The sequence below is a fragment of the Durio zibethinus genome, chromosome 19 (assembly GCF_047325235.1).
Source record: "Durio zibethinus cultivar Kanyao isolate XHJ-2024 chromosome 19, ASM4732523v1, whole genome shotgun sequence".
Classification (NCBI taxonomy): Eukaryota; Viridiplantae; Streptophyta; class Magnoliopsida; order Malvales; family Malvaceae; genus Durio; species Durio zibethinus.
This window is the reverse complement of record NC_143180.1, coordinates 14398009-14470097: the sequence shown is the minus strand read 5'-3', so window position 1 is coordinate 14470097 and position 72089 is coordinate 14398009. Positions and strand designations below refer to the sequence as shown.

The 72089-nt window shown below is 25.7% G+C and overlaps 1 protein-coding gene and 1 pseudogene across 3 annotated transcripts; both read left to right on the top strand.

Annotated features, from left to right (window-relative positions):
• Positions 1-28393: 28393 nt before the first annotated feature.
• Positions 28394-45854, top strand: LOC149513449 (N-terminal acetyltransferase A complex auxiliary subunit NAA15-like; annotated as a pseudogene). Its single transcript, XR_016330435.1, has 33 exons — positions 28394-28730; positions 28813-28829; positions 30094-30179; positions 30277-30356; positions 30458-30561; positions 30648-30672; positions 31045-31104; positions 31214-31233; positions 31346-31424; positions 32087-32169; positions 32260-32409; positions 33993-34108; positions 34836-34941; positions 35909-35980; positions 36082-36197; positions 37038-37170; positions 37830-37907; positions 38012-38065; positions 38198-38290; positions 38641-38688; positions 38802-38897; positions 39385-39513; positions 39617-39699; positions 39786-40015; positions 43101-43224; positions 43302-43409; positions 43531-43662; positions 44020-44076; positions 44197-44294; positions 44414-44472; positions 44561-44672; positions 44777-44877; positions 45371-45854. The product of XR_016330435.1 is annotated as an N-terminal acetyltransferase A complex auxiliary subunit NAA15-like (transcript).
• A 1897-nt stretch (positions 45855-47751) lies between these two features.
• Positions 47752-55949, top strand: LOC149513448 (N-terminal acetyltransferase A complex auxiliary subunit NAA15-like). 2 transcript variants are annotated; one of them, XM_089748575.1, is made up of 6 exons: positions 47752-48115; positions 49064-49149; positions 49292-49420; positions 49523-49605; positions 49692-49922; positions 52851-55949. In XM_089748575.1, the coding sequence occupies exons 3-6, from the start codon at positions 49394-49396 to the stop codon at positions 52867-52869; spliced, it is 360 nt and encodes a 119-aa protein (XP_089604701.1). In that variant the 5' UTR covers positions 47752-48115; positions 49064-49149; positions 49292-49393; the 3' UTR covers positions 52870-55949. The 2 variants fall into 2 exon arrangements, with proteins under 2 accessions (XP_089604701.1, XP_089604702.1); XM_089748576.1 differs by lacking the exon at positions 52851-55949 and having other exon boundaries at positions 47757-48115; positions 49692-50884.
• The last annotated feature ends 16140 nt before the right edge of the window (positions 55950-72089 follow it).

Genomic DNA, 72089 nt, shown 5'->3' with positions numbered 1-72089 from the left:
TATAATTTTAAAACCTCAAACTTCTTTTTTTGTGCACTTTCTTTTATTTTATTTTTCATCTTTCATATTTTATATCTTTTTGCTCTATTTGTTTTTTTTTTGTTTTTCTTTGTACATTCTAAACTAAAAGTTTTTTCCATTTTATATTTGAAATTTTTATTCATTTTGTCTTTTTATATTTTGCATTAACTTTTCTCTTTTTTAATTTTTTGTCTGACTTTTTGTATTGTTTGGTTTTATATGTTTTTCAATTTTTTGTATTTTTTAAACTATTTTTTTTCATTTTTTCATTCCATTTCATTTTTGAAATTTTTATTCAAATTTTGTCCTTTTTCATTTTCTTACTTTTTATAATTTTTTGTTGTATTTTTTTTCGTGCTTTATTTATCTTTTTTCTTTTGCTCTAATATTTTTTCTTATTTTATTTTCTTTCTTTATTTATAATTTCATAAATTTTTATAAAGTTTTGGAATTTTTTATTTTTCTATCTTTTTTTCTTTTATCATTCTTGGTTATTTTCTATTGCATTTTTTTAATTTTTCATTAACTTTTTCTCCTATCAAATTTTTCTTCTTTTTTTTATGTGCTTTCATTCTCTTTCGTTCACTTTTTTCTTTGTTTTAAAATTTTCTATAAACTTTTTTCTTTCTGTTTTATTTCATATTTTTGCCTCTTCATTTTTTAGTTTTTTCTTCTTTTTCTCAAATTTTATTTTATATATTTTGCATTTTCATTTTTTATTTTTCTCTTAAATCTTTTTGTTCACACCTTTTTTTATTTCTTCTTTATAATTTTAAAACCTCAAACTTCTTTTTTTGTGCACTTTCTTTTATTTTATTTTTCATCTTTCATATTTTATATCTTTTTACTCTATTTGTATTTTTTTTTTGTTTTTCTTTGTACATTCTAAACTAAAATTTTTTTTTCCATTTTATATTTGAAATTTTTATTCATTTTGTCTTTTTTTATTTTCTTTCTTTGTTTTTTTTTTTTTCCTTTTTTGGTATTTTATTTAATTTTTTCTCTTAATTTTTTTTCTTTTTTTTTTCTACCTTGTAATTTTTTAATAACTTTTTCCCTTCACAATTTTCCTTCTTTTTTGCTTTTTTTTTTTCATATGCTTTCATTTTTACTTGTTTTAATTTTTTCGTTATTTTAAAAATTTTTATTTTTCTGTTTTTTATTCCAAATCTTTTGTCTTTTCTTACTTCTCTTTTTTTTTCCACAAATTTCCTTTCATTTCTTATTTGCGTTTTTAAATTCTCATAACTTTTTTTATTTTACATTAACTTTTATCTTTTTTAATTTTTTGTCTGACTTTTTATATTGTTAGGTCTTATATGTTTTTTGATTTTTTTGTATTTTTTAAACTAATTTTTTTTCATTTTGTCATTCCATTTCATTTTTGAAATTTTTATTCAATTTTTGTCCTTTTTCATTTTCTTACTTTTTATATTTTTTGTTGTATTTTTGTTTTTTTTTCTTTTTTCATGCTTTATTTATCTTTTTTCTTTTGCTTTAGTTTTTTTTCTTATTTTATTTTCTTTCTTTATTTATAATTTCATAAATTTTTATAAAGTTTGGAATTTTTTATTTTTCTATCTTTTTTTCTTTTATCATTCTTGGTTATTTTCTATTGCATTTTTATAATTTTTCATTAACTTTTTCTCTTTTCAAATTTTTCTTCTTTTTTTTACTTTTTTTATGTGCTTTGATTCTCTTTTGTTCGCTTTTTTCTTTGTTTTAAAATTTTCTATAAATTTTTTTCTTTTTGTTTTATTTCATTTTTTTGCCTCTTCATTTTTTATTTTTTTCTTCTTTTTCTCAAATTTTATTTTATATATTTTGTATTTTTTTCTTAAATCTTTGTGTTCACACCTTTTTTTATTTCTTCTTTATAATTTTAAAACCTCAAACTTCTTTTTTTGTGCACTCTCTTCTATTTTATTTTTCATCTTTCATATTTTATATCTTTTTCCTCTATTTGCTATTATTTTTTTTCTTTTTCTTTGTACATTCTAAACTAAAAGTTTTTTCCATTTTATATTTGAAATTTTTATTCATTTTTTCTTTTTATATTTTTTTGATTCGCTAATTTTTTATTTTCTTTCTTTGTTTATTTTTATTTTTCCCTTTTTTCGTATTTTATTTAATTTTTTCCCTTAATTTAATTTTTTTCTTTTTTTTTCCATTTTGTAATTTTTTTAATAACTTTCCCCTTCACAATTTTCATTCTCTTTGCCTTTTTTTCATATGCTTTCATTTTTACTTGTTTTAATTTTTTTGTTGTTTTAAAATTTTTTATTTTTCTGTTTTTTATTCCAAATCTTTTGTCTTTTCATTTTTATTATTTTCTTGCTTCTCTTTTTTTTTCCACAAATTTCCTTTCATTTCTTATTTGCGTTTTTAAATTCTCATACTTTTTTTTTTATTTTGCATTAACTTTGCTCTTTTTTAATTTTTTCTCTGACTTTTTATATTATTAGGTCTTATATGTTTTTCAATTTTTTGTATTTTTGAAACTAATTTTTTTTTCATTTTGTCATTCCATTTCATTTTTGAAATTTTTATTCAATTTTTGTCCTTTTTTTATTTTCTTACTTTTTATATTTTTTGTTGTATTTTTGTTTTTTTTGTGCTTTATTTATCTTTTTTCTTTTACTTTACTTTTTTTTCTTATTTTATTTTATTTTTTATTTTCTTTCTTTATTTATAATTTCATAAATTTTTATAAAGTTTTAGAATTTTTTATTTTTCTATCTTTTTTTCTTTTATCATTCTTGGTTATTTTCTATTGCATTTTCATATTTTTTTCATTAATTTTTTCTCCTTCCAAATTTTTCTTCTTTTTTTTACTTTTTTTTATATGCCATCATTCTTTTTTGTTCACTTTTTTCTTTGTTTTAAAATTTTCTATAAATTTTTTCTTTTTCTTTTATTTCATATTTTTGCCTCTTCATTTTTTATTTTTTTCTTCTTTTTCTAAAATTTTATTTTATATATTTTGTATTTTCATTTTTTTTCTTAAATCTTTTTGTTCACACCTTTTTTTATTTCTTCTTTATAGTTTTAAAACCTCAAACTTCTTTTTTTGTGCACTTTCTTTTATTTTATTTTTTATCTTTCATATTTTATATCTTTTTCCTCTGTTTGTTATATTTTTTTTATTTTTCTTTGTACATTCTGAACCAATAGTTTTTTTCATTTTATATTTGAAATTTTTATTCATTTTGTCTTTTATATTTTTTGATTCACTAATTTTTTATTTTCTTACTTTGTTTATTTTTATTTTTTCCTTTTTTGGTATTTTATTTAATTTTTTCTCTTAATTTATTTTTTTATTTTCTTTTTTTTCTACTTTGTAATTTTTTAATAACTTTTTCCCTTCATAAATTGCCTTCTTTTTGCTTTTTTTTCATATGCTTTCATTTTTACTTGTTTTTATTTTTTTTGTTGTTTTAAAACTTTCTATTTTTCTATTTTTTATTCCAAATCTTTTGTCCCTTTTTTTCCTCAAATTTCCTTTCATTTCTTATTTTGCGCTTTTAAATTCTCATACTTTTTTTTATTTTGCATTAACTTTTCTCTTTTTTAATTTTTTGTCTGACTTTTTACATTGTTAGGTCTTATATGTTTTTCAATTTTTTTTATTTTTTAAACTAATTTTATTTTCATTTTGTCATTCCATTTCATTTTTGAAATTTTTATTCATTTTTTGTCCTTTTTCATTTTCTTACCTTTTATAATTTTTTGTTGTATTTTTGTTTTTTTTTCTTTATTCATGCTTTATTTATCTTTTTTCTTTTGCTTTAATTTTTTTTCTTATTTTAATTTTTCGTCGTTTTAAAAATTTTATTTTTCTATTTTTTATTCCAAATCTTTTGTCTTTTCTTTTTTTTTTTCCATAAATTTCCTTTCATTTCTTATTTGTGTTTTTAAATTCACAAACTTTTTATATTGTTAGAACTTATATGTTTTTCAATTTTTTGTATTTTTTAAACTAATTTTTTTCATTTTGTCATTCCATTTCATTTTTGAAATTTTTATTCAATTTTTGTCCTTTTTCATTTTCTTTTTATATTTTTTGTTCTATTTTTGTTTTTTTTCTTTTTTTGCGCTTTATTTATCTTTTTTCTTTTGCTTTAATTTTTTTTCGTATTTTATTTTCTTTCTTTATTTATAATTTCATAAATTTTTATAAAGTTTTGGAATTTTTTATTTTTCTATTTTTTTTCTTTTATCATTCTTGGTTATTTTCTATTGCATTTTTATAATTTTGCATTAACTTTTTCTCCTTTCAAATTTTTCTTCTTTTTTTTTACTTTTTTTTATGTGCTTTCATTTTTTTTTGTTCACTTTTTTCTTTGTTTTAAAATTTTCTATAAACTTTTTTTTTTTTTCATATTTTTGCCTCTTCATTTTTTTATTTTTTTCTTCTTTTTCTCAATTTTTATTTTATATATTTTGCATTTTCATTTTTTATTTTTTTCTTAAATCTTTTTGTTCACACCTTTTTTTATTTCTTCTTTATAATTTTAAAACCTCAAACTTCTTTTTTTGTGCACTTTCTTTTATTTTATTTTTCATCTTTCATATTTTATATCTTTTTCCTCTATTTGTTTTTCTTTCTACATTCTAAACTAAAAGTTTTTTCCATTTTATATTTGAAATTTTTATTCATTTGTCTTTTTATATTTTTTTGGTTCGCTAATTTTTTATTTTCTTACTTTGTTTATTTTTATTTTTCCTTTCTGGGTATTTTATTTAATTTTTTCTCTTAATTTATTTTTTTTCAACTTTGTAATTTTTTAATAACTTTTTCCCTTCACAATTTTCCTTCTTTTTGCTTTTTTTTCATATGCTTTCATTTTTACTGGTTTTAATTTTTTCGTTGTTTTAAAAATTTTTATTTTTCTATTTTTTATTCCAAATCTTTTGTCTTTTCTTGCTTCTCTTTTTTTTTCCACAAATTTCCTTTCATTTCTTATTTGCATTTTTAAATTCTCATACCTTTTTTTATTTTGCATTAACTTTTCTCTTTTTTAATTTTTTGTCTGACTTTTTATATTGTTAGGACTTATATGTTTTTCAATTTTTTTGTATTTTTTAAACTATTTTTTTTTTTAATTTTGTCATTCCATTTCATTTTTGAAATTTTTATTCAATTTTTGTCCTTTTTTGTATTTTTTTTCTTTGTTTTAAAATTTTCTATAAATGTTTTTCTTTTTGTTTTATTTCATATTTTTGCCTCTTCATTTTTTAGTTTTTTCTTCTTTTTCTCATTTTTTTCTCAAATATTTTTTTATATATTTTGTATTTTCATTTGTTATTTTTTTCTTAAATCTTTTTGTTCACACCTTTTTTTATTTCTTCTTTGTAATTTTAAAACCTCAAACTTCTTTTTTTGTGCACTTTCTTTTTATATTTGAAATTTTTATTCATTTTGTCTTTTTATATTTTTTGATTCCCTAATTTTTTATTTTCTTACTTTGTTTATTTTTATTTTTTTCCTTTTATATTTTTTGATTCCCTAATATTTTTTTTACTTTGTAAATTTTTAATAACTTTTTCCCTTTGCAATTTTCCTTCTTTTTGCTTTTTTTTTTTTCATATGTTTTCATTTTTACTTTTTTTAATTTTTTCGTTGTTTTAAAAATTTTTATTTTTCTCTTTTTTATTCCAAATCTTTTGTCTTTTCTTTTTTTTTCACAAATTTCCTTTCATTTCTTATTTGCGTTTTTAAATTCTCATACTTTTTTTATTTTGCATTAACTTTGCTCTTTTTTAATTTTTTCTCTGACTTTTTATATTATTAGGTCTTATATGTTTTTCAATTTTCTGTATTTTTGAAACTAATTTTTTTTTTCATTTTGTCATTCCATTTCATTTTTGAAATTTTTATTCAATTTTTGCCTTTTTTTATTTTCTTACTTTTTATATTTTTTGTTGTATTTTTGTTTTTTTGTGCTTTATTTATCTTTTTTCTTTTGCTTTACTTTTTTTTCTTATTTTATTTTATTTTTTATTTTCTTTCTTTATTTATAATTTCATAAATTTTTATAAAGTTTTAGAATTTTTTATTTTTCTATCTTTTTTTCTTTTATCATTCTTGGTTATTTTCTATTGCATTTTCATATTTTTTTCATTAACTTTTTCTCCTTCCAAATTTTTCTTTTTTTTTTTTCTTTTTTTTATATGCCATCATTCTTTTTTGTTCACTTTTTTCTTTGTTTTAAAATTTTCTATAAATTTTTTCTTTTTCTTTTATTTCATATTTTTGCCTCTTCATTTTTTATTTTTTTCTTCTTTTTCTCAAATTTTATTTTATATATTTTGTATTTTCATTTTTTTTCTTAAATCTTTTTGTTCACACCTTTTTTTATTTCTTCTTTATAGTTTTAAAACCTCAAACTTCTTTTTTTGTGCACTTTCTTTTATTTTATTTTTCATCTTTCATATTTTATATCTTTTTCCTCTGTTTGTTATATTTTTTTTATTTTTCTTTGTACATTCTGAACCAATAGTTTTTTTCATTTTATATTTGAAATTTTTATTCATTTTGTCTTTTATATTTTTTGATTCGCTAATTTTTTATTTTCTTACTTTGTTTATTTTTATTTTTTCCTTTTTTGGTATTTTATTTAATTTTTTCTCTTAATTTATTTTTTTATTTTCTTTTTTTTCTACTTTGTAATTTTTTAATAACTTTTTCCCTCCATAAATTGCCTTCTTTTTGCTTTTTTTTCATATGCTTTCATTTTTACTTGTTTTTATTTTTTTTGTTGTTTTAAAACTTTCTATTTTTCTATTTTTTATTCCAAATCTTTTGTCTCTTTTTCTCCTCAAATTTCCTTTCATTTCTTATTTGCGCTTTTAAATTCTCATACTTTTTTTTTTATTTTGCATTAACTTTTCTCTTTTTTAATTTTTGTCTGACTTTTTATATTGTTAGGTCTTATATGTTTTTAAATTTTTTTTATTTTTTAAACTAATTTTATTTTCATTTTGTCATTCCATTTCATTTTTCAAATTTTTATTCATTTTTTGTCCTTTTTCATTTTCTTACCTTTTATAATTTTTTGTTGTATTTTTGTTTTTTTTTTTTTCATGCTTTATTTATCTTTTTTCTTTTGCTTTAATTTTTTTTCTTATTTTAATTTTTCGTCGTTTTAAAAATTTTATTTTTCTATTTTTTATTCCAAATCTTTTGTCTTTTCTTTTTTTTTTCCATAAATTTCCTTTCATTTCTTATTTGTGTTTTTAAATTCTCAAACTTTTTATATTGATAGAACTTATATGTTTTTCAATTTTTTGTATTTTTTAAACTAATTTTTTTCATTTTGTCATTCCATTTCATTTTTGAAATTTTTATTCAATTTTTGTCCTTTTTCATTTTCTTACTTTTTATATTTTTTGTTGTATTTTTCTTTTTTTTTTGTTTTTTTGTTTTTTATTTATCTTTTTTCTTTTGCTTTAATTTTTTTTCGTATTTTATTTTCTTTCTTTATTTATAATTTCATAAATTTTTATAAAGTTTTGGAATTTTTTATTTTTCTATCTTTTTTTCTTTTATCATTTTTGGTTATTTTCTATTGCATTTTTATAATTTTTCATTAACTTTTTCTCCTTTCAAATTTTTCTTCTTTTTTTTTACTTTTTTTTATGTGCTTTCATTTTTTTTTGTTCACTTTTTTCTTTGTTTTAAAATTTTCTATAAATTTTTTTCTTTTTATTTTTTTTTCATATTTTTGCCTCTTCATTTTTTTATTTTTTTCTTAAATCTTTTTGTTCACACCTTTTTTTTATTTCTTCTTTATAATTTTAAAACCTCAAACCTTTTTTTTTGTGCACTTTCTTTTATTTTATTTTTCATCTTTCATATTTTATATCTTTTTCCTCTATTTGTTTTTTCTCTTTGTTTTTCTTTCTACATTCTAAACTAAAAGTTTTTTCCATTTTATATTTGAAATTTTTATTCATTTGTCTTTTTATATTTTTATGCTTCGCTAATTTTTTATTTTCTTACTTTGTTTATTTTTATTTTTCCCTTCTGGGTATTTTATTTAATTTTTTCTCTTAATTTATTTTTTTTCAACTTTGTAATTTTTTAATAACTTTTTCCCTTCACAATTTTCCTTTTTTTTGCTTTTTTTTCATATGCTTTCATTTTTACTGGTTTTAATTTTTTCGTTGTTTTAAAAATTTTTATTTTTCTATTTTTTATTCCAAATCTTTTGTCTTTTCTTGCTTCTCTTTTTTTTCCACAAATTTCCTTTCATTTCTTATTTGCATTTTTAAATTCTCATACTTTTTTTTATTTTGCATTAACTTTTCTCTTTTTTAATTTTTTGTCTGACTTTTTATATTGTTAGGACTTATATGTTTTTCAATTGTTTTGTATTTTTTAAACTAATTTTTTTTTCATTTTGTCATTCCATTTCATTTTTGAAATTTTTATTCAATTTTTGTCCTTTTTTGGATTTTTTTTCTTTGTTTAATAATTTTCTATAAATATTTTCTTTTTCTTTTATTTCATATTTTTGCCTCTTCATTTTTTATTTTTTTCTTCTTTTTCTCATTTTTTTCTCAAATATTTTTTTATATATTTTGTATTTTCATTTGTTATTTTTTTCTTAAATCTTTTTGTTCACACCTTTTTTTATTTCTTCTTTGTAATTTTAAAACCTCAAACTTCTTTTTTTGTGCACTTTCTTTTTATATTTGAAATTTTTATTCATTTTGTCTTTTTATATTTTTTGATTCCCTAATTTTTTATTTTCTTACTTTGTTTATTTTTATTTTTTTCCTTTTATATTTTTTGATTCCCTAATATTTTTTTTACTTTGTAAATTTTTAATAACTTTTTCCCTTTGTAATTTTCCTTCTTTTTGCTTTTTTTTTTTCATATGTTTTCATTTTTACTTTTTTTAATTTTTTCTTTGTTTTAAAATTTTTTATTTTTCTCTTTTTTATTCCAAATCTTTTGTCTTTTCTTTTTTTTCCACAAATTTCCTTTCATTTCTTATTTGCGTTTTTAAATTCTCATACTTTTTTTTTATTTTGCATTAACTTTTCTCTTTTTTAATTTTTTGTCAGACTTTTTAGATTGTTTGGTCTTATATGTTTTTTAATTTTTTGTATTTTTTAAACTAATTTTTTCTTTCATTTTGTCATTCCATTTCATTTTTGAAATTTTTATTCAATTTTTGTCCTTTTTCATTTTCTTACTTTTTATAATTTTTTGTTGTATTTTTGTTTTTTTTCTTTTTTCGTGCTTTATCTATCTTTTTTCTTTTGCTTTAATTTTTTTTCTTATTTTATTTTCTTTCTTTATTCATAATTTCATAAATTTTTATAAAGTTTTGGAATTTTTTATTTTTCTATCTTTTTTTCTTTTATCATTCTTGGTTATTTTCTGTTGCATTTTTATAATTTTTCATTAACTTTTTCTCCTTCCGAATTTTTCTTCTTTTGTTTACTTTTTTTTATGTGCTTTCATTCTTTTTCGTTCAGTTTTTTCTTTGTTTTAAAATTTTCTATAATTTTTTTTCTTTTTGTTTTATTTCATATTTTTGCCTCTTCATTCTTTATTTTTTTCTTCTTTTTCCCAAATTTTATTTTATATATTTTGTATTTTCATTTTTTATTTTTTTCTTAAATCTTTTTGTTCACACCTTTTTTTTTCTTCTTTATAACTTTAAAACCTCAAACTTCTTTTTTTGTGCACTTTTTTTTATTTTATTTTTCATCTTTCATATTTTATATCTTTTTCCTCTATTTGTTATTTTTTTTTCTTTTTCTTTGTAAATTCTAAACTAAAAGTTTTTTCCATTTTGTATTTGATTATTCATTTTGTCTTTTTATATTTTTTTGATTCGCTAATTTTTTATTTTTTCCTTTTTTGGTATTTTATTTAATTTTTTCTCTTAATTTATTTTTTTTATTTTCTTATTTTTTTGTACTTTGTAATTTCTTAATAACTTTTTCCCTTCACAATTTTCCTTCTTTTTGCTTTTTTTACATATGCTTTCATGTTTACTTGTTTTACTTTTTCATTGTTTTAAAAATTTTTATTTTTCTGTTTTTTATTCCAAATCTTTTGTCTTTTCTTTTTTTTTCCACAAATTTCCTTTCATTTCTTATTTGCGTTTTTAAATTCTCATACTTTTTTTTTATTTTGCATTAACTTTTCTCTTTTTTAATTTTTTGTCTGACTTTTTGTACTGTTTGGTCTTATATGTTTTTCAATTTTTTGTATTTTTTAAACTATTTTTTTTTCATTTTGTCATTCCATTTCATTTTTGAAATTTTTATTCAATTTTTTCTTATTTTATTTTCTTTCTTTATTTATAATTTCATAAATTTTTATAAAGTTTTGGAATTTTTTATTTTTCTATCTTTTTTTCTTTTATCATTCTTGGTTATTTTCTATTGCATTTTTTTAATTTTTCATTAACTTTTTCTCCTATCAAATTTTTCTTCTTTTTTTTACGTGCTTTCATTCTCTTTCGTTCACTTTTTTCTTTGTTTTAAAATTTTCTATAAACTCTTTTCTTTCTATTTTATTTCATATTTTTGCCTCTTCATTTTTTAGTTTTTTCTTCTTTTTCTCAATTTTTTCTCAAATTTTATTTTATATATTTTGCATTTTCATTTTTTATTTTTCTCTTAAATCTTTTTGTTCACACCTTTTTTTATTTCTTCTTTACAATTTTAAAACCTCAAACTTCTTTTTTTGTGCACTTTCTTTTATTTTATTTTTCATCTTTCATATTTTATATCTTTTTGCTCTATTTGTTTTTTTTTTTTGTTTTTCTTTGTACATTCTAAACTAAAAGTTTTTTTCCATTTTATATTTGAAATTTTTATTCATTTTGTCTTTTTATATTTTTTTGGTTCGCTAATTTTTTATTTTTTTTCTTTGTTTATTTTTATTTTTTCCTTTTTTGGTATTTTATTTAATTTTTTCTCTTAATTTATTTTTTTTCTTTTTTTTTCTACTTTGTAATTTTTTAATAACTTTTTCCCTTCACAATTTTCCTTCTTTTTTTGCTTTTTTTTTTCATATGCTTTCATTTTTACTTGTTTTAATTTTTTCGTTATTTTAAAAATTTTTATTTTTCTGTTTTTTATTCCAAATCTTTTATCTTTTCTTACTTCTCTTTTTTTTTCCACAAATTTCCTTTCATTTTTTATTTGCGTTTTTAAATTCTCATACTTTTTTTTATTTTACATTAACTTTTATCTTTTTTAATTTTTTGTCTGACTTTTTATATTGTTAGGTCTTATATGTTTTTCGATTTTTTTGTATTTTTTAAACTAATTTTTTTTCATTTTGTCATTCCATTTCATTTTTGAAATTTTTATTCAATTTTTGTCCTTTTTCATTTTCTTACATTTTATATTTTTTGTTGTATTTTTATTTTTTTTCTTTTTTCATGCTTTATTTATCTTTTTTCTTTTGCTTTAATTTTTTTCTTATTTTATTTTCTTTCTTTATTTATAATTTCATAAATTTTTATAAAGTTTCAAATTTTTTATTTTTCTATCTTTTTTTCTTTTATCATTCTTGGTTATTTTCTATTGCATTTTTATAATTTTTCATTAACTTTTTCTCTTTTCAAATTTTTCTTTTTTTTTTTACTTTTTTTATGTGCTTTCATTCTCTTTTGTTCGCTTTTTGGAATTTTTTATTTTTCTATATTTTTTTCTTTTATCATTCTTGGTTATTTTCTATTGCATTTTTTAAATTTTTCATTAACTTTTTCTCCTATCAAATTTTTCTTCTTTTTTTTATGTGCTTTCATTCTCTTTCGTTCACTTTTTTCTTTCTGGTTTATTTCATATTTTTGCCTCTTCATTTTTTAGTTTTTTCTTCTTTTTCTCAATTTTTTCTCAAATTTTATTTTATATATTTTGCATTTTCATTTTTTATTTTTCTCTTAAATCTTTTTGTTCACACCCTTTTTTATTTCTTCTTTATAATTTTAAAACCTCAAACTTCTTTTTTTGTGCACTTTCTTTTATTTTATTTTTCATCTTTCATATTTTATATCTTTTTGCTCTATTTATTTTGTTTTTTGTTTTTCTTTGTACATTCTAAACTAAAAGTTTTTTCCATTTTATATTTGAAATTTTTATTCATTTTGTCTTTTTATATTTTTTTGGTTCGCTAATTTTTTATTTTCTTTCTTTGTTTATTTTTATTTTTTCCTTTTTTGGTATATTATTTAATTTTTTCTCCTAATTTATTTTTTTTTCTACTTTGTAATTTTTTAATAACTTTTTCCCTTCACAATTTTCCTTCTTTTTTGCTTTTTGTTTTCATATGCTTTCATTTTTACTTGTTTTTATTTTTTCGTTATTTTAAAAATTTTTATTTTTCTGTTTTTTTTTCCAAATCTTTTGTCTTTTCTTACTTCTCTTTTTTTTTTCCACAAATTTCCTTTCATTTCTTATTTGCGTTTTTAAATTCTCATACTTTTTTTATTTTACATTAACTTTTATCTTTTTTAATTTTTTGTCTGACTTTTTATATTGTTAGGTCTTATATGTTTTTCGATTTTTTTGTATTTTTTAAACTAATTTTTTTTCATTTTGCCATTCCATTTCATTTTTGAAATTTTTATTCAATTTTTGTCCTTTTTCATTTTCTTACTTTTTATATTTTTTGTTGAATTTTTGTTTTTTTCTCTTTTTTCATGCTTTATTTATCTTTTTTCTTTTGCTTTAATTTTTTTCTTATTTTATTTTCTTTCTTTATTTATAATTTCATAAATATTTATAAAGTTTGGAATTTTTTATTTTTCTATCTTTTTTTCTTTTATCATTCTTGGTTATTTTCTATTGCATTTTTATAATTTTTCTTCTTTTTTTTACTTATTTTATGCGCTTTCATTCTCTTTTGTTCGCTTTTTTCTTTGTTTTAAAATTTTCTATAAATTTTTTTCTTTTTGTTTTATTTCATTTTTTTGCCTCTTCATTTTTTATTTTTTTCTTCTTTTTCTCAAATTTTATTTTATATATTTTGTATTTTTTTCTTAAATCTTTGTGTTCACACCTTTTTTTATTTCTTCTTTATAATTTTAAAACCTCAAACTTCTTTTTTTGTGCACTTTCTTTTATTTTATTTTTCATCTTTCATATTTTATATCTTTTTCCTCTATTTGCTATTATTTTTTTTCTTTTTCTTTGTACATTCTAAAATAAAAGTTTTTTCCATTTTATATTTGAAATTTTTATTCATTTTGTCTTTTTATATTTTTTTGATTCGCTAATTTTTTATTTTCTTTCTTTGTTTATTTTTATTTTTCCCTTAATTTATTTTTTTTCTTTTTTTTTCCATTTTGTAATTTTTTTAATAACTTTTTCCCTTCACAATTTTCCTTCTCTTTGCCTTTTTTTCATATGCTTTCATTTTTACTTGTTTTAATTTTTTTTGTTGTTTTAAAAATTTTTATTTTTCTGTTTTTTATTCCAAATCTTTTGTCTTTTCATTTTTATTCTTTTCTTGCTTCTCTTTTTTTTTCCACAAATTTCATTTCATTTCTTATTTGCGTTTTTAAATTCTCATACTTTTTTTTATTTTGCATTAACTTTGCTCTTTTTTAATTTTTTCTCTGACTTTTTATATTATTAGGTCTTATATGTTTTTCAATTTGTTGTATTTTTTAAACTATTTTTTTTTCATTTTTTCATTCCATTTCATTTTTGAAATTTTTATTCAATTTTTGTCCTTTTTTTATTTTCTTACTTTTTATATTTTTGTTGTATTTTTGTTTTTTTTTTTTGCTTTATTTATCTTTTTTCTTTTGCTTTTACTTTTTTTTCTTATTTTATTTTATTTTTTATTTTCTTTCTTTATTTATAATTTCAAAAATTTTTATAAAGTTTTAGAATATTTTATTTTTCTATCTTTTTTTCTTTTATCATTCTTGGTTATTTTCTATTGCATTTTTATATTTTTTTCATTAACTTTTTCTCCTTCCAAATTTTTCTTCTTTTTTTTACTGTTTTTTATATGGCATCATTCTTTTTTGTTCACTTTTTTCTTTGTTTTAAAATTTTCTATAAATTTTTTCTTTTTCTCTTATTTCATATTTTTGCCTCTTCATTTTTTATTTTTTTCTTCTTTTTCTCAAATTTTATTTTATATATTTTGTATTTTCATTTTTTTTTCTTAAATCTTTTTGTTCACACCCTTTTTTATTTCTTCTTTATAGTTTTAAAACCTCAAACTTCTTTTTTTGTGCACTTTCTTTTATTTTATTTTTCATCTTTCATATTTATATCTTTTTCCTCTGTTTGTTATATTTTTTTTATTTTTCTTTGTACATTCTGAACCAATAGTTTTTTTCATTTTATATTTGAAATTTTTATTCATTTTGTCTTTTTATATTTTTTGATCGCTAATTTTTTATTTTCTTACTTTGTTTATTTTTATTTTTTCCTTTTTTGGTATTTTATTTAATTTTTTCTCTTAATTTATTTTTTTATTTTCTTTTTTTTTCTACTTTGTAATTTTTTAATAACTTTTTCCCTTCATAAATTGCCTTCTTTTTGCTTTTTTTTCATATGCTTTCATTTTTACTTGTTTTTATTTTTTTTGTTGTTTTAAAATTTTCTATTTTTCTATTTTTTATTCCAAATCTTTTGTCTCTTTTTTTCCTCAAATTTCCTTTCATTTCTTATTTGCGCTTTTAAATTCTCATACTTTTTTTTATTTTGCATCAACTTTTCTCTTTTTTAATTTTTTGTCTGACTTTTTATATTGTTAGGTCTTATATGTTTTTCAATTTTTGTTATTTTTTAAACTAATTTTATTTTCATTTTGTCATTCATTTCATTTTTGAAATTTTTATTCATTTTTTGTCCTCTTTCATTTTCTTACCTTTTATAATTTTTTGTTGTATTTTTGTTTTTCTTTCTTTTTTCATGCTTTATTTATCTTTTTTCTTTTGCTTTAATTTTTTTCTTATTTTAATTTTTCGTCGTTTTAAAAATTTTATTTTTCTATTTTTTATTCCAAATCTTTTGTCTTTTCTTTTTTTTTTTCATAAATTTCCTTTCATTTCTTATTTGTGTTTTTAAATTCTCAAACTTTTTATATTGTTAGAACTTATATGTTTTTCAATTTTTTGTATTTTTTAAACTAATTTTTTTCATTTTGTCATTCCATTTCATTTTTGAAATTTTTATTCAATTTTTGTCCTTTTTCATTTTCTTACTTTTTATATTTTTTGTTGTATTTTTGTTTTTTTTTTGTGCTTTATTTATCTTTTTTTTTTTGCATTAATTTTTTTTCGTATTTTGTTTTCTTTCTTTATTTATAATTTCATAAATTTTTATAAAGTTTTGGAATTTTTTATTTTTCTATCTTTTTTTCTTTTATCATTCTTGGTTATTTTCTATTGCATTTTTATAATTTTTCATTAACTTTTTCTCATTTCAAATTTTTCTTCTTTTTTTTTACTTTTTTTTTATGTGCTTTCATTTTTTTTTTGTTCACTTTTTTCTTTGTTTTAAAATTTTCTATAAATTTTTTTCTTTTTATTTTTTTTTCATATTTTTGCCTCTTCATTTTTTATTTTTTTCTTCTTTTTCTCAAATTTTATTTTATATATTTTGCATTTTCATTTTTTATTTTTTTCTTAAATCTTTTTGTTCACACCTTTTTTTATTTCTTATTTATAATTTTAAAACCTCAAAATTCTTTTTTTGTGCACTTTCTTTTATTTTATTTTTCATCTTTCATATTTTATATCTTTTTCCTCTATTTTTTTTTTCTTTCTACATTTTAAACTAAAAGTTTTTTCCATTTTATATTTGAAATTTTTATTCATTTGTCTTTTTATATTTTTTTGCTTCGCTAATTTTTTATTTTCTTACTTTGTTTATTTTTATTTTTCCCTTCTCGGTATTTTATTTAATTTTTTCTCTTAATTTATTTTTTTTCAACTTTGTAATTTTTTAATAACTTTTTCCCTTCACAATTTTCCTTCTTTTTTCTTTTTTTACATATGCTTTCATTTTTGCTGGTTTTAATTTTTTCCTTGTTTTAAAAATTTTTATTTTTCTATTTTTTATTCCAAATCTTTTGTCTTTTCTTGCTTCTCTTTTTTTTTCCACAAATTTCCTTTCATTTCTTATTTGTATTTTTAAATTCTCATACTTTATCTATTTTGCATTAACTTTTCTCTTTTTTAATTTTTTGTCTGACTTTTTATATTGTTAGGACTTGTATGTTTTTCAATTTTTTTGTATTTTTTAAACTAATTTTTTTTCATTTTGTCATTCCATTTCATTTTTGAAATTTTTATTCAATTTTTCTCCTTTTTTTGTATTTTTTTCTTTGTTTTATAATTTTCTATAAATTTTTTTCTTTTTGTTTTATTTCATATTTTTGCCTCTTCATTTTTTATTTTTTTCTTCTTTTTCTCATTTTTTCTCAAATATTTTTTTATATATTTTGTATTTTCATTTGTTATTTTTTTCTTAAATCTTTTTGTTCACACCTTTTTTTATTTCTTCTTTGTAATTTTAAAACCTCAAACTTCTTTTTTTGTGCACTTTCTTTTACTTTATTTTTCATCTTTCATATTTTATATCTTTTTCCTCTATTTGCTATTATTTTTTTTTCTTTTTCTTTGTACATTATAAACTAAAATTTTTTTTCATTTTATATTTGAAATTTTTATTCATTTTGACTTTTTATATTTTTTTGATTCACTAATTTTTTTTTCTTTCTTTGTTTATTTTTATTTTTCCCTTTTTTCGTATTTTATTTAATTTTTCCCTTAATTTATTTTTTTTCTTTTTTTTTCCATTTTATAATTTTTCTAATAACTTTTTCCCTTCACAATTTTCCTTCTCTTTGCCTTTTTTTCATATGCTTTCATTTTTACTTGTTTTAATTTTTTTGTTGTTTTAAAAATTTTTATTTTTCTGTTTTTTTTTCCAAATCTTTTGTCTTTTCATTTTTATTCTTTTCTTGCTTCTCTTTTTTTTTCCACAGAGTTCCTTTCATTTCTTATTTGCGTTTTTAAATTCTCATACTTTTTTTTTTTATTTTGCATTAACTTTGCACTTTTTTAATTTTTTCTCTGACTTTTTATATTGTTAGGTCTTATACGTTTTTCAATTTTTTGTATTTTTTAAACTAATTTTTTTTTCATTTTGTCATTCCATTTCATTTTTGAAATTTTTATTCAATTTTTGTCCCTTTTTATTTTCTTACTTTTTATAATTTTTGTTGTATTTTTGTTTTTTTTTCTTTTTTTGTGCTTTATTTATCTTTTTTCTTTTGCTTTACTTTTTTTTCTTATTTTATTTTATTTTTTATTCTCTTTCTTTATTTATAATTTCATAAATTTTTATAAAGTTTTAGAATTTTTTATTTTTCTATCTTTTTTTCTTTTATCATTCTTGGTTATTTTCTTTTGCATTTTTATATTTTTTCATTAACTTTTTCTCCTTTCAAATTTTTCTTCCTTTTTTTACTTTTTTTTATATGCCACATTCTTTTTTGTTCACTTTTTTCTTTGTTTTAAAATTTTCTATAAATTTTTTCTTTTTCTTTTATTTCATATTTTTGCCTCTTCATTTTTTATTTTTTTCTTCTTTTTCTCAAAATTTATTTTATATATTTTGTATTTTCATTTTTTTCTTAAATCTTTTTGTTCACACCTTTTTTTATTTCTTCTTTATAGTTTTAAAACCTTAAACTTCTTTTTTTGTGCACTTTCTTTTATTTTATTTTTCATCTTTCATATTTTATATCTTTTTCCTCTGTTTGTTATATTTTTTTTATTTTTCTTTGTACATTCTAAACGAATAGTTTTTTTTCATTTTATATTTGAAATTTTTATTCATTTTGTCTTTTTATATTTTTTGATTCGCTAATTTTTTATTTTCTTACTTTGTTTATTTTATTTTTTCCTTTTTTGGCATTTTATTTAATTTTTTCTCTTAATTTATTTTTTTTTCTACTTTGTAATTTTTTAATAACTTTTTCCCTTCACAATTTGCCTTCTTTTTGCTTTTTTTTCATATGCTTTCATTTTTACTTGTTTTAATATTTTTTGTTGTTTTAATATCTTTTGTCTTTTTTTTCCTCAAATTTCCTTTCTTTTGTTATTTGCGTTTTTCAATTCTCATACTTTTTTTTATTTTGCATTAACTTTTCTCTTTTTTAATTTTTTGTCTGACTTTTTATATTGTTAGGTCTTATATGTTTTTCAATTTTTTTTTATTTTTTAAACTAATTTTATTTTCATTTTGTCATTCCATTTCATTTTTGAACTTTTTATTCATTTTTTTTCCTCTTTCATTTTCTTACTTTTTATTATTTTTTGTTGTATTTTTGTTTTTTTTTTCTTTTTTCGTGCTTCATTTATCTTTTTTCTTTTGCTTTAATTTTTTCGTCGTTTTAAAAATTTTATTTTTCTATTTTTTATTCCAAATCTTTTCTCCTTTCTTTTTTTTTCCCATAAATTTCCTTTCATTTCTTATTTGTGATTTTAAATTCTCAAACTTTTTATATTGTTAGAACTTATATGTTTTTCAATTTTTTGCATTTTTTAAACTAATTTTTTTCATTTTGTCATTCCATTTCATTTTTGAAATTTTTATTCAATTTTTGTCCTTTTTCGTTTTCTTACTTTTTATATTTTTTCTTGTATTTTTTTTCTTTTTTTGTGCTTTGTTTATCTTTTTCTTTTGCTTTAAATTTTTTTCTTATTTTATTTTCTTTCTTTGTTTATAATTTCATAAAATTTTATAAAGTTTTGGAATTTTTTTTCTATCTTTTTTTCTTTTATCATTCTTGGTTATTTTCTATTGCATTTTTATAATTTTTCATTAACTTTTTCTCCTTTCAAATTTTTCTTCTTTTTTTTTACTTTTTTTTTACGTGCTTCCAATCTTTTTTGTTCACTTTTTTCTTTGTTTAAAATTTTCCATAAATTTTTTCTTTTTGTTTTATTTCATTTTTTTGCCTCTTCTTTTTCTCATTTTTTTCTCAATTTTTTTTTATATATTTTGAATTGTCATTTTTTTTCTTAAATCTTTTTGTTCACACCTTTTTTTATTTTTTCTTTATAATTTTAAAATCTCAAACTCCTTTTTTTGTGCACTTTTTTTTCTTTATTTTTCATCTTTCATATTTTATATCTTTTTCCTCTATTTGTTATATTTTTTTTCTTTTTCTTTGTATATTCTAAACTAAAAGTTTTTTCCATTTTATATTTGAAATTTTTATTCATTTTGTCTTTTTATATTTTTTTTATTCGCTAATTTTTTATTTTCTTACTTTGTTTTTTTTTATTTTTTCCTTTTTTGGTATTGTCTCATACTTTTTTTTTATTTTGCATTAACTTTTCTCTTTTTTAATTTTTTGTCTAACTTTTTATATTGTTAGGTCTTATATGTTTTTCTATTTTTTGTATTTTTTAAACTATTTTTTTCATTTTGTCTTTACATTTCATTTTTGAAATTTTTATTCAATTTTTGTCCGTTTTCATTTTCTTACTTTTTATAAATTTTTGTTGTATTTTTGTTTTTTTTCATTTTTTGTGCTTTGTTTATCTTTTTCTTTTGCTTTAATTTTTTTTTCTTATTTTGTATTTTCTTATTTTATTTTTTTCTTACATCTTTTTGTTCACACCTTTTTTTATTTCTTTTTTATAATTTTAAATCCTCAAACTTCTTTTTTTGTGCACTTTCTTTTATTTCATTTTTCATCTTTCATATTTTATATCTTTTTCCTCTATTTGTTATATTTTTTTTCTTTTTCTTTGTACATTCTAAACTAAAAGTTTTATTCCTTTTGTCTTTTTATTTTTTACTTTGTTTATTTTTATATTTTCCTTTTTTGGTATTTTATTTAATTTTTTCTCATAATTTATTTTTTTATTTTATTTTTTTTCCACTTTGTAATTTTTTAATAACTTTTTTCCTTCACAATTTTCCTTCATTTTATGTTTCTGTTTTTCATTCCAAATCTTTTGTCTCTTTTTTTTCCAGAAATTTCCTTTCATTTCTTATTTGCGTTTTTAAATGCTCATACTTTTTTTTATTTTCCATTAACTTTTCTCTTTTTTAATTTTTTGTCTGACTTTTTATATTGTTAGGTCTTATATGTTTTTCAATTTTTTGTATTTTTTAAACTAATTTTTTTTTCATTTTGTCATTCCATTTCATTTTTGAAATTTTTATTCAATTTTTGTCCTTTTTCATTTTCTTACTTTTTATATTTTTTGTTGTATTTTTGTTTTTTCTTCTTTTTTCATGCTTTAGTTGTCTTTTTTCTTTTGCTTTTAATTTTTTTTCTTATTTCTTTTCTTTCTTTATTTATAATTTCATAAATTTTTATTAAGTTTTGGAATTTTTTATTTTTCTATCTTTTTTTCTTTTATCATTCTTAGATATTTTCTATTGCATTTTTATAATTTTTCATTAACTTTTTCTCCTTTCAAATTTTTCTTCTTTTTTTTCCTTTTTTTTACGTGCTTGCATTCTTTTTTGTTCACTTTTTTCTTTGTTTTAAAATTTTCCATAAATTTTTTCCTTTTGTTTTATTTCATATTTTTGCCTCTTCTTTTTCTCATTTTTTTCCCAATTTTTATGTTATATCTTTTGAATTTTCATTTTTTATTTTTTTCTTAAATCTTTTTGTTCACACCTTTTTTTATTTTTTCTTTATAATTTGAAAATCTAAAACTTCTTTTTTTGTGCACTTTTTTTATTTTATTTTTCATCTTTCATATTTTATATCTTTTTCCTCTATTTGTTATATTTTTTTTCTTTTTCTTTGTACATTCTAAACTAAAAGTTTTTTCCATTTTATATTTGAAATTTTTATTCATTTTATATTTTTTTGATTCGCTAATTTTTTATTTTCTTACTTTGTTTATTTTTATTTTTTCCTTTTTTGGTATTTTATTTAATTTTTTCTCTTAACTTATTTTTTTTATTTTCTACTTTTTCTACTTTGTAAATTTTTAATAGCTTTTTTCCTTCACAATTTTCCTTTTTTTTATATGCTTTTCATTTTTACTTGTTTTAAATTTTTCGTTGTTTTAAAATTTTTTATTTTTCTGTTTTTTATTCCAAATCTTTTGTCTTTTCTTTTTTTTTCCACAAATTTCCTTTCATTTCTTATTTGCGTTTTTAAATTCTCATACTTTTTTTTATTTTGCATTAACTTTTCTCTTTTTTAATTTTTTGTTTGACTTTTTATATTGTTAGGTCTTATATGTTTTTCAATTTTTTGTATTTTTTAAAATATTTTTTTTTCATTTTGTCATTCCATTTCATTTTTGAAATTTTTATTCAATTTTTGTCCTTTTTATTTTCTTACTTTTTATATTTTTTGATGTATTTTTGTTTTTTTTTTCTTTTTTCATGTTTTATTTGTCTTTTTTCTTTTGCTTTTAATTTTTTTTTCTTATTTTATTTTCTTTCTTTATTTATAATTTCATAAATTTTTATTAAGTTTTGAAATTTTTTATTTTTCTATCTTTTTTTCTTTTATCATTCTTGGTTATTTTCTATTGCATTTTTATAACTTTTCATTAACTTTTTCTCCTTTCAAATTTTTCTTCTTTTTTTTACTTTTTTTATATGCTTTCATTCTTTTTTGTTCACTTTTTTCTTTGTTTTAAAATTTTCCATAAATTTTTTCTTTTTGTTTTATTTCATATTTTTGCCTCTTCTTTTTCTCATTTTTCTCTCAATTTTTATTTTATTTATTTTGTATTTTCATTTTTTATTTTTTTCGCAAATCTTTTTGTTCACACCTTTTTTTTATTTCTTTTTTATGTTTTTAAAACCTCAAACTTCTTTTTTTGTGCACTTTCTTTTATTTTATTTTTCATCTTCCATATTTTATATCTTTTTCCTATATTTTTTTTTCTTTTTCTTTGTACATTCTAAACTAAAAGTTTTTCCATTTTATATTTGAAATTTTTATTCATTTCGTCTTTTTATATTTTTTTGATTCGCTAATTTTTTATTTTCTTACTTTGTTTATTTTTATTTTTTCCTTTTTTGGTATTTTATTTAATTTTTTCTCCTAATTTATTTTTTTATTTTCTTTTTTTTTTTACTTTGTAATTTTTTAATAACTTTTTCCCTTCACAATTTTCCTTCTTTTTGCTTTTTTTTCATATGCTTTCATTTTTACTTTTAATTTTTGTGTTGTTTTAAAAATTTTTATTTTTCTGTTTTCTATTCCAAATCTTTTGTCTTTTCTTTTTTTTTTCCACAAATTTCCTTTCATTTCTTATTTGCCTTTTTAAATTCTCATACTTTTTTTTATTTTGCATTAACTTTTCTCTTTTTTAATTTTTTGTTTGACTTTTTATATTGTTAGGTCTTATATGTTTTTCAATTTTTTGTATTTTTTAAAATATTTTTTTTTCATTTTGTCATTCCATTTCATTTTTGAAATTTTTATTCAATTTTTGTCCTTTTTATTTTCTTACTTTTTATATTTTTTGATGTATTTTTGTTTTTTTTTTCTTTTTTCATGTTTTATTTGTCTTTTTTCTTTTGCTTTTAATTTTTTTTTCTTATTTTATTTTCTTTCTTTATTTATAATTTCATAAATTTTTATTAAGTTTTGAAATTTTTTATTTTTCTATCTTTTTTTCTTTTATCATTCTTGGTTATTTTCTATTGCATTTTTATAACTTTTCATTAACTTTTTCTCCTTTCAAATTTTTCTTCTTTTTTTTACTTTTTTTATATGCTTTCATTCTTTTTTGTTCACTTTTTTCTTTGTTTTAAAATTTTCCATAAATTTTTTCTTTTTGTTTTATTTCATATTTTTGCCTCTTCTTTTTCTCATTTTTCTCTCAATTTTTATTTTATTTATTTTGTATTTTCATTTTTTATTTTTTTCGCAAATCTTTTTGCTCACACCTTTTTTTTATTTCTTTTTTATGTTTTTAAAACCTCAAACTTCTTTTTTTGTGCACTTTCTTTTATTTTATTTTTCATCTTCCATATTTTATATCTTTTTCCTATATTTTTTTTTCTTTTTCTTTGTACATTCTAAACTAAAAGTTTTTCCATTTTATATTTGAAATTTTTATTCATTTCGTCTTTTTATATTTTTTTGATTCGCTAATTTTTTATTTTCTTACTTTGTTTATTTTTATTTTTTCCTTTTTTGGTATTTTATTTAATTTTTTCTCCTAATTTATTTTTTTATTTTCTTTTTTTTTTTACTTTGTAATTTTTTAATAACTTTTTCCCTTCACAATTTTCCTTCTTTTTGCTTTTTTTTCATATGCTTTCATTTTTACTTTTAATTTTTGTGTTGTTTTAAAAATTTTTATTTTTCTGTTTTCTATTCCAAATCTTTTGTCTTTTCTTTTTTTTTTCCACAAATTTCCTTTCATTTCTTATTTGCCTTTTTAAATTCTCATACTTTTTTTTTATTTTCCATAAACTTTTCTCTTTTTTAATTTTTTGTCTAACTTTTTATATTGTTAGGTCTTATATGTTTTTCTATTTTTTGTATTTTTTAAACTAATTTTTTTTTCATTTTTGAAATTTTTATTCAATTTTTGTCCTTTTTCATTTTCTATTAAATTAATAATAATAATTATCCGTTATTTGATAATAGATTAAATATTTATACTTGTTTATTTTTATATAAAAATATACTCATTCATTATAATATAAAACAATAAATATTTAATATTATTTGACAAATAATATATAATATATATTTATATTTTTTAAAAATATAATATTATTTTAGTATTTGATTAATTAATAATTGTTGAAATATTACTACTATTATTAAAATTGAATACCAATCAATATAACAGGTCACTTGTTAATTTATCATTAATTTTATAATATTAATTAATTACAAAATACTATAAATCTTCTAATATTATAATTAATATTATAAAATTATAAAATTATTTATAAATTTAAAGTAATAGATAATTTAATAAATTACTACAATAATTTATTTTACTAATTTAACAATTAGGATTTGAAAAGCTCTTAACTAGGCTTCAAATATATTGATAATTATAATTAATAAATATTAATAAATTAGTTAATTAAACTATTAATTGTTAAATTATAAAGTGATTTAAAAAATAAATCTATTTATAAAACTTGTTCAAATAGTTATGACTATTTGAGCAATTATTTACTTCAAATCTTATCATATTAATATTATATAATTTATCCAATATTAGCAATAATTAATTGTATATTAATAAATATAATATATTAGTTTATATATTATAATTAAATAATATAATTTCAATTAGTTACACTAATAATAATAATAATTATTATTAAATAATTATAAATATTATATATTATACTTATATTTAGAATATAAATTAATAAATTATATAATTAGTTATAATTATATCATATTAATAATTAATTTATTGTTCATAAATAAAGTAAATAGTTATGATAATTTAATTATATAACATTATAATTATTTATTAAAAATAACCATTATATTTTTATAAAATTATATTTGAATAAATAATTTATTATTCTTTTATATTTTATAATTATAATTTAATATAAAATAATATTAATTTATTATATTTATAAATTATATATAATTATTAATTTACAATCTTATAATTATAATATATTAATAATAATGAGATGTTATTTAAGTAATTATATAAATATAAATTAATAATAATACAATATTATAATGTGACTTAATTATCAATATGTTTATGATATAAATAGAAATAAATGTTATATATTAAATAAATTATAATAGTTTTAATATTTAATTTCAAATCATTATTAATAAATTCAACATATTCCTAACTTATAGATAATTTATTTTTATTAATTATTAATATAATTAATATTAAGTTAATATTAAATTTTAAATTCTTATAAATTATTATATATTAAGTATGTTAATACTTATAATTAATATTATTGTATTATTTAGATGATATTTAATCTACTTTTTAATAATTAATTATAGTTATTTATAATTATTAAATTATCAAATAGTTAGTTTAAATAATAATTATTAATATATATAAATATATTATATATTATAAATCTAATTTAGATTATATATAATTAAGTAATATTAAAATATATTATCTAATAATATTTATATAATATTATATTATTTAATTAATGAATATTTAAATATTAACATTAATTATATTTATATTAAATATATTATAATTAATTATAATATATTTATATTTATTATAATGTAATAATATAAATTATAATATTAATAATTTGATATATAACTAAAATATTTTAATATATAAAAATATATTCTTTACTTTTTAAATCATAATTATTTAAAAAATGATTATTTATATATATTAATAAATAAAATAACTACATAATTTTTATAATTAATTAATTCTCAAAGTGATGTTATATTTTTTAAATATAAATATACTATAGTTATAATAATAAATATTATTAGTACTATTAGAATAATTATCAAATAACTAAAAATAATTATTAAATTATTAATAATAACAAATAAGTTATAACAATTATTACATAATTAAATTATATAATTATTAATATTAGTTAATCAAGTTATATGTTATTAACTATTATTAATATAATAATTATATTGAAATTATAAATTGTTTTATATATGTAAATTCTTCATATATAATATAATAACTTAATTAATTTATATTAACTTATAAATTTGATAACTATTATTTTACAAATGTCTTATTATGTTATTATATAATTTATTAATTATTAATTTGTAAATAATTTCTTAAATATTATAAATAAAATAGTAATAATATATATTATAATAAATATTAAATATTGTTAATAATGTGTTTACTGAACAATTATAGATTAATAAATAAAATAACTATATAATTATAAATTAATAATTATTATAATTAATTAATTATAATCATTTAGCATCAATATTTTTTTTATTAATATTAAAAAATATAATTATATAATTATATTTATCAAATAATATATTAAATATATTAATAATAATTATAATAATTATTTATAAATTAATTATAATAATAGTTATAATCAGTACGATAATTACTTGAACTAATTTCTCTATCACATATATAAATTATTATGTTATAACTAATAATAATTGGATAAAACTATTATTATTATATTTTTATTTTTATTTTTAAAGATTATAATTATTATTAATTAATATTACAATGTTTATTATACTTTATAATAAAATAAATTCATTAATTATACTTTATAATAAGAAAAGCAATTAGAAATAAACAAGAAAAAGAAAATAAAAAATTAACAAATCAACAAAATAATAAAAAAAGAGAAAATGAATAAAAATTTCAAAAATAAACAGGAATGTCAAAATAGAAAAAACTTTTAGTTTAGAAAATACAAAGAAAAAAAAACAAATATAGAAAAAAATAAAAAATCAAAGAAAAGTTAATACAAAAATAATAAAAACAAAATGAAGTGTGAAAAGATATAAGAAAAAATAAAAAAAATGAAAATACTAAATAAATAAAATAAAATCAAAATAAAAAACAAATAAAGATTTCAAAAATTAAATGGGATGACAAAATAGAAAAAAATTTAGTTTAGAAAATACAAGCAATATATATATATATATATATATATATATATATAAGAAGTAATAAGAAAACTTAACAAAGGAAAAAAGTTAATACAAAAAAAAAAAAATAAAAACAAAACAAGGAAGTGCAAAAAAAAAAATGGAAACAAGAAATAAAAAGAAATTTGTGAAAAAAAGAGAAAAAAATGAAAAGACAAATATGAAATAAAACAAAAAGAAAACAAAAGTATATAGAAAATTTTAAAACAAAGTAAAAGGTGAAAACAAAAAAATATGAAAGTACATGAAAAAATAAGTAAAAAAAAGAAGAACAATTTAAAAGGAAAAAAAAGTTAATAAAAAATTATAAAAATGCAATAGAAAATAACCAACAAATGATAAAATAAAATAAAAAGCAAAAGAAAAGATAAAAAGATGAAAAAATAAAAAAATAAAAAATCTAAAACCTTATAAAAATTTATGAAAATATAAATAAAAAATAAATAAAAAATAAACCGAAAAAAATAAAAATAAGAAAAAATATTAAAGCAAAAGAAAAAGGATAAATAAAGTAAAAAAAAAAAAGAAAAAAAATCAATACCAATAAGAAAAGAAAAAAATTTAAAATATACAAAAATATAATAAAAATAAAAAAAGTGAGAAATGAAAAAATAACGACTCAAAAATAAAAAATAAAAAATGAATAACAAATTTAAAAATGAAAAGGAATGACAAAATGAAAAAAAATTAGTATAAAAAAAATACAAAAAATGAAAAAAATAATGAGAAAACAGTATAAAAAATCAAAGACAAAAAAATTAAAAAAAGAGAAAAGTTAATATAAAATAAAAATGAAAACCAAAGAAGGAAGTGCAAAAAAAAAGTATGAGAATTTAAAAACGTAAATAAGAAATAAAAAAATTTGTGAAAAAAATAAGAAAAGCAAGAGAAGAATAAAAATTAAAACAAAAAAATGAAAGCATATGAAAAAATAAGTAAAAAGAAAGAAAAATTTGTAGGAAAAAAAGTTATTGAAAAATAATAAAATAGGACAAGAAATAAGTAAATAAAAAAAAACCAAAAAATAAAAAAATTCAAAACTTTATAAATTTTTTTTAAAATATAAATAAAAAAGGAAAAATAAGAAAAATACTAACAAAAAAGTAATAAAAATAAGAAAAGTAATTAGAAATAAACAAAAAAAAAGAAAAAGAAAATAAAAAATTAACAAATCAACAAAATAATAAAAAAGACAAAATGATTAAAAATTTAAAAAATAAATAGGAATGTCAAAATAGAAAAAACTTTTAGTTTAGAAAATACAAAGAAAAATAAAAAAAAACAAATGTAGAAAAAAAGATATAAAAAACTAAAGAAAAGTTAATACAAAATATAATAAAAAAAATGAAATGAGAAAAAAGATATAAGAGAAAGTAAAAAAAAAATAAAAATAAAAATACTAAATATATAAAATAAAATCAAAAAAAAATTTTCAAAAATGAAAAGGGATGACAAAATAGAAAAAAATTTAGTTTAGAAAATACAAGCAAAAAATATATATAAGAAGTAATAAGAAAACTTAACAAAGGAAAAAAGTTAATACAAAATAAAAATAAAAACAAAACAAGGAAGTGCAAAAAAAAAATTCAAACAAGAAATAAAAAGAAATTTGTGAAAAAAAGAGAAAAACAAGAAAAAAAAATAAAAATTAGAAAACCTACCCATTTCTTCTTAACTTCTTTTTTCCTTCTAGTTATTTTATCGTCAAAATCTCGTCTACTTTCATGTACATGTTATACTCATTCTTTCTACTTGTGAAGTATGGTTTTTCATGATTCTGTGTGTATGGCTATTAAGAGATTGTTTCTTCAAGCTACCTCTCGTTCTTTTTTCCCTCCACTGTTTTATATTTTGCTATTTCCTTGCCATGAAATTGTTTTGATTGGTACTGTTATTGAATACTCCATCTGCTATTCACCATGTTGTAAATTGGAATTTTTTAGACTAAAGTTGGAATATTTGGTGGCTCTATCGTACTTGACGACGAAAATTTCTTCTTTCATCATGTATGATAGTAGAAAAAATCATCTTTATAATGAACATACTTGCCCCATCTCTTACTTTGATCTTGTTATCAAATTATTATGGATAACAACAGGTTGGATTAGGGCATCCTCTAAGTCGATTTAGGTAGTATGGATTTGGATGGTAAGATTAGGGCATCTTAAAAGTCGATTTAGGTAGTATGGTTTGGATGGTATTTCGATAGTAAACTATTATAATTCATTGTAGGTTACAATAAAGTTCGGATAGTGTTTTAAAGGTACTAATTATTTGAACTTGATTATAAATAATAATATTTTAATATTATAGATTATTTAAAAATTATTTATTATGAAGGTAATACTTAAATTAATTCATTCAGTGTTTTAATTTATAATTTTAGCTTTTATTTATTTTATATGGATTGCTTTCATTTATTAATTTTATTTCTTTTAATAATTTTTTTAAAATCAATTTTAAATTTAAATTTAAAATTTAAAATTTAACTTAATAAACGAATATTTAATGAGTTTGAACAATAATGAGTTTTTTTTTTATACATATTATGTGAGTTAGATTTAGATAATAAAATTAAAAATTATTTGAGTATTTATTGAATTCAAATATTTTAATAAATAAAAAAATTGGGATACTTAAAATTAACATATATTCTATCTGTTGTCATTCATAAAATTCGTAACACAATTTATAAAAGCAGGCTTCCCTGCTAGTTTCAAACCAAAGAAAAACCGGTTCTATTTCTTTCTCTGAAATCATCATAAGAATTAAATATTTTTGTGATCTTTGATTTAACATGTAATGCAAAGATAATACGATTATTTAAAACGACGAATTTTGGTATTCACTTTATTTTTGTTTAGCTATTATTTGAAGTGAAAGTTTTCTCCAATTGTTTTTGATTAGTTTGTACTTTAAAACAGCTTGCTTATCAAAATATCGAACATATTTTATTAGTGATTGATGTTGTCTTTTAGTATGTCGGATTCAAAGACGAGCCAAAGTGATTTTTTTAATTGATATCTGTTACTAACATAGATAATTAGAAAATGATTGGGCCTACGAAAAAAGGAGAGAATTATAAAATTAAATACTTCAAAAAAATATTTATTATTTGATTTTATAATAAAATAATTAATAAAAATATTTATAAGCAAAATTAATAAAAAATTAAAATTACATCTCAATATTTAAATGTACATATCTTTTGATTAAATGTATATGTAACATATAATAATCATTTAAATTTTAAATTAACACCTATTAAACATTAAAGTGATAAAAATAATTTATATTTTTATTAATTTTATATGTTAAATATCTGATTATAATATCAATTAATAAAAATTTATGAGATCACCCTTTTAGTAAATTTTCCGTAAGACAAATGAACCAACGGCCCATATATATGAATCAAAAAGTTACTTATTTATTCCTTTTTAATTTTACTTTTGTTCAAGCTTCTTGTTGACCGTAGGGTTGAAGCAGCAGATAACGCCACCACTCTATTCTCTCTCTTGCAAGCCCCTAACTCTCACTTCATCAAGTCTCAATCTTCGCATTTTTTTTTCTCTTACGATTCTTGTTTTTCTTCTAAAATTTTCTAATTTTCTTCAACAATGGGAGCTTCGTTGCCTCCGAAGGAAGCTAACCTCTTCAAACTCAACTCATTGTCGTAAGGCTTCGATTCTCTTTTCTCCCTCATTTTTGAGTTCGTATCTACGTATTTCTAGTTGGTATTTATACTTGTATTTTGCTTTCTTATTTTTTGTTTATTGGATCGCACTTCTTTTTTCTTTTTGTTCTTTGCTTGCAAAACCCTAGCTGGATACTGGTCTGTTTGCTTGCTGAGAAAATCGGTGGATATCAATTATGAATGGAAATTTGGACTAGATAAGCTTGTTTGTCAATTAGGTTTTTGCTTTTGGGCAATTTTTCATATAAATTAAGTTCATTTTCTTTGTTCTGTTTAGCGATTGAAGCTTAATTAAGTTTATTGCTTTGCTTAATTTAGGTCAATGAATTCGATTTGTTGAAAAGCAACTTTAAAAAATTGAATTTTGCTTTGACCTTTTTTTTTTTTTAAAGTAAGGATGCTCGTTGTGCTTTCCTTTTGGTGATAATTCATTTGTATCATCATGGAGAAAATTAGAGAAATGAAAATAAAAGGGTTTGGTGACTCTTCCTACTTTAGTAATTTCTCTTGTATGTTGCCAACTTTTTAAAATAGGAATTTTGTTGGTTCCTAATGGGAAACAATTGTGGCATTCTGGCTTTTATGCACATAAGCATTCAAGACAATAACAAACTTTGTGAAACAATCTAGTTAAGAATTTGATAAATTGACTGGGACAATTTTTAATGTAATTGTAGGCTTTGCTGGTTAAACTTGAATATTTATATATTTTAAGAACTTGTTCGTATTAGATATAGAATAGCAACATTTGGATGTTTTCCACACGCTATTGAGAGTTTTCCCCCCTTCCCTCTTATTTCTTCTAATTTATAGTGAAAACTAGAGTTTTGACGGGTGAATTCTTACTCTATTTTAACTTCTATAGTAATGGACTCTTGACACAGTTTTTTTGCCTGATTTTTATGTAATTAATATTTATCTGTTATTATACTCTAGCTAATTCTCATAACTGAATTTTTATTGCTTTGGAGGTCCATGTGCTATTGCTAAAGCTCTTGTATATTTTATCATTGCAGAAATCATATGAAACTAAACAGTACAAGAAAGGACTGAAGGCTGCAGATGCAATACTGAAAAAGTTTCCTGACCATGGAGGTAGTTTAATTTTAAGCACTTATTTATTTATTTGTTTTTGGCTGAGAGGCACTTATTGTTTAGTGTTTATGTTTGCATGGTTCTTGTAAATGTACCTGTATAAAGATGCAAGAACTCTGAAACAAAAAGAACTTTACACTTTAGAGGAAAAAGGGGCTGTCACTAGATAGTTTATGTTGTTATCAAGGTTATTGGTTTCAATAATCCTTACAAGAATGCCTCTAAGTTTGACATGATTGTTTCTGTAGACTGTATGTTCCTTTCTCATGTCTTATGATTGATGTCAATTGCATTTTTGAAAGCACTAGCTGTATGGTGACTAGTCCATGATTTATGATGGTTCTAGAGATAAGTGGAACATTCTAGCAGTATCAATGTGGAGATATTCTCTATCAACTGAATATATTGCATTAATTTCGGGTATATAACTACATTTTTAACCTATACAGTTTGAAATCTGCAATATTTGAATACCTTCTTCATCTTGGTTGGGTTTTGTGAATATTCATTAGTGTGCGGTATTGGTAGAGTGTAGTAGCATTTTGTTTAATATATCCATCCTTTTAAATATGCAGTTTCCAAGTAATATTTTATACTATCTGGTAACTGTTTGTTTGTTGTGTTTGTATGTTGTCATATGGGCTTTTATTCATTATTGCCAGAAACATTGTCAATGAAGGGGTTAACCTTAAATTGCATGGATCGGAAAACTGAAGCTTATGAGCTTGTTCGGCTAGGTGTAAAGGTTATCTTATTTATTTTCTTTTGGTTGCTATAATTTCAAAGCAGTGTCACTTTTTCCTAACATTGTTTTCATGTTTGTGTCTTAATGTAGAATGATGTAAAAAGTCATGTTTGCTGGCACGTTTATGGTCTCCTCTATCGGTCAGATAGAGAATACAGGGAGGCTATCAAATGCTATCGCAACGCTTTGAGAATAAATCCAGACAACATTGAAATACTACGGGACTTGTCACTCTTGCAGGTATACCTTATTTACCTTCCTTCTCTATGATTTGTGCTTCTAGACTCAGTGTTAAATCTAAGATGTTTATCTGTTGTATGCTTAATGTTAAGTAAGAACATTTGCTTGTCATGGTATTTTTTGAACATTTAAAGGAGTTTCTCTGTATAAGATTTCTTGTAAGCTTTGTGGTTTGCCTAAAAGATTTTTCAGATTCCATTGTAGAATTTGAGAATCTTAAGTATTAGGGTACTTATAGGCAAGTCAATATTGCAACTAAAACAGTTTGGTGCCAACTTTTGTGCAACTGTAAGTTATGTGGTAGTTGGTAAGGGCAGGTTCATTGTGGCAACTTAATATAACTGGATGAAAACACCAAGATCAGCTACATAGTTAGTAGTGAAGTGAAAATAAATTTTATGAAATTTGACGCTGTTTAGTTGCTTGACGGAATCTACTAGTAGATGGATGGAAAAGGCATAATTATATTAAGATAGTAACAAAAGAGACGAAGATATATGGCTTAAAACAGAGGAATGGAATTTATGGAGATAACTCAACTAAAACGGAGAGGCTGTATGAGACCATGAAAAAAATATCTTCTTAAACTCTTAGAAAGTAGATGAGTCAGCTGGTTTTATAACTTTGAAAATTTAGATCATAGTTTTGGTAGAAACAATTTATGGCTTTAGGGGAAGGAAAAGGATATAACGGATATAAAAGCATCATCTGATATTCTGGCAGCAGATTAATATGAGAGATGGTTCAGATTTAGTATCTTAATTGAAGGTTTTGTTTTGAGGCACACGCAAAAATAAAACATAAGTAATATAATCAGAAGCAACCAGTCTGATTTGATCCTTTCGTTCTCATTATACTGTAACAAGCAACCACCTTGAATTGATAGTTTCTGGTCTATCGCCACAGATCCTTTTTATCTCTCATTCTACTAGTTCCTTAATGGTTGAAAGTGTTTATAGAATGACAAGTAATATAATCAGAAGCAACCAGTCTGATTTGATCCTTTCATTCTCATTATCCTGTAAGAATCAACCACCTTGAATTGATACTTTCTGGTCTACCGCCACAGAACCTTTTTCTGTCTCATTCTACTAGTTCCTTAATGGTTGAAGGTTTTAACATTAATGACCTTTGCAATTAGAAAGTGTTTATACTTTCTGGATCAGATCTGGTTCGGTTCTTCTCTTAATTTCATCTGCCCATGTGCCTTACTGCTCCAGAATAGTAACAAAAGTCGGTGTCTTTGATACTGAAATTGATGATTTTCATTTCTATTATTCTCCCTCGATGCTTTAGCGCTTGCCATATTATGGATTCTTAACTCATGATTTCAGATGATTAAGTCATTTGTTGGCATTAACTTATTTGTGCCCCCCCCCCCCCCCCCCCCCCTTATTTATGGTTTATATGCCTTGAAAAGTTAAAAGGAAAAAGTATGAAGATGATGAGCATTTGTCTTTCTACTAAGATATGAAGTTTAAGAGAAATTTTTTGGATTTGATCATGGTTTTGTATTTTCTCATTGTCATGTTTCAGGTTGTATCAGAAATTATTACATTTATGTTTTATCTTTTGCATTGCAGGCACAAATGCGAGATTTGACAGGATTTGTTGATACAAGACAACAACTTTTGCATTTGAAACCAAATCATCGCATGAAATGGATTGGCTTTGCTGTAGCCCACCGTTTAAACTCAAAGTACTTGTCCTTTATTTTTTTCTTAAAAAAATTTGTTCCAATTCTTATGCTAACTTTCACTAATTTCTGTTGACTTTTATTTTGTGAAACATGTTTTAGAGTGTTATTGTTATGTATACTTGAAGGTCCAAATTGAAGGGCCTTTTGGTATTGAAAGTTGAAATATTTGTTGATATAATGAAAGCCTTTCTTTAAATTAAATGCTTAATCAGGACTTAATGTTTCTAATTATATGATCAAATGGGTGCTAACATGGATGAAATTACTGTTGATTTTTAACACGTGGTTCATATTGTTTGTATGACTTCAACTAAACATCCAATAAGATATCAAACTTCTTTTATGACAACATATGGTGGGTGTAGAATGTGTTAAAGATGTTACTAATATGTATAGATAGGTGGGTAGATAGATAGGTACCCAACTATTCTAAGCTGGTTGCACTTGCATTTATGAAATTTGGTTGCAAATTAGCCTTTTACAAACAATGCCTAGTTAACTGCAGAGTTCTGTTGTTTTTGCTATAGTTTTATATGGAGACAATGATGATGCCATATTTTCATTTGGCTTTATATATGAATGAATTGAAGTTGTTGGCACAACAGTTACGACGGTTTTTCCTTTTCTGTCCCTGTCTTAGCCAAGTAGTTCTAAGTGAATGAAGTCTTATTAATTTCATTCACCCTTTAGGTATTTATGCTGTATTCCTTTTTTTGGTTGATATTAGTGGTGCAAAAGCAGTTGAAATTTTGGAAGCATTTGAAGGGACATTAGAAGATGATTATCCACCAGATAATGAACGTTGTGAGCATGGTGAAATGCTTTTATATAAGGTTTTGGTCATGTACTTCAACTCTTTTTTTTTGCATGCATATGTATGTGGGATGTGGCTGTAATTTCATATGAGTTGACTTCATTATACAGACATTCAAAATTTTAGAATTTATAATAACGTATAATGGAGTGACTGATTTGATGTCACTTGTTAACCAGATGCCAACACAGTTAGTGAAATTATCCATAAACCAAATAAAGCAATTAAATATACAAAAATTAAAGATTTTTAATGCCTTTACCTTCTTTATAAATGGGGTCCCTTTTTTGAATTAATTCTAATTTTTTTCACATGCAATTAGAAAACCTACCCATTTCTTCTTAACTTCTTTTTTCCTTCTGCTTATTTTATTGCCAAAATCTCATCTACTTTCATGTACATGTTACACCCATTTTTTCTACCTGTGAAGTATGGCTTTTCATGATTCTGTGTGTATGGCTGATAAGTTAAATTAAATCATCTCCAAGTTAACTTTAATCTGAGATGGAGGACTAACTAGTGGCCTATAGTGGTATTTGGCATCTGTAAGATACTTAATTCTTGATGTATTCATGTTAGAGAGAAATATGGCTTACTCACTAATTGTTGGGCCTTCTACAAGTAATCATATCTGTGGTGTTTGTACTTAGCAGCTCTGAATCTTAATAATTGCTAATCTCCAATTATATGTTCTGTGGAACCATTTCAGAATTTTTGTTTCTAACATCTTAATAAATTACTCTTTCTTTCTTTTTGACTACTCTTTTTTGGTTTAACACCATTAACATGATTCGAAAACAGCTTAACCAATTGGACAAGTACCTACAAGCCTTAGCCCTTGCAGTAGCATTTATTTCTTTAATAATATATTGGCATAGAAATATGCATAACTACATTCATTATGCATAATGGATGCTGTACATCTAGACTAGTGGTGCCCCCTGCTGCTTTTCTGATGTTTATGAGGGTATGGTATTTTTCTCCAGATCTCTTTGCTAGAGGAATCTGGGTTTCTTGAGAGAGCATTTGAGGAATTGTATAAGAAAGAGCCAAAAATAGTATGTGTCAAACGTATAATGCCTGAATACTTTTAACATTAAAAATTTTGTAAGTTTTGAATTTTTGGACATTAAAATTCTAACCAATTCTATTATTCTAGGTTGATAAATTGACTTATAAAGAACAAGAGGTTTCTCTCCTGGTGAAACTTGGATGCCTAGAAGAAGGTGCCAATATTTACAAGGCTTTACTTACCATGAACCCTGACAATTACAGGTGAGTCTTATGCATTTGGTACTCTTTTGAAACACCTAGTTAAGTTCATTAATAAATCTTTCATAGCAAAGAATATTAGTCAACTCTTTCCTTTTATATAGCACTTCTTGAAGTTATAATTGACTTCTTTTTCTCAATGCCATGGTGTATTATTATTGTAGGAAATGAAGAATAATTAATATTCTGAATAGTTTGTGTGTTTAAATATATTTTTGTTGGGCTAATAGGTTTTTCAATTCTTCTTGTAGTAACACCCAAATTCCTTTACCTTTGTTAGAACTTTATGAAGGGTTAAAAGAATGGTAGAAATAGTCATTATTTTTTATGTTCTATTTTCGTTGGTGCTTTAAGCTTGAAACTAATCAGTGTGTATCCCTTATGTCACAAATTCAATCGTTTTTTAGTTTTAAATTTTGTTTCTTTAAGCTTTTGCTTATACTTGTGCGTGTTACATTTACATCATGGTATCTTTACATAAAATGAGGTTATTTTTATTTTTTTCATTCTTGGGATTGTTTTATATCTCTCTGTCCTGTCAAGCCCTTTGCTTAGCTCTTTTAGTAAAAAGAAGCATTATGCACCACCTCATATATAAATATAATTAAAAAGTAGCAAAGCAACTATGAGCAGAACTGTAATTCTATACTACTATATGTGTCAACAGTCTCTTGGGTGCTTTCTCAGATTGGGAAATGAGGAAAATTCTTTTACAGAACTGTTAACTTATGTCTCTTCACTCAGTATATGCCTATATATCGGCGCAATTTATTGCTATTAGGTCTGATAAACCAGGAGCCAACCAACTTACAATTTTTGTATTTGTATATGTATATTTTTCAGATATTATGAAGGCTTGCAGAAATGCTTTGGCCTATATTCTGAAAATGCCAAGTATTCCTCTGATGAATTTGATCGATTGGATGCATTATACAAATCACTTTCACAATAGTACACTTGGTCTTGTGCAGTTAAGGTGATGGATTTATGTTGTGCTTCTGTTTTCATAAGGAATTTATGATGGATGTTATCAATACATTCTGTTTATTGCAAAAACTCCCTAGTGGTGGAATGTGCTAGTCTAAACTGTTTTATTATGTCTTAACTGTTAGTCATATTAATTTCATTTTCTGTTTTGTATCTCTTTTTTTTTATTAATTTATTTATGAGCTCCAAATGGTACCTTGGGATGTTCTGTTCATTATATTTACTCTGGATTTCTTCTCTCTCTCTCTCTCTCTCTCTCTTATTTATGGAATCACATGATGCAAATCCAACGAAAACCTTACTTTTCTGCAGAGCTGTCAAGCTTTCCCCCCTTTTCTAGAGAGAGGAGGGTTGGCTATTTTTACAAATACTCTTGTAGGGATCTTATTTTTCTTGATGGCTTGATAAGAAATTATGTCACAAAAATCTAGTGATGTGCTTCTACAACAGACACAATCCATTCAATAGCTTGTGATATTCTTAAATAATCTAGAAATAGATAGTTGTGGTATTATGCTGAAATACTTAATTGATGTCTTGATGTGACAATTGTAAGAACTCTAGGTGGTTAAAATTATCCTTTCATATGCTTCACCCTTAGAGATTTGACATGGACTTATATTAGAACTTTGTTTTCTCAATTTTTAGAGGATACCTCTTGATTTTCTGCAAGGAGACAAATTTTGTGAAGCAGCATTTAATTACATTAAGCCTCTTCTAACAAAGGTATATACATCCAATGAGATTTTTTTTTTTTTTTTTTGTGTGTGTTTGACTGGTGTTTTTAGTTTGTTTTGTGAAATAATGATATATTTTCTTGGTGGTCTCAGTGGGTTCCATCTTTATTCTCAGACCTTTCTCCCTTGTATGATCACCCTGGAAAGGTAAGTTTTCTTACTTACATATTCTAAAAATAGAATTAAGTTTCTAAATATTGATTATTCTAAACTGCTTAGCAACTGGTTGGAGCTTGATTTCATTAGGATTGATTGCCTGCTTTGTTTTCACTTACACAGGCAGACATATTGGAACAACTTATTCTTCAGTTGGAGCATTCAATTAGGACCACCGGCAGATACCCTGATAGCTATTATATGCTTTAAAACCTTGTGTAATATTTTATTAAGTCTTAAAAGCAAATAAATGTTTAGATTTACTAATCTTTGAGGTAATATAGACTTCCAGCCCTTATGTGATATTCTAGTAAGTCTTAACAGTGTCTAAATGTTTAGATATTGGGTGCGGTCTGAGTGCATTTTTTTCTTTTACTGCTTATTGTTTGGTGAAGTCCTCAGTCATTTATGTGTTGTTATCTATTAAACAAGTACATAATGGTTGTCCCATATGGTTGCATGTGAAGTTTCTATATGTTTTTGTTTGTATGCTAATACACAAGCACGCATTTGGTATTATGCTGAGTCATTTCTTGCTTGTGTTTCATATTGAGTGCAGGACAGAGAAAGAGCCCCCTTCAACACTTTTATGGATTTTATTCTTTTTGGCTCAGGCGGGTAATCATCAGGTTTCCTCACCCCGTGGGCCATGGCCTTTTCTTCTTTTCTTGCCATAAATGTTTGGTGCTTTCTTTGCATTTGAGTAACTTTGAATTTATTGATGCAGCATTATGATAGAAAAGGCCAATATGATGTTGCTCTTTCAAAAATTAATGAGGCCATAGAGCACACACCAACTGTAATTGATTTATACTCTGTCAAGGTTTGTTCTCGTCTTCAATCTTCAAATTTTTGCATTGGCTTCATCTACTGGTTTTATATTTTTGTTAGCTGGATTCTTTTATTTTATTTTTTAATCTTATATTTTGAAATCTTTTTGCCTGGTTTGTCTCGCATCTCACAAGGCATAGCAATACCCGAAAATCTTTCTAGATATTTCCTTGTAGTTATCGTTCACTTGTAAGAGACTTATCACTTTCTATGATACTGACCTTGATTGAATATATTGTTTTGCACTAAATTGTGCAAAGTTGATATGCATTCATTTAAAATGCATACTAGTTTTTCTTTGTGGACCTTAAGTCTTGATGGGCATTGGGCAGGCATATGATCTCCTTTCTTAGGTTTTAGGGTTTTTGGTACATGGCTATTGTTTCTTGATGAACCTTTTTACTATCTTTTGGAGAAGTACTTGGAATTTTCTTGAAGCTGGTTCTATGTGTATATTATTTACTTCTCTTTGGTGACAGACTCGGATACTGAAACATGCTGGTGATTTGGTAGCTGCAGCTTCATTGGCAGATGAAGCTAGGTGTATGGATCTCGCAGATCGTTATATAAACAGTGAATCTGCGAAGCGAATGTTGCAGGCTGATCAGGTTCTAAAGCTCCCCCCTTCATCTTTTATCATAGTTAATATTTGTCACCGTAAATTTCTTTCAGTATTACTGTACTGTTCACAAACTTTTTCCACTCTTGAAGATGGCTTTGGCAGAAAAAACTGCTATTTTGTTCACAAAAGATGGGGACCAGCACAACAACCTTCATGACATGCAGTGCATGTGGTCTGTTTTTGTTTATTACCTTCTACGTGTTGTTGTCTCTAATTATAATTTGGGTGCACCTACTGAGTGTCATCCATCTTTTGAAGGTATTAACTTGCTTCTGGTGAAAGTTACCTTCAACAAGGTGATCTTGGACGTCCCTGAAGAAATTTTTAGCTGTGGAGAAGCACTATGCTGATATTGCTGAAGATCAATTTGATTTCCATTCTTATTGTTTGCGGAAAATGACACTCTGTGCATATGTTGAAATGCTAAAATTTCAAGATCGATTGCATTCACATGCTTATTTTCGCAAAGCAGCAGCTGGTGCCATCAGGTGAACATTTTTGTTAGGATTTGCAAGCTTTTTGATGATTTGGAATAGACTTATTCCGTTTGGTTGTGGCCTGTACGTGAAAAATGCTATGTAATCTCTGTTGTCTACTTGTCTGGGTGCTTTTAGCTTCTGCCACCTATTGTTGATCAACACATGCATGTGATGCTTCACTTTGGATTAGATTTTCTTTGCCTCCCTCTTTTTCCTTTTGTCTTTTGGGGAATGGGGGATTATTGCATACATATATATTGCATTAATCATATGTTGCAATGATGTGTTGTCTGAACCTTGCTTTCAAAGCACGAAAAGCTTCCTAAAGGTAACTGTTGTTCATTACTTACCCTTGTACAACCATTCATTTGTTAATTAGACACTCCCATTATGATATCCGGTCTAATTCAAGACTCTTCTAGCAGCCCCTCCATTAATAGGGGAGGGGCTATCTGATTCCCTTCCACTACTCTAGTTTTTCCTTGAATCTTGGATGTACGGATTTACAACATTTTTCAAGACAAAACCTCGCAAAGTTTATAATCAGGAAAGTATCAGGATTCCTTTTCTTACATTTGTTTTTGCTAGAGAAAATTTTTCGAGTTATATGAGCAAAACAGAATATAGGGTTCCAAGTTTTTTGTTGATCAAGCAACAACCTGATTTGAACCGGGGAATAAGGGATTTGCAGTCCCTCGCCTTACTGGTTGGCCATGTCACCAAAGGTTAGAAACAAAAAAAATGAGAGTATCCCCTTTTTGGTTATAGATTGGAACCATACCTTCAATTAGTTATAGTATCTCAAGTAAAAAATTAGTATTGTTCTTTTTTTCAATAAAAAAAAAATTCTTAATTTGATTTATATTATATTATAATAATATAACAACAATTATGATTCTATGTAAACCCCAGAACAAAAGTTATTACACAGCTATAGTTATCTAATAATGTATTTCATCTATCTAGATATGATGTCCATAGGGAATTAGCAAAAAATTATCATGTTTCAATTTTTCATTGAATAGATTAAAATTAAAGAAAAATAGAATTTTTCATAGAGCACGTTGTGTGTTTTCTCCACTAGAGTTCTATAATGGAATAAAAAAAAGGAAAGAATATAAATAGAAATGCTATATCTACGCATGTTTAATAAATACAAGCCTCTTTTCGTGCACACTTCAATCATATTCTAAATATTCTACTAAAAAATAAAAAACTAAAAAGTTGGTGAAACGTCTCTCTGCAAATCATTTTTTGAACAATGGAATCTATGGAAAAGTTAAGTTCTAGAAAAATCAACTCTCTCCGTATATATATTTTATGATTATTTTCTCTTTATCTAAATGAATAGATAAAATTAGGAATTCATTTTATTTTTCTAGTATTCAATTGGATTGGAATATGTAATATCATAATAATGGTAGCAATGGAATTATTATTATTATTATTATTGATATTCTATACAAAACTCCATTCGGCTAAATGGCTATCATATTGACTATACTAAGGCCTTTTTTTGTAGCTGATAGATTCATAAGTTTTTCCTTAATTCACTCTTACATGGATTATTGAAAATTAAAAGTATATCAAAATGAAATATCTAATAAATTGACTAATTCAAAAATTTCAAATTAGCGATTTTTTTATTCTTGAATATCCAACTCACTAATTAATTCTTTATAGTGTATTTTATTTTTCTTTGATAAATAAGATAGTAGCCATTGATGTTTTCCTATAATTTTACATAGACCTTTTTGAGGTAAATAATCTTTTTTGTGCAATTCCTAATTTGAGGTAAATCTTTGTATCTTATTTGTGAAACTAATTAGTTGAAATTCAATGGACTCCTTGTTTTCTTTTTTCTCCCCTTGAAAATTAACTGAGATCCATGAATGAATTTTTTTATCATAAAACAAAATTTTCTCTCTTCTTTTTGAATGTGAATTTTAATAATGAGTAATAATAATACTAGTCATTTTGATATGCACAATGATTTTAAGTTCGTTATGAACTTTGTGATTTTTTCAAATAATGTTAATCAATCTGTTTTTCAATTTCATTTGTATAGGAATACAAAAGAGAGTTTTAGAGTTCAAATAAGAGGCTGTTGTTGATTCATTTGTTGATCTAATTGATATGTATGTGATTAAATTAGTATTATGTATCACAATGCTATGTAAGACAATCCTTGTGCCCCGTCTCTTTGTTTTATATACCTGATGGACCAAATACATAATATATAGGAAAATGTACCATTAACGAATTTTCAACTGTGGATACATGTCTATCCTTACCATACAGAAACAAATGCTATTAATAAGCCAATTATGTTATATTATAAAGCAGTTTTTTTTTTTTTTTTGTGGCTTTACACATACCTTAGTTGCAATAACTCCTCTTGCCCTGGTAGGAGGTCTGAAGTTCAAATGCTCTCCCACAAATTATTAACTATTAAAAGAAGATGCAAATATTTGGATCTGCTTAAAAAATTTGTGTTCAAATGATGCTCAAGTCAAATTTAATTTAACAAGTATTCTAGATTATAGTTTCTGATTTTTATAAGGTTATATACTTGTTTCATACGTAGGATGGTGTTTTACATTGTACTTAGGGGATTCTTATTATGTCAAGACCTTGTGGTATATGCCAAACAGGATAAAAATTTTGCTTGGTAGTCTCAATTTGCTTTCGTTATATCTTTTGTAAGTTCATATTCTCGTGATGTTATTACTGAAAGGATTAAATGTTCCTTGCAGGCATATTGAAATTTGAGATTGTGGCTTTTTAAATGATAGGAAGGCGGCGCCTGGGATTTCTGTTGGGTTAAGGATGGAGAATTGCATGTTATTGTACCAGAATTTATTTGTTGATTACAGCTTTTTATATTGATCTTATTGATTTGATGGTGAAATGGAATGGGATGATATAGTGACAGGCCATGCAACAATTAAGTAATAGTTTTTGTGATTGATCCATTGTCCCATTTCTATGTTGGTGTTTCTTTCTCTGAAACTCTTGGCTTGAAACTGGTGATTACTTCAATTTTGAACCTTTTCTTTCTGCATTGTGATAATTATTGGATTTTGAAGTGCAAATGCTATCTAAAGTTGTTTGATTCTCCTTTGAACTCACTGGCTGAAGAAGAGGATGACACATCAAAGACTCCTTCTCAGAAAAAGAAAATGAAGAAGCAGAGGAAGGCGGAACGAGCTAAGAAAGTATATCAGCTTGTTTTGGTGATTATTGGCTAACACTCTCTTTGATGATTTCATTCTGATACCGTGTATTATTTTAGGAGGCAGAGGAGAAAAATGAAGAATCAAGTTCTAGTGGCATCTCTAAGTCTGGGCAACGACATGTTAAACCTGTAGATCCTTATCCTTTTGGAGAAAAATTATTGAAGGTTACCTATTATTATCTTTTCCCTGTGCTTTAGATTCCTGATTAAAGTCCTCGTGCTGTAAAAATGTGTTACGCTAATGCCTATTAAGCTAAGACTGTTTAATCTGTATTTTTTTTTTCAGACAGAGTATCCCTTGTCAGAAGCAACGAAGTACTTGAAGTTGCTTCAGAAGAACTCACCTGATTCTTTGGAGACGCACTTACTTTCTTTTGAAGTAAATATGAGAAAGCAGAAGATTTTGCTTGCCTTTCAGGTATTATATTTTCCAAGAATTGAACATGAGATGTGTTTCTTGTTCTTTTTGTGTTTGGTCAACTAGAACTGATATTTAATTGTCAGCTAGTGGTTTGTGAGGAAGCCTTTCTCTTGTTTTCTCCTCTCTTTTTTCACTTGCTGCCTGTGGATATGTTCTTGAAATAAAGAAACTGTACCGTTTAACCAAACATCCTTTTCTTATTACTCTACTCACTCAATGAATTTATGTGTGAATTAGATAGTTTGCACGACATATCTTTAAGTTGTAGAACAATGGTTTTGTGCAGTAGTACTTTTACTATTTCATGAGCTCATATTAGTACGTTTGTCTTGGTTTTATTTTGTTTTCCTGAAGGCTGTAAAGCAACTGCTAAGGCTGGATGCTGAGAATCCAGATTCACATCGCTGCTTGGTATGTAACATCTGCCCTACCATATTTATGCATTGCCATGCACAATTGCATTCTTTTCTGTTCTTAGATACAAAGATCATGTAATCTTTACAATGCTTATTTGAATTTAATCTAATGCAGATTAAATTTTTCCATAAATTGGGCTCAATGCCTGCTCCATTAACTGATGCTGAAAAACTTGTTTGGAGTGTCTTAGAAGCTGAGCGTCCATCCATCAGGTTCTCTTTGAAATGGTTTTATGATAGCTATTCCCCCTACTAGAATTTTGTTGTGTTACTGCTACTATTATTATTTTGATCCCTGATGCATTAAATCCCTTTATTTTCTCTTTCCGCAGTCAATTGCAGGAGAAAACTCTTAGTGAGGCGAACAAAGTTTTCCTTGGTAAAAATGAAGGTATTACGACCTTTACATAACATGATGCATTTTAGGTTCCTTGAGGTAGGTTGTATAATCATGCAAATTTCACTTTTTGGTTCTGCAGAATCTTTGACGCATATAGTGGGAGTTGCAGAAATGTTATATACCTTGGAGCAGACCAAGAAACTTGAGGCTGTTAAGTTAATTGAAGATTCATGCAATAAAGTCATGCCAATGTAATGCTCTTAGTGTACATTAAAATTTTTGCTGTTTGATGTCGATTCCATGCCTTGCAACTTACTCTTGAGATTAATTGTTTCTTTCTCTTTTGCTTGTCCAGGAATGGGGCACTTGGACCAGTACTGGCGTGGAAACTCAAGGACTGTATTGCAGTCCATAAACTCTTAGAAAGGGTTCTTATTGACCAAGATGCTGCTTTGAGTAAGTATAATTCTCCACATAAATTGATGCTGACTAGAAATTTGACTTTGACTCCATTAACAACTAATGAAATTAATTACTGTTGTTTGTTTAGAAAGTATTTTAGTAAGAATATTAATGGTATTGAAATTTTGATATACTGTTAATTGAATATTGTAGATTAGATGCCTAAAAATAAAACATTAAATTAGGAATTTTAAATTTATGGTTTCAACATCATTCAGTGATTTTTTTGAGATGTATCTCACGAGTTCTGATTGCTTGGTTTTTGTTATTATGATGCTTAATCTTTGAAAGTTGGATGCTGTGATTATTATTGGCATTTTAAAGAAAGGTTGACTTTCATGATAATAATTTTCTCACTTTCTTATTGATGTTTATTTAATTGAAGTTGCAAGCTATGTGACAAAATTATTCAAGAAATGATTGTTTATTCTTTGATTAGGCCCTCTTTATTGATAGCTTATTAGACAATTGAAGTAAAATTATGTAGACAATTTGAAAGAGTGCTTTGCAGCAGGCGGAAAAAAGGAGCATCTTGAAGTTGTGCAAGCCATGACAATGCTTTCTTCTGTTGCTTTGAGATCAAAATTTTCGCTGCCTTTCTAATCGTGAAATGCATTCCTTTGCAAATGTGTATAATTTATCCGCATTTATGATTTTAGGGTTGAAATATATATATATATATATATATATTCTTTTAATTTGCTCACCATTTGGTTGAGATCTTTAGAGATATCTGGCTCCATGGTTTTGCCCCAAAATTTGAGGTGCTATAGAAAATTTTTGGGTACTGCTGAAGAAATCTTCTGGTCAGCATGGGAAGAACACTGTTTTAGGGCTAATCTTTGCCTTTGGAGCATGTTGTACTTCGCCCCTTTTATTAGTTGCCATTTATAAACACTACATAATGTGGAGAATTTTGCTACGGAGCTGACAAGAGTGGCTATAAAAAATTCCCAGTTTTGTTGTTCTAAGTCTTGTCTCTTATGGTTTGCTGTTTGAATTTTATTATGGAGGAAAGGTTGATAATTAGCAACAAAAAGTGGATTTTGATTGGATTATAAAATTTTATTATTAGTTGAAAAAGGTTAACCAAATCTTGTTGAGATGCTACAGAAAATTATTTTTCTTTAAAATTTATATAATTTAAATTATTAATATAATTTTTAATGTTATAATAAAATATATAAATTTAATATCGTCAATAAAAAATAGTTATTTTTATTTTCGAAAAATTAAATCATTTTATACCAATACGATTAATTAGATATAAATCAAATATAATCTAAAATTATTATATCTTATCTATTATTTTATGCACTAAACATAACTAAAAAGATTAAATAATAAGTATTATATGTAATTGGATGATTAAATTGTTAAACACTTAATTTTTTTTGTTTTGAGTAATTGTTAATTATTAGATTTTTAAAATTCTTTTAACCAATCAAATTTGAATTTCGTCATAGTATATTTTGATTTGCTAATTTTTTTTAATACATTCAAAGTTATTTGATTATAATTATAATTTTTAATGGTATATAATTTTATAAAAAATCAAAAGAAGTGTTTTCGTATATTTATAATTTTATCACCTCGAACCTCACGTTAAATCTCGAAGAAAAAATAGAATCTAAGTGATTAATTTCTTGAAATTTTAATTTATTAATTTAATTTGTATGAAAAAAAATTAAACATTTAAAATATTTAAAATTTATAATTTTAAAAATCTGATTAAATTAAAATTTAATTAAATTACATATTATTTGAATCAATAATTACTCCAAAAGATCTCGCACCACAAGTTAAAAAAAAAAAAAAATTCATATATCTCCTTGCTAGTTTGCATTAACAATTTTATCAGCTTGTCATGAACTTTTTTTTCTTTCTTTCAGCACTTTATTGAGTTTTTCTTTTACTAATTATAATCAAGTAAGCCAATAAAAATTGGTGCAAATGATTAAAGTTTAAGATTTAGATGTAAAGTATCTAGATTTATGATAATTAGATTCAAATCTTTAATGATTTTTTATTAATAAATAATTTATTAATTTTTAAAAATAAGATAACTTTTCTTATTTTAAATTTTTTTTTTTACAAAAAATATAATAAAATAAAAACGTCATAATATAAAGAGAATTTAAGAACACACAATGTCTTCAAAAAAGATTTGATATATTTAACTTGGTTTTCTTCTCAATTGATTCATTATTTCAATTTTTCGTTCATGATTTTGCTAATTTTCTCCTTGATAATATAGTTATCAACAATATTTTAGAAGCTGATCATGGGGTGCAGTGATGGTTGACCCCATGGAATCATAAAACCACCACGTGTCTTTGGGAATAGGACTAACGAGAAAGGGAGGGTCCTCCCCTTATTTTGAGAAAAGTCTAAATTTCTAAACCACCAAATAAAATAAAATGATCAGCTATTTTTTTTTTGGTGAATTGGTGAGAGGTCTTTTTGTAATTACAGATATTTATCAGTCTTTCACCATCCTTCTGGCCAATTTTGAGAAACGATGCTATTCCTTCTCACTACTCATCCTTGCAACTTTTAAGCTTTGGCTTGGCTGGGCTTTTGTTAAAGTTTGGTGTGGGGGTAATTTAGATTTTAATTTAGAATTGCTTTTGCTAACATTCGCATCCTCCATTCTTCCTCAACTTTGTTTTCGTTAGAAAAATGAAATTTCTTTTAAAATTGATGGGGCTTCTCCACTTTTTCTATTTGCATTTTTTTTTCTTCTGAAGTGCATTTCTTTTTCATTTATATAAAAGAAGCAAAGCTGATTTTCATCAAATATGTTTTTCATTTAGTAACTACATTTATTTTAAAAAAGTCAATTTTTAAAATAAAATTTAATTGGTTAAGTTTCAACGGTTAGATTTTTTTGCATTTTAAATTTAAAACCCACTGTCTTCAGCCATTCTTATCATCATTTCAATTTTCTTTCTCTCAAATTTAGGTTTTTCGTTTTTGGATTCCCTTTCGGCTTGGAATATAGATTATTGTCGATAATATTGATATCAAACAAGTAATGAGTCGATTCAACTTTCCTTGAGATTGGGCATCAAGATTAGGTTGGGAAATTAGGGTTCTTGATCTAATAAGAGGGAAATTAATTCCTTTGAGGGGAAGGAATTTTTCTCGGGCATTAGTCAATCCAAACAAAGTAGAGAATTAGTTGGTGGAGGACAAATTGAAATGTGAGGAATTTGGAGACCTTCTGAAGGTTTGATTTCTACCATCTTAATTTTATTTAAATTTTTTTACTTCAAATAATGCCCGATTTGATTTTTTTCTATTTTTTTCTGATGATAAAATGTGTTCTCGTTATAGACTGTAGATAATGATATTGCTAGTGTAAGCTGTTTTATTATGTCTTAGCTGTTAGTCATATTAATTTGATTTTCTGTTTGGTATTTTTTTTTAATGAGCTCCAAATGGTACCTTGGGATGTTCTATTCATTATATTTACTCTGGATTTCTTCTTCTCTTATTTATAGAATCACATGATGCAAATCCAACGAAAACCTTACTTTTTTGTAGAGCTATCAAGCTTTCTCCCTTTTTCTAGAGAGAGAAGGGGCGGCTATTTTTACAAATACTCTTGTAGGGATCTTGTTTTTCTTGATGGCTTGATAAGAAATTATGTGACAAAAATCTATTGATGTGCTTCTACAATAGACACAGTCCATTCGATGGCTTGTGATATTCTTAAATAATCTAGAAATAGATAGTTGTGGTATTATGCTGAAATACTTCATTGATGTCTTGATGTGACAATAGTAAGAACTCTAGGTGGTTAAAATTATGCTTTCATATGCTTCACCACTAGAGAGTTGACATGGTGGCTAATTCTTTTATTAGTGGCTGTCTTTATCTCATTCTTTTAGTTAAACTGACTTTCCTATATAAAAACCTTTTGGCGATGGGCCAGGTTATGGCATGATTGAAATAAAGTGTCAAACTTTAGAGCTTTTGGAATTTGACTCATGTAGTGAGGATGTATTTAAATTGTTTTCTTCCTGTAACCCACATTTGTTATGTATTCATTCATGAGAATTGTAATTATTGCTGTTACAATGTGCATCATTATTGCTAATAAATGCTACTTCCTTTATGATGTGTGATGAATGTTCTAGGACTTATATTAAAACTTTGTTTTCTCAATTTTTAGAGGATACCACTTGATTTACTGCAAGGAAACAGATTTCGTAAAGCGGCAATTGATTGCATTAAGCCTCTTCTAACCTTTATATCCAGGTGAGATTTTTTTTTTTTTGTATTAGTTTGACTGGTGTTTTTTAGTTTGACTAGCTATTGTTTCTTGATCTTTTGGAGAAGTTCTTGGAATTTTCTTGAAGCTGGGTCTATGTGTATATTATTTACTTCTCTTTGGTGACAGAGTCGGATACTGAGACATGTTGGTGATTTGGTAGCTGTGGCTTCATTGACAGATGAAGTTAGGTGTATGGATCTTGCAGATCGCTATATAAACAGTTAATCTATGAAGCGAATGTTGCAGTCTGATCAGGTTCTAAGGCTTCCCCACTTCATCTTTTGTCATGGTTAATATTTGTCACTAAATTTCTTTTGGTATTATTGTACTGTTCACAAACTTTTTCTACTTTTGAAGGTGGCTTTGGCAGGAAAAACTGTTGTTTTGTTCACGAAAGATGGGGGCCAGCACAACAATCTTCATGACATGCAGTGCATGTGGTCTGTTTTTGTTTATTACCTTCCACATGTTGTTGTCTCTGATTATAATTTGGGTACACCTACTGAGTGTTATCCATCTTTTGAAGGTATGAACTTGCTTCTGATGAAAGTTACTTTCGACATGGTGATTTTGGACGGGCCCTGGAAAAATTTATAGTTGTGGAGAAGCACTATGCTGATATTACTGAAGATCAATTTGATTTCCATTCTTATTGTTTGCGGAAAATGACACCACGTGCATATGTTGGAAAGCTAAAATTTAAAGATTGGTCGCATTCACATGCTTATTTTCACAAAGTAGCAGCTGGAGCCATTAGGTGAACATTTTTGTTAAGATCTGCAGCCTTTTCAATGATTTGCAATAGACTTATTCTGTTTGGTGGCCTGTACGTGTAAAATGCTATGCAAGCTCTGTTGTCTACTTGTCTGGGTGCTTTTAGCGTCTGTCACCTATTGTTGATCAACACATGCATGTGATGCTTTATTTTTGTTAGGATCTGCAGCCTTTTCAATGATTTGCAATAGACTTATTCTGTTTGGTTGTGGCCTGTACGTGTACAATGCTATGCAAGCTCTGTTGTCTACTTGTCTGGGTGCTTTTAGCGTCTGTCACCTATTGTTGATCAACACATGCATGTGATGCTTCATTTTGGGTTAGATTCCTCTTTGCCTCCCTCTTTTTCCCTTTGTCTTTTGGGGAATGGGGGATTATTGCATACATATATGTTGCATTAATCATACGTTGCAATGATGTGCTGTCTGAACCTTGCTTTCAAAGCATGAAAAACTTCCTAAAGGTAACTGTTGTTCATTACTTACCCTTGCACAACTATTCATTTGTTAATAATTAGACACTCCCATTATGATATCCTATCTAATTGAAGACTCTTCTAGCAGCCCCTCCATTAATAGGAGAGGGGATATCATATCAAGATTTCTGATTCCCCTCCCCTACTCTAATTTTTCCTTGAATCCTAGACGTAAGGATTTACAACATTTTTGAAGACAAAACCTTGCTAAGTTTATAATCAAGAAAGTATCAAGAGTCCTTTTCTTGCACTTGTTTTTGCTAGAGAAAATATTTTGAGTCATATGAGCAAAGCAGAATATAGGGTTCCAAGTTTTTTGTTGATCAAGCAACAACCTGATTTGAATTGGGGAATAAGGGATTTGCAATCCCCCGCCTTACTGGTTAGCCATGTCACCAAAGGTTAGAAACCAAAAAGAATGAGTGTATCCCCTTTATAACTTTAGTTATAGATTGGATCCATACCTTCAATTAGTTATAGTATCTCAAGTAAAAAAATTAGTATTGTTCTTTTTTTCTTTCAATAAAAAAATTCTTAATTTGATTTATATTATAATGTAATAATATAACAACAATTATGAGTCTAGGTAAACCCCATAACGAAAGTTATTGCACGGCAACAAAAAGTTCAACCCAACAATGAAAAGCAGCTTGAGATTTTTGTTCTTTTCATCCCTATGCCATTATGAAAAATTTTATCTTTACGAGTACCCATTTGCATGTTCATTGATTTATGATTTGGGTGAGTGTTTTTTGATTTCATTTTGTGTCTTTTGTCATCTATTGTCTTGCTTATAAGTAGTCCAGTTTAAGGGTACCCATTTGCCTGTGCTGCTAGTTCATACATTTGAAGATTTTATCTTGGTTAATGAGGAGGTCAAATAATTTGATAGAATTTCAAGCTATTGCTATTGGAAATTACCTTCTGCAGATGTTTAGCTCAAAAATCAGATTGATTTAGTTAGATATATGAGGGTTGATTAGGAGACACTGTCTGGTGTAATATAAAAGATTTTGGCTGAGGGGCTTAAATGAGCAAGTTCAAGTCCTGAAAGTAGCCTCATTGTGTAAAAAATGATGAATCCTAAAGGCTAGGAACATTTTTCAAATGACTCTTCTTGGTTTCTCATCCTTCATTGGCAGGATTGAGGCTGAGTAATGATCCTCTTTATAAGGGAAGATTACTCAAAAGGCTGTTTAGAAAGCATTCTCCAAATTGCTATAAAAACCAACCATCATAGCAAAACGGCAATGTCTGTGTTTCTTCATTTTTGGGTTCTTCCACACACTGAAATAACCTTTGCATATCAACAGGAGTTGACCTCAATCTCTGGACCTTGTGATCCTTTATGTTGAGTTGATGAAGCTAGCTCGTTAGATTTTGAAGTTACTTACCAGCCAAAGACTAATTTGTTGAAAACTATTGGTGTTTTCACAGCAGCTTTAATAGGGACTATGGCAATTAACCTATCATGGGTTACCAACATCCAGGTTATCTTTAATTTCTTGTGCAATCCTTTCTTTGTAGGTTGTAATCATTTTTTCATCTTTGACCAATATTTTTTATATTCTTGTATTATGCACAGAAGCCTTTCTTAATTTGATCTAATTTCATAATGCATATTTCTATGGCATTGTTTTTTGTAATAGGATATGCAGGCATTATCTTTGAAGAATTTCTAGCCTTCAATAAAAGTGGAATAGATTGTTGATGGCTGTGAGTTTATGGGTGGTAAGGAGAATAGGGGTAAGAATGATTCTCAGATGTTTAGGATTGGACCGTGTTTTTCTGCTGTCCCTCTTCTTGTAGTTTGCATCATATTTATCATTCTCATAAATTGGGATGAAAACACAAAATTCTGTTGCGTATTGGATGCTTTATTCGGTACTATGTCAGGTTTCAACCTGTTTCTCTCATGTTCATTGGTGGTGGCCTCATGACCCGGTATTCATTCAAGAGTTAATGAAATACAGGATGCTTGGGCTCTAAACTTATTTCCTGATCTACTAGTTTTATTGGTCTATGTTTTTTGGTGAGCAATGGCTTGTCTTTTAATGAAGTGATCATTGCAATTTAATATCCTTTATTTTTAATTTATGTTTGAGCCCACTTCCCATTTAAAGGAGGGAGCATCTCCAATTTAAACCAATTCCAAGGAACTACCCTAGTAATGAATTAGGATAGCAAAACTAGGTACTTACCCCCATGGTCAATTGGGAGAGCCAAAGTTTGTGTTTGTGTGTGGCTTGTTACCATCACTAGGAATTCTGCAAATGGTTACTATGACTATCTCCCTTTATTAATGGAATTCTATGGTCTACTTATGCTGATGCATCTGACTTCTGTACGAAAATTTTTTTTTATCATTTTCTTATTTATTTCCGCCTTTATCTGTTAATACTTGTGTAATAATGCTTGGGCCATTCACATTTGTAGGCTCCTTCAACTGATTTAGCTGTTTTAGAGCTGAAACATGCATCTGCTGATCGTTTTTTCTTGCTTGGTGCAATGACCATTGTAGAGATAGTTGATGCCCCTCAAGGATTTGAGCTGGTTACTGACAATATAACCACTCTAAAGCCACGGACTCCGCTTTGGGTGGTGAGTTGATTTCTTTCGGCTATAGTCATACTGACAATTTTATCATTAATGGTTCATATATGAATCTAATTGAGAGTTCAATTGCACATTGAAGCATACCCTGTGGCCTAATTTACCCACCGACCGTGAAATTTGTCTAGTGGGTATAAACCAATGATGTAGATGATTAAAACTGATAAGATGGATTCAGAAGAATCTTAAATGTGCATACTTATGTGTCATGGCTAAAGTTATTAACCTGCCGAAGAAAATTGGAGAAAGGATAAAAAAAAATGCAAAAGTTATGTTAAAGTATTCATTAGTTGCTTTTCATGATTCAAGTCCAATCTCACATCCTGGAAATTAAAAAATTAAGCTCTTAAAATTTTTAAATCTTGGCCCATTCATGTCCCAAACCAGTGCAGTAGAAGAGCCTTTGTAGTTAATTTTCAATTATAAGATAAAGATTTGATGTTGCAACTTAATCAAAAAGACCTTAATTATGTCTTACCTTGAAGAATAAAGCAGACGATGGCCTTTAGTATTTGCCCTAAGCCTTAATTGTAAATATTCTTGTTTGATTAAAATCTCTTTTAGCATTTGCCAATCAATAGATGTTAGTATTTTGGATTTTTTTGATGGTATAGGATTTTTGTAATTATCATTGAGAAACTACTTTTTTAGGAAGATCAATTATCATTTAATGTTTTGCTCATAGAAATCTATTAATTTTTGCATTAATGATACTAAAATGGAGAGAGGTTATCTAGGTGAGTACAGATACCAATATTTTCATCATGTTTATTTATGGCATTGGTTGTAAAGTAGTGGGATATTCACAGAACAAATGTAATTTTTTTAATGGATTTTTCTTTTTGGTTCCAAAGGAACTTATCGAGGCTACTGCTTTGCGATACCATATGTTGAATGATATGCCACTTCAAAAGAAAGCTTACCTCGTTTCATATTGTATTCTCTAAAACTCTAAATACGTGTCTTTTTCGTCTTTCATTAGATGTGTGTTCTCATTGAGTTTTTCTTATGTTATGTAATGATTATTCATTGAGAAAGTAAGTTAATGTTGTCTTAAGGTTAGGGTTAGTCTAAATTTCCATGGTTGTGTAGCATTTAAGGATTAAAAATTTATGTGGCTGTGTGTATGGGAGTTTTCCTGTTGTTTTTCTCCTTGTGTGCTTCAAGCAGTGAATTCAATTTCTGTGCCTCTTGTGTGTGTAGGTATGTGTTTAGGGAGGTTTTTATTTTGTTGGTTTCACTCTATTTGTTACAGGGCAGATTGGTTTACTAGGTTCAATTTATGTAATTTAATTTTGACATGCATTGTGCTTGAATGCTTGAAAGGAAGATTATTTCCTTTTGCTGGATTCTTTGAAACTCTAAATATATGTTGTCATAGGCTCTCAGTTGGTGTCTTTTTCATTGAGATTGTCTCTAGATTCTTCTTGTGTCATTTTTAAATTTTTACATAAATTAGGGCTTTGTAACTTTACTTTGGAAAATTCCTTGGGTTGTTCTTCCTTTAGTGTGGTTTGTGATTCGTTGGTCTCTATGAAACTTATGCGCTATGTGCTCCAAGAACGACTTGCAGTGTAGGGGGAATTAAGGATTCTAAAGTTGTATGTGTGTAGGATTTAAGGATTAAAAATTTGTGTGGCTGTGTATGGGAGTTTCCTTGTTTTTCTCTTTGTGTGTTCTAAGCTAATGGCTTGCATGATTAGCTGAATTCAATTTCTATGCCTGATGTGTGTGTAGGTGTATTTTGGGAGTTTTTTGTTTTGTTGATTTCACTCTGTTACAGAACAGGTTGGTTTGTTGGGTTCAATTTTTGAAACTTAATTTTGACATGCATTGTGGTCAAATGTTTAAAAGGAAGATTATTTCCTTTTGCTGGATTCTTTGAAACTCTAAATATATGTATGAGAGTTTCCTTGTTGCTTTGTAGTGTAGGGGGAATTAAGGATTCTAAATTTCTATGGTTGTGTAGCATTTAAGGATTAAAAATTTATGTGGCTGTGTGTATGGCAGTTTCCCTGTTGTTTTTCTCCTTGTGTGCTTCAAGCAGTGAATTCAATTTCTGTGCCTCTTGTGTGTGTAGGTATGTGTTTAGGGAGGGTTTTATTTTGTTGGTTTCACTCTATTTGTTACAGGACAGATTGGTTTGCTAGTTTCAATTTCTGTAATTTAATTTTGACATGCATTGTGGTTGAATGCTTGAAAGGAAGATTATTTCCTTTTGCTGGATTCTTTGAAACTCTAAATATATGTTGTCATAGGCTCTCAGTTGGTGTCTTTTTCATTGAGATTGTCTCTGGATTCTTCTTGTGTCATTTTTAAATTTTTACATAAATTAGGGCTTTGTAACTTTACTTTGGAAAACTCCTTGGGTTGTTCTTCCTTTAGAGTGGTTTGTGATTCATTGGTCTCTATGAAACTTATGTGCGATGTGCTCCGAGAATGACTTGCAGTGTAAGGAGAATTAAGGATTCTAAAGTAGTATGTGTGTAGGATTTAAGGATTAAAAATTTGTGTGGCTGTGTATGGGAGTTTCCTTGTTTTTCTCTTTGTGTGCTCTAAGCTAATGGCTTGCATGATTAGCTGAATTCAATTTCTGTGCCTGATGTGTGTGTAGGTGTATTTTGGGAGTTTTTTGTTTTGTTGATTTCACTCTGTTTGTTACAGAACAGGTTGGTTCGTTGGGTTCAATTTTTGAAACTTAATTTTGACATGCATTGTGGTCAAATGTTTAAAAGGAAGATTATTTCCTTTTGCTGGATTCTTTGAAACTCTAAATATATGTATGAGAGTTTCCTTGTTGCTTTGTAGTGTAGGGGGAATTAAGGATTCTAAATTTCTATGGTTGTGTAGCATTTAAGGATTAAAAATTTATGTGGCTGTGTGTATGGGAGTTTCCCTATTATTTTTCTCCTTGTGTGCTTTAAGCAGTGAATTCAATTTTTGTGCCTCATGTGTTCGTAGGTATGTGTTTAGGGAGGTTTTTATTTTGTTGGTTTCACTTTATTTGTTACAGGGCAGATTGGTTTGCTAGGTTCAATTTCTGTAATTTAATTTTGACATGCATTGTGGTTGAATGCTTGAAAGGAAGATTATTTCCTTTTGTTGGATTCTTTGAAACTCTAAATATATGTTGTCATAGGCTCTCAGTTGGTGTCTTTCTCATTGAGATTGTCTCTGGATTCTTCTTGTGTCATTTTTAAATTTTTACATAAATTAGGGCTTTGTAACTTTACGTTGAAAAATTCCTTGGGTTCTTCCTTTAGTGTGGTTTGTGATTCATTGGTCTCTATGAAACTTATGTGCGATGTGCTCCGAGAATGACTTGCAGTGTAGGGGGAATTAAGGATTCTAAAGTTGTATGTGTGTAAGATTTAAGGATTAAAAATTTGTGTGGTTGTGTATGGGAGTTTCCTTGTTGTGTTTCTCTTTGTGTGCTTTAAGCTAATGGCTTGCATGATTAGCTGAATTCAATTTCTGTGATTGATGTGTGTGTAGGTGTATTTTGGGAGTTTTTTGTTTTGTTGATTTCACTCTGTTTGTTATAGAACAAGTTGGTTTGTTGGGTTCAATTTCTGAAACTTAATTTTGACATGCGTTGTGGTCAAATGTTTAAAAGGAAGATTATTTCCTTTTGCTGGATTCTTTGAAACTCTAAATGTGTATGGGAGTTTCCTTGTTGTTTTGTAGTGTAGGGGGAATTAAGGATTCTAAATTTCTATGGTTGTGTAGCATTTAAGGATTAAAAATTTATGTGACTGTGTGTATGGGAGTTTCCCTGTTGTTTTTTTCTTTGTGTGCTTCAAGCAGTGAATTCAATTTCTGTGCCTCGTGTGTGTAGGTATGTGTTTAGGGAGGTTTTTATTTTGTTGGTTTCACTCTATTTGTTACAAGGCAGATTGGTTTGCTAGGTTCAATTTCTGTAATTTAATTTTGACATGCATTGTGGTTGAATGCTTAAAAGGAAGATTATTTCCTTTTGCTGGATTCTTTGAAACTCTAAATATATGTTGTCATAGGCTCTCAGTTGGTGTCTTTCTCATTGAGATTGTCTCTGGATTCTTCTTGTGTCATTTTTAAATTTTTACATAAATTAGGGCTTTGTATCTTTACTTTGGAAAATTCCCTTGGGTTGTTCATTTTGTGTGGTTGTGATCTGATGGTCTATATGAAACTTAATGCGCTGTGTGGTCCAAGAATGACTTGCAGGGGAATTATGGATTCTAAATTTATATGGCCGTGTGTAGGATTTAAGGATTAAAAATTTGTGTGGCTCTGTGTGTATGGGAGTTTTCTTCTTGTTTTTCTCTCTGTGGCATGACAGATGAGGTTCTTAGGTTTCACTGGCTTGGCTTTTTAGTTATTGATGATGTTGTCAAACTTTTCATTGTGGTTGCATCTAATTTGATGAAGTTGTTTGAGAATGCATTAGGAGAATGTTACTGCAAAAGAAATTCCTGGGTTGTGGTTTCTTCATTCATTAGTGTGCCTAGTTGTCATCTGTTTGTCTCTTTAAAGCTTAATGGGCTATGTACTCCAAGCATACCTTGCAGGATAGAAAGAATTAAAGTTTCAAAATTTCTATGTCTATGTGTTTGTTGGTTTTATTTTGTAAGTTAGCTTTTAGATTTCATTCGCATAGCTTCTGGTTAATGTCTAATTTTTTGTTGTAGTGCTTTTGACTTGCTTTAGTTTGATCTGAACTTCAATTAATATTTGATCTCTTATGCTTTAACATTCCATTTAAATTTTAGTTTTATCTTTTGTGTACAGCTTGTAGTTTTGTAAACTTTTCTTAATTGTGGTTGCATTTAGTAGTCTATACGGAAATTAGTTGATCGTGTACTCCGAACACGATTTGCTAGAGAGAGGAATTAGAGATTGTATAGCAGTGTACTCCAAATTTGTATGGTTGAGTTTTTTATTTTTTATTTTTTTATTTTGCTAGTTCAACTCTATTGCATGAAAAATTGTAATCTTAGGTTTAATTTAAAAAACTTAATCCAGCCTCGCACTGAGGATGAGTGCTTACAATGAAGAGTACCTTTTTCTTCTTGTGTTGTGTTTGATTCTTCTTGTTTTGCTGATTTCACTTTACTTTGTTGCATGATGGATTACTTTCTTAAGATTAATTTCATAAACTTAAATCTAGTTAAGCACTGAGATGGAAGATTGGCTCTTTCTTATTGGATTCTTTGAAAGTCTATGATCTTGCATAGAATTTTTTTTGTATTGTATGGTAACTTTCGATGATAACTGTACTTGTTCTAGTACATTTCAGATCATGAAGAGTTTGATTAAAGTTGCTAAAATTCTATGTTTCTGATTATAATATAGACTTTGTTTTCTTAAGTAACACTGTTATTATTGGAAGCATCCTGACTTATGATGTGGTTGGTGGTTGTTGTTTTTTAACTTTGGTATATAATTGTTGTATATTTATGTTGAGATGCAAAACTACCTCTTATCTTTGGCCTTTCGTTATAGTCTTTTCTTGTTAAGGTTTTGTTGCTTTAGTTTTAATTTCTCTTTAGGTTCTTAAAGGCCTTCTACTTTCGTATCTTTGGGTTTTCGAGTTAAAACATTTATAATGTTTGATTTGTGAGCAGTGGATGTGATTAGGTTTATTTTGCAAGCAGTCTTTGCCTTGAATCTTTATGCTTTAGGATTAGTTCATTATGGTCTTAAATCATGAAGTTCAAGTTTGATTGTCTTTATTTCTAAAATAGCATTGTTCTCTATATATGTGGCATGTTGCTTGTGTTTAACTTAAATGCTTATCACCCTATTATTAAACATTGTTGAATGGGACTTTGACTTCATTAAAAATGTAAGGTGTTATGTGCATGTATACTAATTAGATATCTAATTAAGATCATCTTGTATTTTATCTTTAAATTTATTTTTATTTATCGTGTAATTTATTTAATTAACAAAATTATATTGTATAATATGCATTTTCTTATTTGGTTTTCATTTTTATTTTGCATCAACTTTTTTCATTTTTAATATTTTGTCTTTGATTTTTTATATTGTTTTCTTATTATTTCTTATATGTTTTTCAATTTTTTGTATTTTTTAAAATATTTTTTCTATCTTGTCATTTCCTTTCATTTTTGAAATTTTTGTTCAATTTGCCTTTTTTTATTTTTTATTTTTGATTCATTTTTTTTATTTTCTTACTTTTTATATTTTTATTGTATTTTTGTTTATTTTATATTTTATATTTTTTGTATTTTATTTATCTTTTTTGTTTTGCTTTAAAATTTTTTTCTTATTTTATTTTTATTTTCATTTTTTATTTTGGTTTATTTTTTTATTTCTTTCTCTACTTATATTTTCATAAATTTTTATAATGTTTTGGATTTTTTTAATTTTCTATCTCTTTTTTTTCTTTTTTTATTTATCATTGTTGGTTATTTTCTGTTGTATTTTTATAATTTTTCATTAACTCATTTTCCTTTTAAATTTTTTTTTTACTTATTTTTTCATGTGCTTTCATATATTTTTTTTTGTTTTCACTTTTTTCATTGTTTTAAAAATTTCTATAAAACTTTTTTTTATTTTATTTCATATTTTTGCCTCTTCATTTTTTATTTTTTCTTGTTTTTCTAATTTTTTTCACAATTTTTTTTATTTCTTGTTTTCATTTTTTTTTTACACTTCCTTGGATTTTTTTATTTTTCATAAATATTTTGTCTTTTCATTTTTATTCTTTTCTTAATTTTTTCACGAATTTTTTTTATTTTTAATTTTCATTTTTAAATTCTTATATTTTTTTTTTGCATTTTCTTTTTTGGTTTTCATTTTTATTTTGCATTAACTTTTCTCTTTTCTCTTTTTTAATTTTTAATTTTTGAATTTTTATATTGTTTTCTTATTATATCTTATATGTTTTTCAATTTTTTGTATATTTTAAAATATTTTTTCTATTTTCTCATTTCATTTCATTTCTGTCTTTTTTTATTTTTTATTTTTGATTCATTATTTTTGATTTTTTGATTTTTTGACTTTTTATATTTTATATTTTATTTTATTTTATTTATATTTTTTGTTTTGCTTTAATATTTTTTTCTTTCTATTTTTTATTTCTTTCTTTATTTATATTTTCATAAATTTTTATAATGTTTTGAATTTTTTTATGTTTTAATCTTTTTTTATCTTTTTTTATTTATCGTTGTTGGTTATTTTCTATTGTATTTTTATAATTTTTCATTAACTCTTTTTCCTTTTGAATTTTTCTTTTTTTTTTTGACGTATTTTTTCATGCGCTTTCATATTTTCTTTTGTTTTCACTTTTTTTTTCTTTGTTTTAAAAATTTTTACAAAACATTTTTTTTATTTTATTTCATATTTTTGCCTTTTCATTTTTCATTTTTTCTTGTTTTTCTAATTTTTTGGGTAAAATTCTTTTTATTTCTTGTTTCCATTTTTTTTTTTACACTTCCTTGGATTTTTTATTTTTCATAAATCTTTTGTCTTTTCATTTTTATTCTTTTCTTAATTTTTTTACAAATTTTTTTTTTATTTTTTATTTTCATTTTTAAATTCTTATAGTTTTTTTTGTTGAATTTTCTTTTTTCGTTTTCATTTTTATTTTGCATTAACTTTTCTCTTTTTTATTTTTTGTCTTTGAATTTTTATATTGTTTTCTTATTATATCTTATATGTTTTTCAATTTTTTGTATTTTTTAAAATATTTTTTTTCTATTTTCTCATCTCATTTCATTTTTGTCTTTTTTTACTTTTTATTTTCTTACTTTTTATATTTTATATTTTATTGTATTTTATTTATATTTTTTGTTTTGCTTTAATATTTTTGTTTTTCTTACTTTTCATCTTTCTTTATATTTTCATAAATTTTTATACTGTTTTGGAATTTTTTATTTTTCTTTTGTTTTTTTATTTATCGCTGTTTCTTATTTTTTATTGTATTTTTATAATTTTTCATTAACTCTTTTTCCTTTTAAATTTTTCTTTTTTTTTTACCTATTTTTTCATGTGCTTTCATATTTTCTTTTGTTTTCACTTTTTTTTTTGTTTTAAAAATTTCTACAAAATATTTTTTTATTTTATTTCATATTTTTGCATCTTCTTTTTTTTATTTTTTCTTGTTTTTTTAATTTTTTTCGTAAAATACTTTTTATTTCTTGTTTCCATATTTTTTTTTACACTTGGATTTTTTATTTTTCATAAATCTTTTGTCTTTTCATTTTTATTCTTTTCTTAATTTTTTTACAAATTTTTGTTATTTTTTATTTTAATTTTAAATTCTTATAGTTTTTTTTGTTGCATTTTCTTTTTTGCTTTTCATTTTTATTTTGCATTAACTTTTCTCTTTTTTAATTTTTTGTCTTTGAATTTTTATATTGTTTTCTTATTATATCTTATATGTTTTTCAATTTTTTTAATTTTTTAAAATATTTTTTTTTCTATTTTCTCATTTCATTTCATTTTTGTCTTTTTTTATTTTTGTCTTTTTTATTTTATTGCATTTTATTTATTTTATTTGTTTTGTTTTAATATTTTTTTCTTTTTTATTTCTTTCTTTATTTATATTTTCATAAATTTTTATAATGTTTTGGATTTTTTTTACTTTTCTTCTTTTTTTATTTATTGTTGTTTCTTATTTTCTATTGTATTTTTATAATTTTTCATTAACTCTTTTTCCTTTTAAATTTTTCTTTTTTTTACTTATATTTTCATGTGCTTTCATATTTTCTTTTGTTTTCACTTTTTTTCTTTGTTATAAAAATTTCTACAAAACAATTTTTCTTTTATTTTATTTCAAATTTTTTCCTCTTCATTTTTTTTTGTTGTTTTTCTAATTTTTTTTCCAAAATTCTTTTTATTTCTTGTTTCCATTTTTTTTTACACTTCCTTAGATTTTTTATTTTTCATAAATCTTGTCTTTCCATTTTTATTATTTTCTTAATTTTTTCACAAATTTTTTTTATTTTTTATTTCATTTTTAAATTATTATAGTTTTTTTTTGTTGCATTTTCTTTTTTCGTTTTCATTTTTATTTTCCATTAACCTTTCTCTTTTTTAATTTTTTGTCTTTGAATTTTTATATTGTTTTCTTATTATATCTTATATGTTTTTCAATTTTTTGTATTTTTTAAAATATTTTTTTCTATTTTCTCATTTCATTTCATTTTTGTCTTTTTTTATTTTTTATTTTTGATTCATTATTTTTGATTTTCTTACTTTTTATATTTTATATTTTATTGTATTTTAATTATAATTTTTTTTTGCTTTAATATTTTTTTCTTTTTTATTTCTTTCTTTATTTATATTTTCATAAATTTTTACAATGTTTTGGATTTTTTTGTTTTTCTTTTCTTTTTTTATTTATCGGTTTCTTATTTTCTATTGTATTTTTATAATTTTTCATTAACTTTTTTTCCTTTTAAATTTTTCTTTTTTTTTTCCTTATTTTTTTCATATGCTTTCATATTTTCTTTTGTTTTCACTTTTTTTCTTTGTTTTAAAAATTTCTACAAAACATTTTTTCTTTTTATTTTATTTCATATTTTTGCCTCTTCATTTTTTTTATTTTTTCTTCTTTTTCTAATTTTTTTTGCAAAATTCTTTTTGTTTCTTGTTTCCATTTTTTTTCACACTTCCTTGGATTTTTTTTTTCATAAATCTTTTGCCTTTTCATTTTTATTCTTTTCTTAATTTTTTCACAAATTTCTTTTTATTTTTTATTTTCATTTTTAAATTCTTATAGTGTTTTTTTTGTTGCATTTTCTTTTTTCGTTTTCATTTTTATTTTGCATTAATTTTTCTCTTTTTTGTCTTTGAAATTTTATATTGTTTTCTTATTATATCTTATATGCTTTTAAATTTTTTGTTTTTTTTCAAATATTTTTGTTCTATTTTCTCGTTTCATTTCATTTTTGTCTTTTTTTATTTTTTATTTTTTATTCATTATTTTTGATTTTCTTACTTTTTATATTTTATATTTTATTGTATTTTAATTATAATTTTTTTTTGCTTTAATATTTTTCTCTTTTTTATTTCTTTCTTTATTTATATTTTCATAAATTTTTATAATGTTTTGGATTTTTATATTTTTCTTTTCTTTTTTTATTTATCGTTGTTTCTTATTTTCTATTGTATTTTTATAATTTTTCATTAACTCTTTTTCCTTTTAAATTTTTCTTTTTTTTTTCCTTATTTTTTTCATGTGCTTTCATATTTTCTTTTGTTTTCACTTTTTTTCTTTGTTTTAAAAATTTCTACAAAACATTTTTTCTTTTTATTTTATTTCATATTTTTGCCTCTTCATTTTTTTTAATTTTTTCTTTATTTTTCTAATTTTTTTCGCAAAATTCTTTTTTTTCTTGTTTCCATTTTTTTTTTCACACTTCCTTGGATTTTTTTTTTCGTAAACCTTTTGCCTTTTCATTTTTATTCTTTTCTTAATTTTTTCACAAATTTTTTTTTATTTTTATTTTCATTTTTAAATTCTTATAGTTTTTTTTTTGTTGCATTTTTTTTTTCGTTTTCATTTTTATTTTGCATTAACTTTTCTCTTTTTTAATTTTTTGTCTTTGAATTTTTATATTGTTTTCTTATTATATCTTATATGTTTTTCAATTTTTTGTATTTTTTAAAATATTTTTTTCTATTTTCTCATTTCATTTCATTTTTGTCTTTTTTTATTTTTTATTTTTGATTCATTATTTTTGATTTTCTTACTTTTTATATTTTATATTTTATATTTTATTGTATTTTAATTATAATTTTTTTTTTGCTTTAATATTTTTTGCTTCTTTATTTCTTTCTTTATTTATATTTTCATAAATTTTTATAATGTTTTGGATTTTTTTATTTTTCTTTTCTTTTTTTATTTATCGTTGTTTCTTATTTTCTATTGTATTTTTATAATTTTTCATTAACTCTTTTTCCTTTTAAATTTTTCTTTTTTTTTTCCTTATTTTTTTCATGTGCTTTCATATTTTCTATTGTTTTCACTTTTTTTCTTTGTTTTAAAAATTTCTACAAAACATTTTTTCTTTTTATTTTATTTCATATTTTTGCCTCTTCATTTTTTTTATTTTTTCTTGTTTTTCTAATTTTTTTCGCAAAATTCTTTTTGTTTCTTGTTTCCATTTTTTTTTCATAAATCTTTTGCCTTTTCATTTTTATTCTTTTCTTAATTTTTTCACAAATTTCTTTTTATTTTTTATTTTCATTTTTAAATTCTTATAGTTTTTTTTGTTGCATTTTCTTTTTTCGTTTTCATTTTTATTTTGCATTAACTTTTCTCTTTTTTAATTTTTTGTCTTTGAATTTTTATATTGTTTTCTTATTATATCGTATATGTTTTTCAATTTTTTGTATTTTTTAAAATATTTTTTTTCAATTTTCTCATTTCATTTCATTTTTGTCTTTTTTTATTTTTTATTTTTGATTCATTATTTTTTATTTTCTTACTTTTTATATTTTATATTTTATTGTATTTTAATTATAATTTTTTTTTTGCTTTAATATTTTTTTCTTTTTTATTTCTTTCTTTATTTATATTTTCATAAATTTTTATAATGTTTTGGATTTTTTTAATTTTTCTTTTCTTTTTTTATTTATCGTTGTTTCTTATTTTCTATTGTATTTTTATAATTTTTCTTTAACTCATTTTCCTTTTAAATTTTTCCTTTTTTTTCCTTATTTTTTTCATGTGCTTTCATATTTTCTTTTGTTTTCACTTTTTTTCTTTGTTTTAAAAATTTCAACAAAACATTTTTTCTTTTTATTTTATTTCATATTTTTGCCTCTTCATTTTTTTTTATTTTTTCTTGTTTTTCTAATTTTTATTTTGCATTAATTTTTCTCTTTTTTAATTTTTTGTCCTTGAATTTTTATATTGTTTACTTATTATATCTTATATGTTTTTCAATTTTTTGTATTTTCTGGTTTCATTTCATTTTTGTCTTTTTTTTATTTTTTATTTTCTTACTTTTTTATTTTATAATTTTTGTTTTGCTTTAATATATTTTTCTTTTTTTATTTTTTTGTTTCTTTCTTTATTTATATTTTCATAAATTTTTATAATGTTTTGGATTTTTTTATTTATCGTTGTTTCTTATTTTCTATTGTATTTTTATAATGTTTCATTAACTCTTTTTCTTTTTAAATTTTTCTTTTTTTTTTTTACTTATTTTTTCATGTGCTTTCATATTTTCTTTTGTTTCCACTTTTTTTCTTCGTTTTAAAAATTTCTACATAACATTTTTTCTTTTTATTTTATTTCATATTTTTGCCTCTTCATTTTTTTTATTTTTTCTTGTTTTTCTAATTTTTTTCGCAAAATTCTTTTTATTTCTTGTTTCCATTTTTTTTCACACTTCCTTGGATTTTTTATTTTTAATAAATCTTTTGTCTTTTCATTTTTATTCTTTTCTTAATTTTTTCACAAATTTCTTTTTATTTTTTATTTTTATTTTTAAATTCTTATAGTTTTTTTTGTTGCATTTTCTTTTTTCGTTTTCATTTTTATTTTGCATTAACTTTTCTCTTTTTTAATTTTTTGTCCTTGAATTTTTATATTGTTTTATTATTATATCTTTAAGGGGTTGTTAGTTCTCAAGGTTTGATGAGGGATAAGGTGCCAATATAAGGGCCAAGTACCAGCACCCATCGCACATCATGTGCGCACACCCCCCCGCCCCCCCGATCGTCGGAACCCCAATGCCGTCGGTTAGGGTCTTCGGCGATGCTACGACGATGGTGCCCCGACGAAGAAAAATACGGCACTAGCACATGCCCGAGCCCAGTATGTACTACCGCAACCCTCGGTCCGGTCCGATCTTAGACTAGGAATGAACTCCGTATGCTTAGATTGGGAATGAACTTTGTATGCCTAAGTCAATCCACGAAACAAGCGTGCGGGCGCTCAGCCGACCAGAGGGGCGGGATGCGTAAGTCGGGGATCGGTCGGGTCCCCTTCTGCATGCTGCCGATCATGCTGCCACAACCCTCGGTCCGATCCGATCTTAGAATGGGAATGCACTCCGTATGCCTAAGCCAATTGATGAAACGAGCGAGTGGGCGGGCGGCCGAGCACTACGCCGGCCAAAGAGTCGGGATGCGCAAGTCGTGGATCAATAGGGTGGTAGGTAGGTTTAGACACATCTTCATATTTTTACGTGCCAATGCCATTTTTATGGCTTGTAGATTCATACAATGGTCCTTTAAGCCTTCACGTGAAGTTTCATGGCAAGACGACTCGTTTTCTATTTTTCACGACTTTCAAAACTTTTTACGGTTCGAGATTTTTTAAATTCTTTCGGAAGGAGTTTTGGCCCCAAACTTGGTAGACGTGATCCTTGTATTCACAAAATAATTTAGCTAAAAACTCGAAGTGTACAAGATTTTGTGACCATTTGAAAAAAGTGTCCCCATTTCAGACACTTCAATGGCTACTGGCCACAAACTTGTAAAATCTCAAATGCTCTTTTAGGGGGTGTGAGTTCTCGAGGTTTGATGAGGGATAGGGGGCCAATATAAGGGCCAAGTACCAACATCCATCGTACATCATGTGCGTGCACCCCCCTGCCCCCCCGATCGTCAGAACCGTAATGCCGCCGGTCAGGTTCTCCGGTGATGCTCCGACGATGGTGCCCCGGTGAAGAAAAATGTGGCACCAGCATGTGCTACCGCAACCCTCGATCCGATCTGATCTTAGACTGGGAATGAACTCCGTATGCCTAAGTCAACCCACGAAACGAGCGTGCGGGCGCTCAGCCGACTAAAGGGGCGGGATGCGCAAGCCGGGGATCGGTCGGGTCTCCCTCTGCGTGCTGTCGATCCTACTGCCACAACCCTCGATCCGATCTGATCCGATCTTAGACTGGGAATGAACTCTATATGCCTAAGCCAACCGACGAAACGAGCAGACGGGCACTACGCTAGCCAGAGAGACGGGATCGCAAGTCGTGGATCGATAGAGTGGTAGGTGGGTTTAGGCACATCTTCATATTTCTACAAGCCAATACCATTTTTATGGCTTGTAAATTCATACAATGGTCCCTTAAACTTCATGTGAAGTTTCATGGCAAGACGACTCGTTTTCTATTTTTCATAATTTTCAAAAATTTTTACGGTTCGGGATTTTTTTAAATTTTTTTGGAAGGAGTTTTGGCACCAAACTTGGTAGACGTGATCCTTGTATTTTTGTTCGTTTGCATAAAAAATTCAACTAAAAACTCGAAGTGTACAAGATTTTGTGACCATTTGAAAAAAGTGTCCCCATTTCAGACACTTTAATGGCTACTGGCAGTAAACCTGTAAAATCTTAAATGCGCTTTAAGGGGGTGTGAGTTCTTGAGGTTTGATGAGGGATAGGGGGCCAATGCAAGGGCCAAGTACCAGCACCCATCGCATATCCTGTGCGCACAACCCCCCGACCCCCCCGATCGTCGGAACCCCAATGCCCGTCAGTCAGGTTCTCCGGTGATGCTCCGGTGATTGTGCTCCGACGAAGAAAAATATGGCACCACCACAAGCTCGAGCCTAGCATGTGTTGTCGCAACCCTCGATCCGGTCTGATCTTAGACTGGGAATGAACTCCGTATGCTTAGACTGGGAATGAACTCCGTATGCCTAAGTCATACCACGAAATGAGCGTGCGGGAGCTCAATCGACCAGAGGGGTGGGATGCTCAAGCCGGGGATCGGTTGGGTCCCCCTTTGCGTGCTATCGATCCTGCTGTCGCAACACTCGGTCTGGTCCAATCTTAGACTGGGAATGAACTCCGTATGCCTAAGCCAATCGATGAAACGAGCGGGCAGGCGGGCTGGCACTACGTCGGCCAGAGAGACGGGATGCGCAAGCCGTGGATCGATAGGGTAGTAGGTGGGTTTAGGCACATCTTCATATTTTTGTGTGCCAATACCATTTTTATGGCTTGTAAATTCATACAATGGTCCCTTAAGCCTTCACATGAAGTTTCACGACAAGACAAATCGTTTTCTATTTTTCATAATTTTTGAAACTTTTTACGGTTCGAGATTTTTTAAAATTTTTTCGAAAAGAGTTTTGGCCCCAAACTTGGTAGACGTGATCCTTGTATTTTTTTTGGCATGCAAAAAAAAATTCAGCTAAAAAATCAAAGTGTACAAGATTTTGTGACCATTTGAAAAAAGTGTCCCCATTTCATACACTTTAATGGCTACTGGCAGCAAACCTGTAAAATCTCAAATGCTCTTTAAGGGGGTGTGAGTTCTCGAGGTTTGATGAGGGATAGGGGGCCAATATAAGGGCCAAGTACCAGCACCCATCGCACATCATGTGCGCACACCCCCTCGGCCCCCCCGATCGTCGGAACCCCAATGCCGCCTATCAGGTTCTCCGACGATGGTGCCCCAACAAAGAAAAATGCGGCACCAGCACATGCCCGAGCCCAGCATGTGCTGCCGTAACCTTCGATCCGATCTGATCTTAGACTGGAAATGAACTCCGTATGCTTAGACTGGGAATGAACTCGTATGCCTAAGTCAACCCACGAAACGAGCGTGTGGGTGCTCAACCGGCCAGAGGGGCGGGATGCACATGCTGGGGATCGACCGGGTCCCCCTCTGCGTGCTACCGATCCTGCTGCTGCAACCTTCAGTCCGGTTCAATCTTAGACTGGGAATGAACTCCGTATGCCTAAGCCAACCAACGAAACAAGCGGGCGGGCGGGCGGGCGGGCGCCACGCCAGCCAAAGAGACGGGATGCGCAAGCCGTGGATCGATAAGGTGTAGGTGGTTTGGGCACATCTTCATATTTCTACGTGCCAATGCCATTTTTATGGCTTGTAAATTCATACAATGGTCCCTGAAGCCTTCATGTGAAGTTTCATGGCAAGATGACTCCTTTTCTATTTTTCACAATTTTTGAAACTTTTTACGGTTTTGGATTTTTTTAAATTTTTTCGGAAGGAGTTTTGGCCCCAAACATGGTAGACGTGATCCTTGTATTTTTGTTGGCATGCACAAAAAAATTCAGCTAAAATCTCGAAGTGTACAATATTTTGTGACCATTTGAAAAAAGTGTCCCTATTTCAGATACTTTAATGGTTACTGGCAGCATACCTGTAAAATCTCAAATGATCTTTAAGGGGGTGTGAGTTATGGAGGTTTGATGATGGATAGGGGGAAATATAAGGGCCAAGTACCAGCACCCATTGCACATCATGTGCGCACACCCCCCCGGCCCCCCGATCGCCAAAACCCCAATGCCGTCGGTCCGGTTCTCCGGTGATGCTCCGGCGATGCTCCGGCGATGGTGCCCCGACGAAGAAAAATGTGGCACCAGCACATGCCCAAGCCCGACATGTGCTACCGCAACCCTCGGTTCGGTCCGATCTTAGACTGGGAATGAACTCCGTATGCTTAGACTTGGAATGAACTCCGTATGCCTAAGTCAACCCACGAAACGAGCATGCAGGTGCTCAACCGGCCAAAGGGGCGGGATGCGCAAGCCGGGGATCGGTCAGGTCCCCCTCTGCATGCTGTCGATCCTGCTATCGCAACCCTTGGTCTGGTCTGATCTTAGACTGGGAATGAACTCCGTATGCCTAAGCCAACTGACCAAACAAGCGGGCGGGTGGGCGGGCGGGTACTACGCCGGCCAGAGAGACGGGATGTGCAAGCCATGGATCGATAGGGTGGTAGGTGAGTTTAGGCACATCTTCATATTTCTTCATGCCAATGCCATTTTTATGGCTTGTAAATTCATACAATGGTCCCTGAAGCTGTCACGTGAAGTTTCATGGCAAGACGACTCATTTTCTATTTTTCACGATTTTTGAAACTTTTTACGGTTCGAGATTTTTTAAAATTTTTTCAGAAGGATTTTTGGCCTCAAACTTTGTAGACGTGATCCTTGTATTTTTCTTGGCATGCACAAAAACATTCAGCTAAAAACTCGAAGTGTAGAAGATTTTGTGACCATTTGAAAAAAGTGTCCCCATTTCAGACACTTTAATGGCTATTGGCAGCAAACCTGTAAAATCTCAAATGCTCTTTCAGGAGGTGTGAGTTCTCGAGGTTTGATGAGGGATAGGGGGCAATATAAGAGCCAAGTACCAGCAGCCATCGCACATCATGTGTGCACACCCCCCTGGCCCCCCGATCACTGGAACCCCAATGCCGCTGGTCAGGTTCTCTGATGATGCTCCAGCGATGGTGCCCCGACGAAGAAAAATGTGGCACCAGCACATGCCTGAGCCTAACATGTACTGCCGCAACCCTCGGTCCGATCCAATCTTAGACCGAGAATGAACTCTGTATCCTTAGACTGGGAATGAACTCCGTATGCCTAAGCCAACCGACGAACCGAGTGGGCGGACGGGTAGGCGGGCACTACGTCGGCCAGAGAGACGGGATGCGCAAGCCGTGGATCGATAGGGTGGTTGGTGGGTTTAGGCACATCTTCCTATTTCTATGTGCCAATGCCATTTTTATGCCTTGTAAATTCATACAATGGTCCCTTAAGCCTTCACGTGAAGTTTCATGGCAAGACGACTCGTTTTCTATTTTTCATGATTTTTGAAACTATTTGCAGTTCGGGATTTTTTAAAATTTTTTCGAAAGGAGTTTTGGCAACGAACTTGGTAAACGTGATCCTTGTATTTTTGTTGGCATGCATAAAAAAATTCAGCCAACAACTCGAAGTGTACAAGATTTTGTGACCATTTGAAAAAAGTGTTCCCATTTTAGACACTTTAATGGCTACTGGCAGCAAACCAGTAAAATCTCAAATGCTCTTTAAAGGGGTGTGAGTTCTTGAGGTTTGATGAGGGATAGGGGGCCAATATAAGGGCCAAGTACCAGCACCCATCGCACATGATGTTCGCACACCCCCCCGACCCCCCCGTCGTCGGAACCCCAATGCCGCCGGTCAGGTTCAACGGCGATGCTCCGACGGTGGTGCCCCGGTGAAAAAAAATGAGGCACCAGCACATGCCCGAGCCCAGCATGTGCTGCCATAACCCTCTTTCCAGTCTTAGACTGGGAATGAACTCCGTAAGCCTAAGCCAACCGACAAAATGAACGGCCGGCCAGGCGGCCGAGCACTGTGCCGGCCAAAGAGATGAGATGCGCAAGCCGTGGATCGATAGGGTGGTAGGTGGGATCAGGCACATCTTCATATTTCTACGTGCCAATGCCATTTTTATGGCATGTAAATTCATACAATGGTCCCTTAAGCCTTCACGTGAAGTTTCATGGCAAGACGACTCGTTTTCTATTTTTCAGGATTTTTGAAACTATTTACGGTTCGAGATTTTTTAAAATTTTTTCGGAACCCCAATGCTGTCGGTTAGGTTCAACGACGATGCTCCGACGATGGCACCCCAGTGAAGAAAAATGCGGCACCAGCACATGCCCGAGCCCAGCATGTGCTGTCGCAACCCTCTTTCCAGTCCGATCTTAGATTGGGAATGAACTCTGTCTGTTTAGATTGGGAATAAACTCCGTATGCCTAAGTCAACCCACGAAACAAGCGTGCGGGCGCTCAGCCGGCCAGAGGGGTGGGATACGCAAGCCGGGGATCGGTTGGGTCCCCCTCTGTGTGCTGTCGATCCTGCTGCAGCAACCCCCGATCCGGTCTGATCTTGGACTGGGAATGAACTCCGTATGCCTAAGCCAACCGACGAAACGAATAGGCGGCCGGGCGGGCGGGCACTACGTCGGCCAGAGAGACGGGATGCGCAAGCCGTGGATCGATAGGGTGGTAGGTGGGTTTAGGCACATCTTCATAGTTCTATTTGCCAATACCATTTTTATGGCTTGTAAATTCATACAATGGTCCCTTAAGCCTTCACGTGAAGTTTCATGGCAAGACGATTCGTTTTTTATTTTTCACAATTTTTGAAACTTTTTACAGTTCGGGATTTTTTAAAATTTTTTCAGAAGGAGTTTTGCCCCAAACTTGGTTGCCGTGATCTTGTATTTTTTTTGGCATGCACAAAACAATTTAGCTAAAAGTTCAAAATGTACAAGATTTTGTGTCCATTTGAATAAAGTGTCCCCATTTCAGACACTTTAATGGCTACTGGCAGCAAACCT

Bases quoted from the DNA above. Each gene is read 5' to 3' on its own strand.
- LOC149513448 (XM_089748575.1), top strand. From the start codon at position 49,394: ATGAAGCGAATGTTGCAGTCTGATCAG. The intron at 49,421-49,522 runs GTTCTAAGGCTT...CTACTTTTGAAG, and splicing joins GAATGTTGCAGTCTGATCAG to GTGGCTTTGGCAGGAAAAAC. The intron at 49,606-49,691 runs GTCTGTTTTTGT...CATCTTTTGAAG, and splicing joins CATGACATGCAGTGCATGTG to GTATGAACTTGCTTCTGATG.